Source organism: Dendrobates tinctorius, unplaced genomic scaffold (assembly GCF_039654945.1).
Source record: "Dendrobates tinctorius isolate UK_male_01 unplaced genomic scaffold, ASM3965494v1 ptg000011l, whole genome shotgun sequence".
Lineage (NCBI taxonomy): Eukaryota > Metazoa > Chordata > Amphibia > Anura > Dendrobatidae > Dendrobates > Dendrobates tinctorius.
Genome location: NW_027361679.1, coordinates 68,328,045 through 68,388,992, shown reverse-complemented (window position 1 = coordinate 68,388,992; position 60,948 = coordinate 68,328,045). Strand labels below are relative to the sequence as shown.

The 60,948-nt window shown below is 44.0% G+C and overlaps 1 long non-coding RNA gene across 1 annotated transcript; it reads left to right on the top strand.

Annotated features, from left to right (window-relative positions):
- Positions 1–1,025: 1,025 nt before the first annotated feature.
- On the top strand, positions 1,026–45,934 carry LOC141100068 (uncharacterized). The gene is made up of 3 exons (XR_012234587.1): positions 1,026–1,134; positions 36,253–36,318; positions 44,288–45,934. It is a non-coding gene; the product is annotated as an uncharacterized lncRNA (long non-coding RNA).
- The last annotated feature ends 15,014 nt before the right edge of the window (positions 45,935–60,948 follow it).

Below are 60,948 nucleotides of genomic sequence, written 5' to 3'. Positions count from 1 at the left end.
AGAGCTTCTAAGGGGGCCCCCACCACATTCCTGCTGGCTGCTGCAATGGCACTCCATCTTCTCCCCACCTAAAAGTGAGTGACCGTGGGGGCGGCATTATGTGCTCTGCTACCAGCAGCATCTACAAGTAGCGTGAACGCTGATGCTGCTGGTAGCGTGCAAAGGCTTGTGATGAGATCACAGAAGGTAAGGTGTCAGGGCCCCCGATCATGTGACCCCTGTCTCCTCCCCTCCTGTGACCTCATCACAGGTCCTGTGCGCACAGCACAGAGCACTGAGAGCAGCCATGTATGTGGAGTGCGGCTCTGCGGGTGGAGGTCGGTGCTGGAGGCCCCATTATTCTCTATGTGGAGTGCGGCTCTGCGGGTGGAGGTCGGTGCTGGAGGCCCCATTATTCTCTATGTGGAGTGCGGCTCTGCGGGTGGAGGTAGGTGCTGGAGGCCCCATTATTCTCTATGTGGAGTGGGGCTCTGCAGGTGGAGGTCGGTGCTGGAGGCTCCATTATTCTGTATGTGGAGTGCGGCTCTGCGGGTGGAGGTAGGTGCTGGAGGCCCCATTATTCTCTATGTGGAGTGGGGCTCTGCAGGTGGAGGTCGGTGCTGGAGGCTCCATTATTCTCTATGTGGAGTGCGGCTCTGCGGGTGGAGGTCGGTGCTGGAGGCTCCATTATTCTCTATGTGGAGTGCGGGTGGAGGTCGGTGCTGGAGGCTCCATTATTCTCTATGTGGAGTGTGGCTCTGCGGGTGGAGGTAGGTGCCGGAGGCTCCATTATTCTCTATGTGGAGTGGGGCTCTGCAGGTGGAGGTCGGTGCTGGAGGCTCCATTATTCTCTATGTGTAGTGGGGCTCTGCAGGTGGAGGTTGGTGCTGGAGGCTCCATTATTCTCTATGTGGAGTGTGGCTCTGTGGGTGGAGGTCGGTGCCGGAGGCTCCATTATTCTCTATGTGGAGTGGGGCTCTGCAGGTGGAGGTCGGTGCTGGAGGCTCCATTATTCTCTATGTGGAGTGTGGCTCTGCGGGTGGAGGTCGGTGCTGGAGGCTCCATTATTCTCTATGTGGAGTGCGGCTCTGCGGGTGGAGGTCGGTGCTGGAGGCCCCATTATTCTCTATGTGGAGTGCGGCTCTGCGGGTGGAGGTCAGTGTCGGAGGCTCCATTATTCTCTATGTGGAGTGCGGCTCTGCGGGTGGAGGTAGGTGCTGGAGGCTCCATTATTCTCTATGTGGAGTGTGGCTCTGCGGGTGGAGGTCGGTGCTGGAGGCTCCATTATTCTCTATGTGGAGTGTGGCTCTGCAGGTGGAGGTCGGTGCTGGAGGCTCCATTATTCTCTATGTGGAGTGGGGCTCTGCGGGTGGAGGTCGGTGCTGGAGGATCCATTATTCTCTATGTAGAGTGTGGCTCTGCGGGTGGAGGTCGGTGCTGGAGGCCCCATTATTCTCTATGTAGAGTGTGGCTCTACCATTCGTGACCCCCGTCACGTGACGAGGGGGGCCCACAGAGTCTGAACTGCCCCGGGCCCTGGCTACCCTTAATCCACCCCTGGTATACAGTGGGGAAAAAAATATTTAGTCAGCCACCAATTGTGCAAGTTCTTCCCCTTAAAAAGATGAGAGAGGCCTGTAATTGAAATCATAGGTAGACCACAATTATGAGAGTCAAAAAAGAGAAAAAAAATCCAGAAAATCACCTTGTCTGATTTGGCAAGATTTATTTTGCAAATTATGGTGGAAAATAAGTATTTGGTCGTTAACAAAAGTTCTTCTCAATATTTTATATATCCTTTGTTGGTAATGACAGAGGTCAAACATTTTCTGTAAGTCTTTACAAGGTTGGCACACACTGTTGGTGTTATGTTGGCCCATTCCTCCATGCAGATCTCATCTAGAGTAGTGATGTTTTGGGCCTGTCGCTGGACAACACGGACTTTCAACTGCCTCCAAAGGTTTTCTATGGGGTTGAGATCTGGAGACTGGCTAGGCCACTACAGGACCTTCATATGCTTCTTACGAAGCCACTCCTTCGTTGCCCTGGCAGTGTGCTTGGGATCATTATCATGCTGAAAGACCCATCCACGTTTCATCTTCAATGCCCTTGCTGATGGAAGGAGGTTTGCACTCAAAATCTCATGAAACATGGCCTCATTCATTCTTTAATGTACACAGATCAATCGTCCTAGTCCTTTTGCAGAGAAAGAGCCCCAAAGCATGACATTGCCACCCCCTTGCTTCACAGTAGGTATGGTGTTCTTTGGATGCAACTCAGCATTCTGTGTCCTCCAAAAACGACAAGTTTTGTTCCTACCAAACAGTTCTTCTTTGGTTTCATCAGATCATATGACATTCTCCCAATACTCTTCTGGATAATCCAAATGTTCTCTAGCAAACTTCAGATGGGCCCAGACATGTACTGGCTTAAGCAGGGGGACACGTCCGGCACTGCAGTATATGAGTCCCTGGCGGCGTAGTGTATTACTGATGGTAGCCTTTGTTATGATGGTCCCAGCTCTATGCAGGTCATTCACTAGGTCCCCCCATGTGGTTTTGGGATTTTTGCTCACCGTGATCATTTTGACCCCACAGGATGAGATCTTGCATGGAGCCCCAGATCAAGAGAGAATATCAGTGGTCTTGTATATCTTCCATTTTCTTATTGTTGCTCTCACAGTTTCATCACACCAAGCGGCTTGCCTATTGTAGATTCAGTCTTCCCAGTCTGGTGCAGGACTACAATTTTGTTTCTGGTGTCTTTCACATTGTGACTGTTTGAGGTTGTGGACAGGTGTTTTTTATACCGATAACAAGTTCAAACTGGTGCCATTATTACAGGTATTGAGTGGAGGACAGAGGAGCCTCTTAAAGAAGACGTTATAGCTCTGTGAGAGCCAGATATCTTGCATGTTTTTAGGTGGCCAAATACTTATTTTCTACCATAATTTGCAAAAAATCATGCCAGATCAGACAAGGTGATTTTCTGGATTTGTTTTCTTAATTTTGACTCTTATAGTTGTGGTCTAACTATGATGTCAATTACAGGCCTCTCTCATCTTTTTAAGAGGGAGAACGTGCACAATTGGTGGCTGACTAAATATACTGACCTATTGCTGTCTTCTCCAATATCCTGCACAGTTCTGTTTTGCTTCTCAATGATGTCAACGCTCTTCAGACTCTCTCGGTTACACTGTGCTCTGTGTGACCCGGAAGTGACTTTTACAATGTAAGTCTATGTAGCGTTAGAAAATGGCTCCATTGTCTTACATTGTAGAAGTAACTTCCTGGTCACACATAAAGCATAGAGTGAAGTTTTGAGACATCACTCAGAAGCAGAGAAGAATGGTATCCCAGAGAAGGTGGCGGTAGGTGAGTATATTAATACATTCCCACGACACCACATTCACATACAATGAAAAGAAAATCATGGGAGTGCATCTTTAACCATTATTCATTAAAGAAAAGCAACCCTCCCATCAGAGCTTTTATCCTCTCAATATATTGCAGTCATCATTGTTATATAGTGACAAGGGACTGTGGGCACCTAACTGATCCCTTGAACTAGCAGTACCCTAGGCTATCCCTGTCCCCCTGAAGGTGGAGACACCAGGGTCACATACCTTGCTGTGCTCCTATCTTAACCCTTATCTGTTCCCTCCCCCACCAAGAGATGTGTGAGGCTGAAGTGTATAGGAATAGACTAACCAGACAGACAGGAGTAAACAGACAGGGATAAAAAAAACTACAATCATACAAACATACTCGCATAACAACACAGTGGGAAATTGAAAAAATAGCAAGGAGAAACCAAATGGGAGAGGATAAGGATTAACACGCAAACCAATTCTACGAAAATATCTTCTGAGCAACTCTCCAACCACCTACTCCAAACACTGAACTTCTCCTTCAACACCAAACCTTGAAGTGTGAACTATCATTGGCAATTCCAAAGTGCCAGTCACAAGCACATATACCCAAGGAGGGTGCCCAGCACAACAGCTGAGGCAATTCAGGATGGAGAGCTCCAGGAGATCAACTGAACTGATCACTAATCAGTGCCAGCGTTCATGTAAACAGATGCTGCAATCTTGTCCCTCTCTGTCACTGTATCCCTGTGACAGTACCCTCCCTCCTAAAAGGGACCTCCAGAACATCAGAACCAGGTTTATCATAATCTGAAGCATGAAAAGGCTGGACGAACCTGATTGCTTGAACATCACATGCTGGTACCCACAGGCTCTTCTCAGTACCATGACTGGGGAAGGTGGTGGTGGAGATCATTCAGAGGAAGCAATGTCTTTTTTGAAAAGTGATTGGTGAAACACATTATGAATCTGAAAAGTGGGTGGAAAGGCAAGACGTAACACTACTGGATTAATGAAGGCAACTATCTTATAGGGGCCAATGAACCTAGGTCCAAGTTTCCAAGAAGGAATCTTCAGCTTAAAGGGAACCTGTCAGGTCCGCTGTGCCCCCAGAACCATCAGCAGTTGTGTCTACATAGCGAAATACCCTGCCTAAAAGTCTCTTTATTACATTACACACATAAACAGATCTTTAGAAAAAGTATTTCTAAAGTATGTTTATGATATGTAAATGAAGTCTTTGACTAGTTAGTTTCCCCAGACTAGTCTGTCCACTTAACATGTTATCACACCCCTGTGTGTGTATTTATTTACTTTTACTACTGGGTTAGTAATGAGGTCGTCTGACTGACACCTTTCCATTACCAACCCTAAAAACAATTACCCCGATTGCCACCACACCAGTGAAATTGGGAAGAACTGAGGCTACGTTCCAGAATTGGCACATCAAATATGGGGTGGCTGCAGGCTGATATTTGTAGGTTGGGAATGGCCCAATAACCATTGGCATTTCCAGTCCATTAGCATCAGCCTGCAGCTGTCTGCTTTCCCTTAGCTGGTTATTAAAAAACAAGGGAGACCCCCATTCCATTTGTCACTTATTTATTACTAATAGATAAATAAAAAATAAATGGTGAAAAAAAAGCTGTGATGAGCAACCGCGAGTCCTGGATTTAGCACTCATTAGTCCGGCACTTGAGCTACTGGGAAACCCAGTGGCTGTGGACTTAGGTAACTTTCATTTACCAGAGTTCACAGCCTCCAGGTCTCATGGCATCTGTGAGGCCCAGAAGCCTTAAGGGAGACTTTAAGGTTACTGGAGTTTCCAGCTGCTGGAACACCTGGTGGTTGTGACCTAAAGTTATCTTGCTTGTGTATTTTACTATACTTGTTAATAAATAAATAAATGGAAAAAATTACATTGAGGTCCCCCCTATATTTATAACCAGCCAAGTGAAAGCAGACAGCTGTAAACTGGTCTTATTATTTTGGAAAAGGGCCAATATTCATGGACCTTCCTAATCTATTAACATAAACCTCCATCTTTCTGCTTTGCTTTTGCTGGTTATTAAAAATGGGGGGACCCTAAAAAATGACTTGGAGGCCCCCTATTTTAAACAACCAGATAAGAGAAAGCAGACAGCTGGGGACTGATATAAATTGGTTGGAAAGTGCCAAATACTCAGCAGTGAGGGACACTCACTTCAGGAGACTCTCACATCTCTTCCCGGATTTCATCATCATGAAGGAGGAAGAGAAAACATATCCTGCTGGGGGAAGAAGAGAACGCAGTGGAGATAGCAGTGCAATATGTGAGCAAATGTCATAGATTGCGAGAAAGAGAACTATGATATGCCATGGACTTCTATGGCCCCCACCCTGGATTTGCCCCATCCCCCATCCACCTTCCCTATGCCATGGACTTCTATAGCCCCCACCCTGGATCTGCCCCCATCCACCTACCCTATGCCATGGACTTCTATAGCCCCATCCTGGATCTGCCCCATCTCCCCCATCCACCTTCCCTATGCCATGGACTTCTATAGCCCCATCCACCTTTCCTACAACCCCTACGCAACATCCCTACAGTCCCTCTCCCCATTCCCTTTTGTACACTTGCTTTGGCAAAACTAATGTGTATTTAGTCCTGCCAATAAAGCTTCTTTGAATTTGATATTAGACCCCTTCCCAGCCAAATAAGATCATCCCTCAGCCGCCCTAGAGATGGCACACCATTAGATGCGCCAATTCTGGTGCTTAGACTCGGCTTTTCCCGATTGCCCTGGTGTGGTAGAAATCAAGGTGATGAGTTTGTAGGGTTGATGTCAGCTGTGTAATGTGCGCTGACATCAAGCCCATGGGTTAGCAATGGAGAAGCATTCATACTTTTGGCACATCCAATGGATGCACCTTTTCTAGGGTGCCGGGGTGCTGCTATTTTTAGGCTGTAGAGAGCCAAATGTCCATGGACCTTCCCAGCCTGAGAATAACAACCCCAGCTGTCTTCTTTACCTTGGCTGGTTACTTGCATTTGTTATAAAAAATAGAGGGGGCACCACATTTTTTTTTATAATTTTTTTTCTATCATGGTACACGAGCCATTCACAGCCATGCCAATAATTGGCATGGTTGTGATGGTGTCAAAAGTATCTACCCAGGAAAGCTTGTTGATTGGCTGCTCTGCAACCTTTCAGTAAACTTTATTATACCCATGATCCTAAATCAAAAAGGCAACAGTCACTTCGATAAACATATCCCAAACAACAATTATCACGGCAGGTGCCGTGAGGATCCAAGAAGTGCAAAACAATAATGTTGATAAAAAATGTAAATTTTTATTGATTATAGATTAAAAATAACATGAATTGTATTAAAAAGACAGGAATAATGGTCTCCAACATGGGGGGTAGGAAAAAACCAGCAAAAGGTGTATAGTATCTTCCACAGTGTGCAAACAGATGTATCAATTATATAACAGAATTCACAAAGAATCAAAAAAATCCCTCCAAAGCCAAAAAAGAGCAAAGTGTTAAGGCCTATGTTCCAACAGCAGTTACAAAGAACTTGCCAAAATTGGGTGCTGTTAGCACTACAATAAGGAAAGAGAAAATGGCTTGGTGTAAAGAATGGCTAGGGAGGGAAATAAAAGGCCGAAGTTATATCCTGGTGAGGGGCACAGCATAAATTATGACATGGATGAAGACAGTGCAATAATAGTGATGGAATTTTACCTGTCGCTGACCACTGTGAAATGAGGCCAAAGAAATGGCTGAAAGCTGGTGGACCTAATTCCCCCACCGCCGCCCGACAGCACTGTTTCGCATGAGTTGCTTCTTCCCGGGGCGTTCTGAAAGTAAAGTAAACTTTATTAGCCTGCTGAACCTGAACAGTAAAACAGACACTATTGGACACTTCCATTACTAATGCTAGGTTCACATTGCGTTAATGCAGTCTGTTCAACGCATAGCGTTGACAGACTGCATTAATGCTACTGTCATATTGTGATAGTGTTTAGCGATTACGCTAGCACAGCTTCCTTGTCTGTGCTAGCGGTGACGGACCCACGAACGCTCCAGCCCGCGTCCGAGGGTCCATCACAGAATGACGGCACTTCGCAAACGCTTACCGATTATGGCATGCGTTAGCGATGCGCTACATAATGGCAGTCTATGGCTGCGTTAACGCATCCGTTACATAGCATTAGTGCCGCTATGTAACGAATGCCATCAACGCATTGTCATTAGCGCAATGTGAACCCAGCCTAACAAATTAAGTAAACAGAAAAGAAAACACATTGAACAAATTTTTTATTTATGAAAAAAAACTCCCCACCAATTACCCTCATTCCCCCATAAATAATAAAAAAAAATATAATCTGCAGCGTGTGTTGTAATCCATAATATGGGCATCCCACGACTATTCCAATCTTCTTAGTCTCGTCTAGGTAGCTCCATTCAGAGAACGCAGCTCCATAGATTGGAGTAGCAGCCACTGTCATGTCTGACACTGTACTATGCGAGACCCGAATGCTGTGAGCTGAAATGACGTCATTACAGATACCTCAGTTCATCTAGATTGTGAGCCCCATCAGGGACAGTGATGATAATGTGTGCAAACTGTAAAGCGCTGCGGAATATGTTAGCGCTATATAAAAATAAAGATTATTATTATTATTATTATAGTGTCCGGATCTCATGATGTGCAGTGCCAGTGCTGGACTGATGACCGTTTGCTCATCAATCCGCACTCCGGATCTTGAGAACCAGCCGCTATGAACTGAAGTGACTTTAATAATGTCACCTTAGTTCATAGCGGCCGGTTCTCATGACTGCTCATCAGTCCGGCACTGGTGCAGCGCAGCGTGATAATTAGTCACTGTGAACTGAGATGACGCCTGCATGGTCACTTCAGTTAATAGCTGCCGTTTCTCATCATCCACAGCACCAGTGCCATACTGAGGAGTGGGTCACCTCAGCCGGGTCTTGCGTAGTACAGCTTCAAATCCAGCAGTAACTTCTGCTCCAGTCTATGGAGCTGCATTCTCTGAATGGAGCTCAAAAGACTGAATGAAGAAGACTGAGATTCTTGTGGGACATCCATATTATGGATTACGATTGCATTACGATTTTTAAGAAAGGGGGGAAAGAGGGAAATTTTTGGGGAGTTTTATTTCAAATAAATATTTTTTTGGTGTATTTTCTTCTTTTTACATACTGTGTTAGTAATGTGGGTGTCTGATAGAAGCTTCTCCATTGCTAACCTCTGGGCTTGATGTCAGTGGACATTAAACAGCTGACATCAACCCCAAATATTACCCCTTGTGGCAACCCACTAGTGCAAGCGGGAAGATCCAGGCAAAGCACCAGAATTGGCTAATCCAATGGGTGCACATTTTCTGGGGTGCCTGCTGGCTGCTATTTTTAGGCTGGCGAGGGTCAAATATCCATGGACCTTCCCAGCCCGAGAATACCACCTCCTAGCTGTCTTTGGCTGCTTATCAAAAATATGGGGAACCCCACACCGATTTTTTAAATTAATTATTTAAAAGAATGTAAAAACAAATGGTGAGGGAGACCTTTTTTGATACCCAGCCAATAAAAAGCAGACAGCTGAGGACTGCAGACCACTTTACTTGCGTTTGTTATCAAAAATAGAGGGGACACCACATATTTTTTTTATCATTTTTCTTTCCTATCATGGTGCACCAGCCAATCATAGCCATTCTATTATTTGCCTTGGTTGTGATGATGCTGAAAGTATCTTCCCCAGAAAAGCTTGTTGAAGCTTTTCAATAAGCTTTATTAGCCTGCCGAAGCTGAACAGTAAAACAGACGTACAGTAAGAAGTCTGTGTTCGTAGTTCGGTACAAGACACTAGGTGTCTGGTATGGACCCAAGACTTTATAGTTTGTGTTTGCTCATCCCTAACCATATATCTGCAAGTAAGTAACATAGCAGAGGATACAATAGTAGAGGATACATGTATCCTCTGAATTGTAAAATGCTGCTCAATATGTCAGCACTATAGAAGGAAAATTATTATTACAGAAAAACAGGGCATTCCCATATTGAGTGTATCCAGTATTCAGTGTAATGAAGAACAAGAAGTCCTGGAAATGGTGATATGGTCTCTTTCCCTAATCTCAAAATCATCAACACTCTGGGTTTACATGAAGAGACATAAGGATTTGCACAAACTGACATTCACAGAAGATTTGTGGTTAGTTATCCAAGATGTTTGGTACAACCTCCCTGCTGAGTTCACTCAAAAACTGTGTGCAAGTGTACCTGGTAAAATTGACGATGTTTTGAAGATAAAGAGTGGTCACAGAAAATATTGATTTGATTTAGATTCCTCTTTTTTCATTCACTTTGCATTTTGTTAATGGATAAAAAAAGTTTATTAATACTTTTATTTTTGAAAGCAGCTTTTCTCCACAACTGCCTAAAACTTTTGTAGGGTATTGTATATAATATATGTATGCAGGGTTGAATTGGGCCACCGGAGAACTGGAGGATTCTATGGTGGGCCCAGGCACTGACATCTGCTGGCATACAGGGCCAGCAGCTGCCTAGGGTCCCCGCTGCTCCAGGGGCCCCCAGCCAGTAGCTGCTATGGGGGCCCCCGGTGCCAGCGGAGCAGCAGGGGGTGACAGGAAGCCAAAGCCTGTTCCCGATGCTAAAGAAAATGATACCATGTGGAGGGGAGCAGCATGATACCCTATGGAGAGGGGCAGCATGATACCCTATGGAGGGGGGCAGCATGATACGCTGTGAAGGGGGGCAGCATGATACCCTATTGGACAGGGGCAGCATGATACCCTATTGGAGAAGGGCAGCATGATACCCTGAGAAGGGGGGCAGCTTGATACCCTGTGGGGGGGCAGCATAATACCCTGTGGATGGGAGCGGTATGATACCCTGTGGATGGGGGCAGCATGATACCCTGTGGAGGAGAGCAGCATGATACCTTATGGAGGGGGGCAGCATGATACCCTATGGAGGGGGGCAGCATGTTACCCTATGGAGGGGGGCAGCATGATACCCTATGGAGGGGGGCAGCATGATACCCTATGGAGGGGGGCAGCATGATACCCTATGGAGGGGGTAGCATGAGACCCTATGGAGGGGGGCAGCATGATGCCCTATGAGGAGGGGTAGCATGATGCCCTATGAGTGGGGGCAGCATGATATCCTATGAGGGGGCTACATTATATTCTGTGGAGGGCTGCATTATACTATATGAGGGGGGCTGCATTATATAGAATAGAATCGTAGAGTTGGAAGGGACCTCCTGGGCCATCTGGTCCAACCCCCTGCTCAAAGCAGGATTCGCTAAATCATCCCAGTCAGATGTCTGTCCAGCCTCTGTTTGAAGACTTCCATTGAAGGAGAACTCACCACTTCTCGTGGCAGCCTGTTCCACTCATTGATCACTCTAACTGTCAAAAAGTTTTTTCTAATATCTAATCTGTGTCTCTTCCCATTCAGTTTCATCCCATTGCTTCTAGTCTTTCCTTGTGCAAATGAGAATAAAGTTGATCCTTCTACAATGTGACAGCCCTTTAGATATTTGTAGACAGCTATTAAGTCTCCTCTCAGTCTTCTCTTTTGCAAACTAAACATTCCCAAATCCTGCAACCTTTCCTCATAAGACAGGGTTTGCAGACCGGTCACCATTCTGGTCGCTCTTTTCTGAACTTGCTCCAGTTTGTTGATGTCTTTTTTAAAATGTGGTGCCCAAAACTGGACACAATATTCCAGATGAGGTCTGACCAAAGAGGAGTAGAGGGAAATAATGACTTCACGTGATCTAGACTGTATGCTTCTGTTAATACATCCTAGAATTGCATTTGCCTTTTTTGCTGCTGCATCACACTGTTGACTCATATTCAGTCTGTGATCTATTAGTATACCCAAGTCTTTTTCACATGTGCTGTCACTTAGCCCTATTCCTCCCATTCTATATATGCTTTTTTCATTTTTATTGCCCAGATGTAGTACTTTGCATTTCTCCCTGTTAAAAACCATTCTGTTAGTTGCTGCCCACTTCTCCAGTTTATTTAAATCTTTTTGAATCATCTCTCTCTCCTCTCTAGTATTAGCTATCCCTCCTAGCTTTGTGTCATCAGCAAATTTAATCAGTTTACCCTCAATTCCTTCATCTAAATCGTTGATAAAGATGTTGAACAATACAGGGCCCAGGACAGAGCCCTGTGGTACCCCATATTCTATGGAGGGGCTGCATTTTACCTTATGATGGGGCTGCATTATACTCTGAGGGGGCTACATTATATTCTGTGGGGGGTCTTTATTATACTATATGAAGGGGGCTGCATTATACCCTATGAGGGGGCTACATTATATTCTATGGGGCTGCATTATACTCTATGAGGCTGGTTGCATTATATTCTATGGGGGTTGCACTGTATTCTATGAGGGTGCTACATCATAATCTATATGAGGGCTGCATTATATTCTGTGAGGGGAATACATTATACTATATGAGGGGGCTACTTTATATTCTATGATGGGACATGTACTACTGTATATTATATATACATACTGATCTCTACAGCAATTAAATAGCGTCAGGATCAAGAAGTGTATATAACTGAAGAAAATATTTTTAAAACCAATGTTATTTTATTAAATCAACATTAAAAACATATACAAAAAAGTAGGATACTGCTAACCCATTAGCACACCAGAAGGTCAGCTACAGCAATACTACACAATATCAGGATAAATGTATGTGGTCCAAATTAATGTTTTTGCTTACAATGCAATTAGCATATCAAAATTTATATACTGTGGATACTCCAATATTTAGGTATAAAAAATAGTATAAGGTATCTAAATAGAGACCCTATTTCTATGCCCCTGTTGACAACAATATTAAGCACAGTAATAGTTACAAAGAATGCAAATAGCTTAGTAAGCCTATAATTAAATAGTAATAGTTTACCTCATGCCCCTGCATGGTGTGCCCTTCCCCCTCAATGGAGGGATGCCAGCTTACTCACCGCCCCAGCCCTGTGGTGTGGTCCCTGGCATTCTCCTGCTTCTCTTTCATTTCCCGGTCTGTGTGTGCGTGCCGCAGTCTGGCGGCCCGTGCTTCCCCATTCTTAAAGGGGCATTACTTGCATTATGCTAAATGCGCTCAGCCTGTTGTTTAATTGGCATTCAGCATAAGTAGTACACCTGCAAGATGGCTCCCAGCCAATTGCTGGGAGGCATCCTGTATAAATGACTCCCTCTCCCCTAGGGAGTTGCCAAGCAGCGTAGTGAATCATTAGTTAGTAAGGTGTACTATTAGTGAGTTGTAAGGTCCCTTGGTCCCGGTGTGGCCAGGGCCTGAATGTTATCCCCTGGTCCCAGTGTGGCTAGTCCTCTGTTCGTAGTCCCCTGATCTTGGCGTGGTCATTCCTGTATCCATAGCTCCCTGGTCCTGGTGTGGCCAGTCCTGTACCTCGTCCCCTGGTCCCAAAGCAGCCATTGCCTGAATCTTGTCCCCTGGTCCCGGAGTGGCCAGGGCCTGAACCTCATCCCTGAATCCCAGAGCGGCCAGTGCCTGAAACTTGACCCCTGTTCCCAGAGTGGCCAGGGCCTGACTCCTGTCCCCTGGTCTCAGAGGGGGCCAGTCCTGTTTCCGAAGTCCCACTGGTCCCAGTGCAGCTAGTGCATGAACACCATTTCTCGGTCCATGAGTGGCCTATACTTGATCCTAAATCCTAGACTGGCGTGTCTGAACTAAGACCCGGTACCGGGTTCTGCCCAGGAGTAGTACCTGGTGGCTACCTGCCGCACAAGCCTGACCTCACCATTAGAGGCTCCAGTGAACACCAAGGTAGCCATTTAGTTACACCCCTTCCTGGGTAAGCCCGATCCTGTGGCACAGTGGGTCCACATATCCACATGCACCATGTCTGGATGTAACAATCTGTTAGGCGTCGGGTTCCTGCAGCGGCACAGCAGGAATCCAGAGCCTCACATTCTGCGGTCTCCCATTCTGCATCGGCCACAGAGGAGCTTGCTCAGCCGCCCCGTCATTCCCGATGCTCTGCCAAGACCTGCTCTGTGGGTCTGGCTGTTGCTGCCACCTTTGGGCCAGCAATAGCAATGCAGGTTGCTCAGCAGCAAACCGCTCCAGAGGCTAAGTCCTTCCGTCGCTCCACTGAGCATGCTCATGAGACGATCTCCCATTGGAGATCGGGAGTCACACGCACAGGTCCTTCTCCAGATCTGATTGGTCCATCTCAGGAATCTGGAAGCTTCCGGAAGGTCCTGGCTATAAACGGTTCACATGGCCGCTCGGCCATGCGCTAGTATAGACTCTAGTTGCTAACTGTGTGAATGATGACGGATGTATGGACTTGCAAATGACTCATAAAGATTCCCCTCCCTCTGATATTACGTGTGTGGATAGGGAACTAGTGATAGAGTCAGCGCCAGTCAGTGGCAAGCTACAGGCCACAGCACTCATCCTCCACAGTGCTAGCATCCGACAGTGTGCCTGCTACCGGGCATTGTCGTATAGCGGCAGTGTCTGTCGCCGCACTGCAGTCAGCAGTACTTCCTGGCGTCCGCGGTTTTGATGCCGTACGCACGGTAGGTCTAGACGGACGCGGACTCTGTGTCTTGGGCCAAGTCCTGTGACCATATACCGTGCGTGCATTCCACTGAGCCCTGTGACGTCAACAGGCCCAGCATTTGTATTTAACGCCTCGGCATCTCTGTGAAGGAACAGAGACCACCCAGCGCACTCTGGGTGACGTTCAACCCGAATGCGTTATACTGCCATATAGTGCATCTGCCATTACATAGCAGCAGTGTAACACCTTCTGCACGGTGGACCCCGGGCGGAGAACGCACCTATTATTATTTATTACTTAGTGCGTTCTGCCATCCCTAACACAATCTGCTCGGCCCAGCCATGACAGCCACACAGTACATAGTCCTTTATGTCAAGAAGGCAAGAGGAATGTCCCTGTCAATACATCCATAAAGACTTAAAAGGGATCTGGCTTACCTATTGAGCCAGTAAGCCCACCACCTTTTCACTCAGTATTATTTGCATGTCTACACAGGAAGCATTATCCTGTGTAAAACTAAAGCCGGAAGTGTAACTGCAAAGATAGATGCAGATATCCTAAAACTATGCCTTATTAATTGAATTATATCAGTAACTTGTATAAATATATTGTAGATAGAAATCAGAGAGCATAGTGGCTCAGTGGTTAGTGCTGTTGCTTTGCAGTGCAGGGGTCTTGGGTTAAAATCAACATCTTCAAAAAGTTTGTTTAGTCTCCCTGCGTAGATTTCCTCTGGGTACTCCAACTGGACTTTCTGAAAAAGAAGGAATCAAAATTGCTGGACGAATAATCAACAATCTTAAATACAGAGACAATACAACATTAATAGCAACTAGTGTAGATGGAATGAAGAACTTATTACGGAGTGTCAAGATAGAAAGCTCGAATATGGGACTGCCATTCAATGCAAAGAGGACAAAGATATTGATTAATGCCAGGTATGACCATGACACATTTGAGATGGACAGTGACAAAATGGAAGTTGTAAAGGACTTCAATATACTTGGATCAATGATCAGTCAAGATACAGTGACAATGCCGGAAATCAATAGGAGAATAGCTATGGGCAAATGAACAATGAAGTCCCAGTGCAGGGCTTTCACATCAAGGAACATTTCACTAAAGACGAAAACATGGCTTGTAAACTGTTTGTTCTTTTCTCCATACATGTCACTTGAAGCAAGGATCACCAAGCTACAATTTACCTACTTTGGAAACATCATATGAAGACAGCAATAACTGGAGAAGGACATTATGTTCGGAAGAATAGAAGGAGCAAGGCAAAGAGGAAGACCAGCAACCCAAAGACTTTATACTATCAAGATAACGGCGGAGAAGACCCTGGTGGACCTATCTAACCTTGGATAAGATCGATCTTCATACAGATTGTTCATCAAATCACCATTTTCTTCCACATGCCAAAGACATAGGGAATTTAGGTTGTGAGCCCCAATGGGAACAGCAATGTTAAGGTCAGTAAAGCGCCGTGGAATATGATGGCGTTATATAATAAGAAAAGCATAATAATAATAAATACAACTCTGGTACAATAGCCAGGTCAGTAATCTGTGACTAGTTGACTGGAGGCCTGCTCTACTTTTGATTAACTGGACTGGTGTGATGTCATGTGTGCGTCATGCTGCAATGATGATGTTGCACCAGGCCAACTAATCAAAAGAAAAGCTGTGAATGCCGGGCAGTAAGGGGATTCGCTGGTCTTCAATCCAGTGTATACACATTACTAACCTGAGCAATGGACTAGAATCCTACAAACTAATTATCTCATCTCTAAGGCTTCTTTCACACATCAGTTTTTTGCCATCAGTCACAATCTGTTGGCTCAACGGAGTTGTCGCAGATTGGGAAAAACTGATGCGACGGATCCATTTTTTCGACAGATCCGCTAGTAGGATCTGTCGAAAAAAAGGATCCGTCGCATCCATTTTTTCATCCGTTTCTTCCTTTTTTCGACGGAAACGTCCACAGACAGATAGATAGTGCTGCAAAGTGACAGGTGAACTCCAGTGACCTGTCGGCGGAGGAGTGATACAATGTAAAGGATTATCTCTGTCATTGTATCATTGGAGCCCCTGGAGAGCGGTCGTGGGACAATCGCTATTAATGGGTCTGACGTCCGTCTGCGAGTCTGGGCTGCAATAGGGACAGCACCCAGAGAAACACCGAGACCCTTAACACCTATACAGGGATCTGGAATTGTAGCAAGGCCCAGGGGGTGGCTGTCTAGAGGAGCAGTGGACCCCAGAGCAGGACGTTCGCCAAGGGAAAAAGGCAGGGAACCAAAAACGTAGACAGAAATCGGGAGAGCAGCGGAGGTACCGAATCGGCAGGCAGTGGCAGAGTAGACAGTCCAGGCCAAGGTCACAAAGCGGGAGAGTGGCAAAGGTACAAAAACGGCAGGCAGTAGCAGAGTCGAATATCCAGGCCAAGGTCACAAACCAGGAGAGTAGCAGAGGTACAAAAACGGCAGGCAGTTGCAGAGTCGAATATCCAGGCCAAGGTCACAAACCAGGAGAGTAGCAGAAGTACAAAATCGTCAGGCAGTAGAGGGGTCAGAAATCCAGGCTGAGGTCAGAGTCAAACAATAGCAAATCACAACGTAGCACACAGGGGAACCAAGAATATATCCGGAGGCTTGCAAGACCAGTCCCAAGGTATTTGAGGGATCAGGTCATCCCTCACAGGTACCCGGACTGATGATGTCATCAGGACCGCCCCAGGACCAGGACAGATGGTGATGCACCAACCCCTTCATGACTGACAGAGGAGCCGAGCCTGCGTCCACCAGATGCCTGCGCAGGAGCCCCTTCTCTGTTGCCGCCATCACTCAGGGGGCGAACCATGGTGCCTTCCAGTGGCCGAGGCGGCAACAGCAGGCCCCTAGTCAGACGGCAACGTGACAGTCCGGGGCCTCATGGTGGCCGAGGTCGGGACAGCAGGCCCCGAGTCTGATGGCGATGTGACAGTCCGTCGCCTCCTAGTGGCCGAGGCCGGGACAACAGGCCCTGAGTCTGGCGGCGACTTGACAGTACCCACCCCTCTAAAAGGGGCCCCCGGACCCTCAAAACACGGTTTGTCAGGATGAAGGAGATGAAATCTCCTAATTAATGCTTTGGCATGGATGTCCCCTACGGGGACCCAGGACCTCTCCTCCGGGCCGTAGCCCTTCCAGTGTACAAGACACTGTATGGACCCTCTCACAAGGCGGGAGTCAAGGACACCCTGGACTTCATACTCCAAGGTACCCCTGACCGAAACAGGAGGAGGAGGGGACTGGACAGGATGAATTGGGGAGCGATACAGCTTGAGTAGAGATTTATGGAACACGTTGGGCAATTTGAATGACTGAAGGAGTTTTAAACGGAAGGCTACCGGGTTAATCACCTCTATAATTTCGTATGGACCAATAAATCTGGGACCCAGTTTGGCAGACGGCACTTTAAGCTTGATGTTTTTGGTGGAGAGACAGACCTTGTCTCCAACTCCCAGGTGCGGCCCCTTAGATCGCTGTCTATTTGCAGCCGAAGCCTGTCTAACCTGGGCCCCTTACAAGTTCGAGTTTACCTCCGACCAAATAGTTTTTAAGCGATGTATATTTTTCTCTACCCCAGGGAGCTCCGACATCCTGGCCGAGAATGAACCAAAGCGCGGATGCAGTCCATGATTGCAGAAAAAGGGGGTTAGTCTTAATGGAGTCCTGGTACTGATTATTTAGGGCAAACTCAGCTAATGGCAGATGTTCCACCCAATCGGACTGATGTTCTGACACATAACAGCGAAGGTATTGTTCCAGAGCCTGGTTGGTACGCTCAGTTTGACCATTGGTTTTGGGGTGGTAGCCCAATGAGAAGGACAACTCAATACCAATGCGTTTGCAGAATGCCCTCCAGAACTTTGAAACAAAATGTGTACCCCTGTCAGAATCAATACTGACCGGAGCACCGTGCAGACGTACAACATGCACACTGAACAGTTTACTCAAAGTTTCGGAGTTAGGTAACCCCGACAGGGGGACAAAATGACACTGTTTGCTGAACCTGTCCACCACCACACAGATACACGTTTTCCCATCTGAGGATGGCAGGTCCGTAATGAAGTCCATGGAGATGTGGGTCCATGGACTCTCAGGGGTGGGCAAGGACTGGAGCCAGCCGGCAGGGTGATTATGGGGGACTTGGTGCGGGCACAGACTTCACACGCTAAAACATTGTCTTTAAAGTCCTTAACCACCGTCGGCCACCAAAAATTCCTAGTTACCAGTCTGGTGGTATTATTGAGACCAGGATGGCCTGCCAGAACAGAGTCATGCGATTCTTTAAGAATTTGTAGGCGAAACGTAGCCGGAACGAACAATTTTTTTTGGGGGCGTAGTGTCAGGAGCTTGTTCTGGGGACCTACGGATCTCCACCAGAAGGTCCATAGACACTGCCGACACAATGATCCCATTGGCCCATATCGGGACTGGTTCACAGTCCTCGGCTTGTGAGGGGCAAAAACTGCGAGAGAGGGCATCGGCCCTCACATTTTTAGTACCAGGGCGGAAGGTGATTATAAAATCAAACCTAGAGAAGAACAAGGCCCACCTTGCTTGTCTAGGATTTAGTCTTTTAGCTGACTCCAGGTAGGTCAGGTTCTTGTGATCAGTAATTATAGTGATCTTATGTTTGACGCCCTCGAGGAAGTGGCGCCATTCCTCGAAGGCCCATTTAATTGCCAATAGTTTCCGATTACCTATATCATAGTTTTTCTCAGTGGAAGAGAATTTGCGGGAAAAAAAAGCACATGGACGAAGCTGAGTGAGGGATGCAGTGCCTTGCGATAGCACTGCTCCCACTCCGACTTCAGAGGCATCTACTTCTACAATAAATGGGCGGTCCAGATCAGGCTGAACCAAAACCGGGTTGGCCACAAAGCACTCCTTTAGCGTAGAAAATGCCTGAATTGCCTCAGGGTTCCAATTGGCCACATCTGCCACTTTCCGGGTCAAATCCGTGAGTGGTTTGGCAATTTCTGAGAAACCCCTGATGAACTTGCAGTAGTAATTATTACAAACCCTAAAAATCGCTGTAGCGCTTTTAGCGATTTGGGTTGTACCCAAGCTTTAATAGGTTGGATCTTGGCAGGATCCATGTGGAACCCTTTGCCTGAGACCATGTACCCTAAAAACTGTACCTCCTCAGCAAAAAAAACCCCACTTTTCTCCAGTTTAGCAAACAAGGAGTGTTCTCGCAGTCTCTGTAGCATAGAACAGACGTGTTGAGAATGTGTCACAGGGTCAGCAGAGTAAATCAGAATATCATCCAAATACACTACGACATACACCCCACAAATGTCTCTGAAAATGTCATTAACGAAGTTCTGAAAGACGGCAGGTGCGTTACTGAGTCCGAACGGTGTTGTGAGTTCATTTTCCCCTTCACCGTCGATGTCTGATGAACTCCCTCTTCTGGTGAAGGAAGGTAGTGAGGCTGATTACCAAACACCTGATCTTGTAGATGATGACTGGGTAACAGGAACTTCTGACTGGATATAAGGCAGCCGACGCCCTTCTGAGTCGCTGGTGATTTCTCTGCTGGATTCTTGGAGACCAGTCTGATTCCTGCTTCCAAAGATAAGTTTTTGCTCTGCTATTGAACTTATTAGTTTTGTTTTGTTGACCTTGTTTTTTTGGAGTTCAGCAATCCCCGGTCGGGGGTGTGCTGAGTTCCATTTTTGTCTCTGATCAGTTTGTCTCTTTGCTCTGTCTTCAGAATTTACCTGAGTGCTGATATAGTCATTTTGAAGTCCTAGCGACTTCAGGGCCTGTTTTTCCTATCAGATGGTTGGGACATTTTTTGGTAGGGTTTTTTACGGATTGCAGACAGCAGCTTTTCTATCCTGTCCTTTTTAGTTAGCTTGGGCCCCATCGTTTGCTCAACCTATCTTTCTATCCGTGTTAGTGTTTTCATCTTGCTTCACCGTCATTATATGTTGGGGGCTGCCTATTGCTTTGGGGTCTGCTCTGGGGCAGTTTAGTTTTCCCCTTTCTTTTTTTAGGCCTATTTAGTTCTCCGGCTGTGATCGAGGGGTCTAGGGTATCGTAGGAACCCCCCACGGCTACTGTTAGTTGTTGTAGATAGGATCAGGGGTCTGCAATCCGATAGCTACCAACCTCTCCGGTTTTCTGGACTTAGCTTGTATTTTTTTTTTTTCCTCGTTCGGTGACTCATTCATAACAGAATCACCAGCCATACCGCAGATCCTAGGGTACTCAATAGCAGGAAAGAATTGTAAAAAAAAAAAAAAAAGAGCTTGTCAGAATTTTTTTTTCTTTTTGTGTATATTTTTTCCTCTATGTCTGTGAGGCCGTAGGGGGAATTTTTTTTCTCAATGGAGATGAAGCAATTGTCTGATCGTGTGGAGCAGCTCACTGCTGAAGTGCGGGGAATTTCCGCCTATCTTGCTCATTCACATGCTGCTGAACCAAAGATCCCTACTCCTGATGTGTTTTTTGGGGATCGGTCTAAATTTTTGAATTTTAAGAATAATTGTAAATTATTTTTTGCCTTGAAGCCTAACTCGTCGGGGAGCTCCGCGCAGCAGGTTAAAATTGTCATCTCTTTGCTGCGCGGCGATCCCCAGGATTGGGTGTTTTCTTTGAAACCTGATGATCCTATTCTTACTAATGTGAATGCATTTTTTCAAGCCTTGGGGTTGTTGTGTGATGAACCTAATGCTATTGATCAGGCTGAAAAGGCCCTGTTGGCATTGAGCCAGGGTCGGGATTCTGCAAAGTTGTACTGTCAAAAATTCCGAAAGTGGGCGGTCCTTACTACCTGGAATGATGGTGCCTTGGCAGCTCTCTTTCGGAAGGGTTTGTCAGAAACCATAAAAGATACTATGGTGGGATTTCCTGTTCCCTCTGGTCTTGACCATTCTATGTCATTAGCCATTCAGGTTGATCGGCGTTTGCGTGAACGCAAAACCGCACGAGAGGTGTTGCCACCTGTTGAACAAATGTCTGAACCTATGCAATGTGATAGAGTTTTGTCTAGGGCGCAACGTCAGGAGTTCAGAAGGCGTAATAAGCTGTGTTTCTTCTGTGGTGATGCCTCGCATATTATTTCTGTCTGCCCTAAACGAGAGAAACGTTTTGCACACACATTTGCTGTGGGTGGTGTTCAACCTAAGTTTCTTCTGGCAATTATTCTGATCTGCTCCCTGTCCACATTTTCCGCTAAGGCTTTTGTGGATTCAGGAGCAGCTCTGAACCTGATGGACTTTGCTAAACGTTGTGGATTTCCTATGACACCTCTGCGGACGCCTATCCCTTTGAGGGGTATTGATGCTACTCTTTTGGCAAAGAATAAACCTCAGTTTTGGACCCAGGTGGTAATGCGGGTCGCCCCAGACCATCAAGAGAATTGCAGATTTTTGGTGTTGCATAATTTGCATGATACCATTGTTCTGGGGTTTCCCTGGTTGCAAATCCATAATCCAGTTTTGGATTGGAAATCTGTGTCTGTGGTTAGTTGGGGTTGTCGGTGTGCCCTTAGTGATGCTCCTGTTTTCTCCACCTCTCCCCAGTCGCATGATGTTCCTGACTATTTGGCTGATTTTTATGATGTATTTAGTGAGAATGAGTCTGCGTCTTTGCCTCCTCATAGGAGTTATGACTGTACAATTGAGCTGAGCCCTGGGTGTTAATTTCCCAAGGGTCGACTTTTCAATTTATCTGTACCCGAGCACGAGGCTATGCGATCCTATATTAAGGAGTCGTTGGAGAAGGGTCATATTAGACCATCCTCTTCACCCTTAGGTGCTGGGTTTTTTTCATGGCTAAGAAAGATGGGTATTAAGGCCTTGTATTGACTATCATTCCCTCAACAAAATTACTGTTAAATATCAGTATCCGTTACCTCTGATTTCTGATCTATTCTCCAGAGTAAAAGGTGCTTGCTGGTTTACAAAGCTTGACCTCAGGGGACGTATAATCTTATTCGCATTAAGCATGGGGATGAATGGAAGACGGCGTTTAATACTCCGGAGGGACATTTTGAGTACCTGGTGATGCCTTTTGGGCTCACTAATGCCCCTTCTGTCTTCCAGTGCTTCATGAATGATATTTTCCGAGACTTGGTGGATAAATTTTTGATCATCTATCTGGATGATATTTTGATCTTTTCCAAGGATTGGGACTCTCATGTGGAACATGTTCGGACTGTGTTCCGGATTTTGAGGGAGAATTCCATGTATGTCAAGGGATCGAAATGCCTTTTTGGTGTACAGAGGATTTCATATTTGGGATTTATTTTGTCTCCGTCAACTATTGAAATGGACCCGGCCAAGGTACAGGCCATTTATGATTGGGTTCAGCTCACTTCTTTGAAGGCCCTCCAGAAGTTTTTGGGTTTTGCTAATTTTTACCGTAAATTTATAGCTAATTTTTCTGGTATTACCAAACCATTGACTGATTTGACTAAGAAGGGTGCTGATGTGCTGAATTAGTCTCTGGAGGCTGTTTCTTCCTTTCAGGAGCTGAAGCAAAGGTTCACTTCTGCTCCGGTTTTGCGGCAACCTGATGTCTCACTCCCGTTTCAGGTAGAGGTGGACGCTTCTGAGATTGGTGCAGGAGGTGTTTTGTCCCAAAAAGATCCTGTAACATCTAAAATGAATCCCTGTGCTTTCTTTTCCCGAAAGTTCTCCCCATCCGAACGTAACTATCATGTGGGGAATCGGGAACTGTTAGCCATGAAATGGGCATTTGAGGAGTGGAGACATTGGTTGGAGTCGTGGACATCAAGTCGTGGTCCTTACTGACCACAAGAATTTGATTTACCTGGAGTCGGCCAAACGCTTGAATCCTAGACAGGCTAGGTGGGCCTTGTTTTTCACACGTTTTGATTTTGTGGTCTCTTTTCTTCCGGGCACTAAGAATGTCAAGGCAGACGCCCTCTCTAGGAGTTTCTTTGCTGATTCTTCTGTTGTGACCAAGCCTGCTGCCATCTTAGGTGAGGGGGTAGTTCTTTCTGCCATCTCGCCCGATTTGAGACGTGCTTTGGAAGAGTTTCAGGAGGACAAACCTGAGCGTTGTCCCATTGGAAAATTGTATGTTTCTGACCAGTGGAGTAAGAGAGTGATGTCTGAAGTTCATTGCTCTGCATTGGCTGGTCATCCAGGTAATTTTGGTACTAGAGATTTGGTGAGTCGGTCTTTTTGGTGGCCCGCCTTGTCTCGTGATGTCAGGAATTTTGTGCAGTCCTGTGGGACTTGCTCTCGGTCTAAACCTTGTTCTCGCTCTAATGGGTTGTTGATGCCTTTGCCGGTGCCAAGGAGGCCATGGACCCATATTTCAATGGATTTTATCTCTGATATGCCTGTGTCTCAGAGAATGACTGTTATTTGGGTGATTTGTGATAGATTCTCTAAGATGGTCCATCTTGTACCACTCCCTAAGTTCCCATCTTCCTCAGAGTTGGTGCCCTTGTTTTTGCAACAGGTGGTTCTCTTGCACGGGATTCCTGAGAACATTGCATCTGACAGAGGAGTTCAGTTTGTGTCTAGATTTTGGAGGACTTTCTGTTCCAAGCTGGGAATTCAGTTGTCCTTCTCCTCTGCGTTTCACCCTCAGACCAATGGGCAGACGGAGAGAACAAACCAGACTTTGGAGTCGTATTTGAGATCTTTTATTTCTGTTGATCAGGATGATTGGGTTTCATTTTTGCCCTTGGACGAATTTTCTTTAAATAATAGAGCTAGTTCTGCCACTTTGATGTCACCTTTTTTTTGTAACTTTGGGTTTCATCCTCGATTCTCTTCAGGGCAGGTGGAGCCTTCTGCCTGCCCAGGAGTTGACACTGTGGTGGAGAGAATGCACCAGATCTGGGACCAAGTGGTGGATAAGTTGTCTCTCTCCCAGGAAAAGGCCCAGTGGTTTTCCAACCGGCATAGGACCATTGGTCCCCAGTTTAAGGTGGGGGATATGGTTTGGTTGTCTTCAAAGAATATCGCTATGAAGGTGGCTTCTCCAAAGTTTAAACCTAGATTTATTGGACCTTACAAGATTTTGGAGATTCTTAATCCAGTCTCTTTTCGATTGGCTCTTCCTGTTACATTTAAGATCCATAACGTGTTTCATAAGTCTCTGTTAAAGAGGTTTGTTGAGCCAGTAGTTCCTGTGGTGGCACCTCCTGACCCGGTATTGGTTGAAGGTAATGTGGAATATGAGGTTGAGAAGATACTGGATTCTCGCCTGGCTAGACGGAGACTCCAGTATTTGGTTAAATGGAAGGGTTATGGCCAGGAGGATAATTCTTGGGTCCCTGCATCTGATATTCATGCCAAAAGATTGGTGCGTGCCTTTCATCGGGCCCATCCTGATCGCCCTGGTGGCGTGGATGAGGGTTCGGTGACCCCTCCTCAAGGGGGAGGTACTGTTGTGAGTTCATTTTCCCCTTCACCGTCAATGTCTGATGAACTCCCTCTTCTGGTGAAGGAAGGTAGTGAGGCTGATTACCAAACATCTGATCTTGTAGATGATGACTGGGTAACAGGAACTTCTGACTGGATACAAGGCAGCCGACGCCCTTCTAAGTCGCTGGTGATTTCTCTGCTGGATTCTTGGAGACCAGTCTGATTCCTGCTTCCAAAGATAAGTTTTTGCTCTGCTATTGAACCTATTAGTTTTGTTTTGTTTACCTTGTTTTTTTGGAGTTCAGCCATTCCCGGTCGGGGGTGTGCTGAGTTCCATTTTTGTCTCTGATCAGTTTGTCTCTTTGCTCTGTCTTCAGAATTTACCTGAGTGCTGATATAGTCATTTTGAAGTCCTAGCGACTTCAGGGCCTGTTTTTCCTATCAGATGGTTGGGACATTTTTTGGTAGGGTTTTTTACGGATTGCAGACAGCAGCTTTTCTATCCTGTCATTTTTAGTTAGCTTAGGCCCCATCGTTTGCTCAACTTATCTTTCTATCCGTGTTAGTGTTTTCATCTTGCTTCACCGTCATTATATGTTGGGGGCTGCCTATTGCTTTGGGGTCTGCTCTGGGGCAGTTTAGTTTTCCCCTTTCTTTCTTTAGGCCTATTTAGTTCTCCGGCTGTGATCGAGGGGTCTAGGGCATCGTAGGAACCCCCCACGGCTACTGTTAGTTGTTGTGGATAGGATCAGGGGTCTGCAATCCGATAGCTACCAACCTCTCCGGTTTTCTGGACTTAACTTGTATTTTTGTTTTTTCCTCCTTCGGTGACTCATTCATAACTGAATGTCATTACAAGGTACTCAAAGTGGCCAAGGGGTGTATTAAAGGCGGTTTTCCACTCATCCCCCTCTCTTATGCGGACCAGATTATATGCCCCCCGGAGGTCAAGTTTAGTAAACCAACGGGCTCCCATTAGCTGACTAAAAAGATCAGGGATGAGTGGAAGCGGATACTGGTTCTTTATAGTGATTGCGTTTAATTCCCGGTAATCAATACAAGGTCTGAGACCCCCATCTTTCTTCTCCACAAAGAAGGACCCGGCCCCAACTGGTGAAATGGATGGTCTAATAAACCCTTTTTTTAAACTGTCTGCTAAATAGTCATTCATGGCCTGACGCTCTGGACCAGAGAGATTAAATATTCTCCCTTTTGGGAGACGGGCATCCAGAATTAGGTCTATAGGACAATCATACTCTCTATGTGGGGGTAACTTCTCAGATTCTACAATAGAAAAAACATCCCCATAGTCTCTGAAAGCAAACAGTATGAGGGGGTTTTTAACCTTAACTTGGTTTACTGCTAATGATATGCAGTTATCCTGACACTGCGAACTCCAGCACACAACATCACCCAGGTGCCAGTCAATGACAGGATTGTGCTGGCGTAACCATGGCATCCCCAAAATAACTGCAGCAGATAAATTGTCCATCACAAAAAATGACATAAGTTCGGTATGTAATGTTTCCACAGACATAGCAATTTTGGCCGTAACAAATTTAACCCCCTCCTGAATAATAGATGTGCCATTGATAGACGTGGTTTTAATAGGGGCATTAAGCCTTAGCAGTGGTACACAAAGATTCCTAGCAGCCAAAGAATCCATAAAATTTCCTTCAGATCCACAATCCACATAAGCTTTTAAACACAGAGATTTCTGACCAAATGAAAGAGAGATGGGCAATAAAACTTTAGCCGTATCTGCGGGCAGTACCTGAGCCCCTGGGCATCCCTGGCCAGAGCTGCCCAGGGGCCGATGTCCCAGGAGTGTGGATCTCTGACGTTCACCTTTCTTCCTGAAGTCTCCAGACTGCAGCATGCTTGTGCAGGAAGATGGGAGTGATCCTCCAGGCTGTGCACTGAAGCGAGTAACAGGTGTTTAGGCCAAAAATCAGCTCAGGCAGAAGAAGGGAAAAAAAAAGTTCAAGGAGACTGCTTTTGTATATGTTGGATTTATACACAAGAAGCAGTTTTTTTTTATGGCCGGATATAATGTGACGTCCGTCCGCGAGTCTGGGCTGCAATAGGGACAGCACCCTGAGAAACCCCGAGACCCTTAACCCCTATACAGGGATCTGGAATTGTAGCAAGGCCCAGGGGGTGGCTGTCTAGAGGAGCAATGGACTAGAGCAGGATGTTCGCCAAGGGAAAAAGGCAGGGAACCAAAAACGTAGACAGAAATCGGGAGAGCAGCGGAGGTACCGAATCGGCAGGCAGTGGCAGAGTAGACAGTCCAGGCCAAGGTCACAAAGCGGGAGAGTGGCAAAGGTACAAAAATGGCAGGCAGTAGCAAAGTCGAATATCCAAGCCAAGGTCACAAACCAGGAGACCAGCAGAGGTACAAAAACGGCAGGCAGTAGCAGAGTCGGATATCCAGGCCAAGGTCACAAACCAGGGGAATAGCAGAGGTACAAAATCATCAGGCAGTAGAGGGGTCAGAAATCCAGGATGAGGTCAGAGTCAAACAATAGCAAATCACACCGTAGCACACAGGGGAACCAAGAATATATCCGGCGGCTTGCAAGACCAGTCCCAAGGTATTTGAGGGATCAGGTCATCCCTCACAGATTCCCGGACTGATGATGTCATCAGGACCGCCCCCCGGACCAGGACAGATGGTGATGCACCAACCCCTTCATGACTGACAGAGGAGCGGAGCCTGCGTCCACCAGATGCCTGCGCAGGAGCCCTTTCTCTGTCGCCGCCATTAATCAGGGGCGAACCACGGCGCCTCCCAGTGGCCGAGGCAGGAACAGCAGGCCCCGAGTCAGACGGCGACGTGACAGTCCGGGGCCTCCTGGTGGCCGAGGTCGGGACTGCAGGCCCCAAGTCTGACGGCGATGTGACAGTCTGGCGCCTCCTAGTGGCTGAAGCCGGGACAGCAGGTCCCGAGTCTGGCGGCGACGTGACAATGGGATTATGTTGGACTCAGGGAGTATATTGTTGGTTTATTATTTTAATTTATTTTTAACAGGTGATCGAGGGTTTCGGGGATTAGGTATAGATAGTGAGTATGGACTATATGTTTGTATGGCTTTTTTATTTTTTTTTTTACATTCAACACATTAGCCGGATGATGGGACTACTATTGTCCCATCATTGGCTAATGTGTCAATCATTCACTGTCACTGTAGCAGGCATAGCCCGATGGGACTTATAGTCCCATCGGGCAATGCCTGCACACACAAACACATATACACACGCAGGCCCCCGCACACACCCGCACAGACCTCCGCATACCCCCGCACAACCCCAAATACCCTCGCACAGCCCTGCACAGAACCCCGCACAAATGCCCGCACAGCCCCGCAAACCCATGCACATCCCTGCATATCCCCGCACAGACCCCCACACAACCCTGCACACCCCCACACAGACCTTCGCACAGCCCCGCACAGACCCCCGCACAACCCCGCATACCCCCGCACAGCCCCGCAGCCCCACGCACAGCCCCACACAGCCCCGCAGACCCCGCACAGTCTTGCATACCCCTGCACATCCCCGAAGACCCACGCACAGCCCCACATACCCCCACACAGACCCCCCCCACACGCACACACCATACAGGCACAGTGTTGGCGCATGGACGGTTAAAAAAAACGGAATCTGTCACCGGATTCCTTCATTTGTCGGACAGTGATGGATCCGTTGCCCATAGCCTTCCATTCTAGCAAAAATCGGACAGCGACGGTTCCTATGTCCACTGTATCCGTCTGATGGACAAAGAACAATGGATGAAACATGTTGCAATCCGTTGCTAATACAAGTCTATCAGAAAAAAACGGATCCAGCGGCATCAGTTTTCACCTATGCTTGGTTAAAAAAGTAACCATTACGGACTACCACATTTTTTTTCTTGATTTCTTTTAGTGTTTCTTAAAGCCAGAAAATTGCCATTTGAATTGACTTTAGCTTTGTGCCATGTCTGTGATCGTTTTTTTCTACAAAATTAAACAACTGAATGAACATCCTCCAAGGCCGGTGATTACATAATTTTTGCCAGGGGTTGTATAGTTTGTGACAGTTGTTGCTGATTCCCTATGATGAGATGGCACTCTTTCACCTCAAAGAAGTACTGATGTTCAAAGAATATTTTTTTTATTATTCCATAGACTATATACTGTATATATATATTTTTTGTTTGAGACATTTTTCATGGCATCAACATGGAATTGCTGCTATATAATTTAATGTTTTCTACAATTAAATAGGAAATCAGGGATAAAAAATGAATACAATATAATGTTCTTGGGATGACTATTTATTTCTACATCATCTGAGCTTTTTTGTTGGGACAATTGGTCATTTTAATTGGAACCATTTTGGGGTACATACAACTTTCTGGTGTCTTTTGATACAATTTATTGGAAGACAAGATGAACAAAAAATGTTGGCACAGTTTTTTGGTTTATGGACTTTTTATTGAGCCAATCAACAGCTTTAAATAGGTAATATCCATGATAATATATGATTGTGTTCCATTTGTAATTTACTTTATATCTGGCATAAGATTTTTCGCCACTGATACACACTTCATAGTGCAGTTAACAAACACACATCCCAAATAAACGAGGACTTTTGTGTTTGATCCAAAGTTAGCTACAACTTTTTGATTTATTGTGAAACTGAGCAGCCGAGTTGACAGTCATAATTGCTATGTTTTAGCTAATGTCATGTGCTAGATGCCTGAAAGGTGTTGGTACCAGATCACATAGAATGGCCAATGATGATTCATATATTTTTAATAGCTGCAACATTTTAATAAACATTCACCTCCCAAAGCACAGGATTTTTTTTTTAAAATTGGCTTTTGCCTTAAGCCATGTAGCAACCCAGCTGTGAGTTTTTCTTTCTTTTTTTACAAGACAACAATCTAAATCATTAGATGACTTGGTATATAGAGAATAAAACTGCATCTATTAAAACGATATACTTCAAAAAGAGAAGAAAAGCTCTTACTACAAGTTATTAGATCTAGAAACATATTTGACATATGATATTCTGTTTTGCTGTTGAGACTGGCGGAACATTAACTTCAAAGTTTCAGGGTACGTTCCAACTTAAAAGCCCCTTTGTAGGAAAAACAACATGTGGGTGTGCATGTCCTGACAGTTGTCAAATTACCCATGAACACTGATTGATAATTGATGATGACCATGCGGGTAAACCACACAGCTATTATCAATCAACCAGCAAGTCAATGGGAAAACAGCTCCTTGGCTCTCAGACGGCCACTACGTGGGACCATACTCTAAAGTTGAAACTTGAAATAAAACTTTTGGCAGATTTTTTAAGGATCACCTTTTTTACCCACTGAAAATATGGAATAAGGTCTTAGTTACTAGACTGATTTTTAGTAGCACGAGCACACAAGATTAAAAACTACTCTGAATTTAAAAAAGACCCAGATCCATAGATAGATATGGGGGACAATTCATCAAAGATTTTACTCCAAAAAAGTGGCATAAAAATCTTGAAAAGTCATGTTACTCAAAAACTTTTGGCATTTTCACATCAGTTTCAATCAAATGAGCGGATATGGGGAGGAACCAGGATGGGGCGTGGCCATACCCACCTGTCCAATTAATCAAAAGTGACGGCGCTTATTAGATGCGCTGAATTCATTAAGTAGGGTGCGCGTCTTCATGAATTCAGCATCTTCCACTCTATCAAAGAATGGCGTAGTTTAATTGTGTGCGACCCGAGTCTTGATGAATCCGCCCCATGGTGTTTTTCGAAGAAATTAGCCCTGTTTTTCTAATTCTACCTTTCTAAATTTGCCCACAGGTAAATCCTACGATAGAAAATATTGTATACTACTGTGGTCCCTTAGCAGTTGATGAGAACGGAATACAAATCCCGTTACACTCGCTAGTCCTATGACAATAAGATAAATGTTCCTGTTTTTTTACTGGAAATCCTTTAGAAACAACGCCTATGAATACGCCATTTAATAGTGCATGACATTGGGAAATATTTAGCAACTGGAACTAGCCTTCCTGTATATTAAATATCAGTCTGTACATCAACATCTTGAACATTTTTCTGGACCATTTATACTCACAGATAAATTGGAACAATCTCGTAAAGGGAAATAGTTTGGAGGTTCTCGGGCGAGGTGCTTTTATCTTTTCACATTACTGTTTGATCAGTGTGGCATGTTTTATGGTATATTTACAGTTTTATTTTACATTCATCAACTTCTTCTAAAATAAAAACTGAATCAATTAACATGAATATTACCTTCCGTAAAGCAGATTGTTTTTTTTTTTTAGGCAGACCTATGCACACAGCTAAGTCTTCAAAGACTTTGTGGGTTATGACATTCTCCTAAATGTGCTGAGCTTTCTTTAACCTTTCATAAAACATTGTGATCTTTATGGACTGTATCATATTGTGCAATAATGTGCTTTATTGTCCACAGAATAAGCTTTTCTTAAAGATAATTGGAAATCTGGAAATGGCTGCTATCTGCTGATTTTTTAATGCATTATTTCTGAAATGGGGCTACTGCAATAATGACCATATCTGCTTAAGATTTAAGATTTGTCTTGGCAGAGAAAATTGATCCATTTCACCTCTGTCTAATGGAAATTTTTATCTGCGATTGTCTGTTTATGTAAATGAACGTTCCTTGGAAAAGGGATGTTAAGCGTTCTCTAAATCAAGGAGAGAGTATACTTCAAATTTTTAAAAAAATGTGGATTATTGTATTTAAATTATATTTCCATGAAAACAAAAATGTAGGTTTTTTTTGTTTTATTAAAGATATTTGCCCAGAATCAACACTTATTTCCTATTTACAGGATATTTAAGTATCTGATCACTAAGTGCCCCATTGTTCAGACCCCCCACTGATCATTAAAAAGTTGTATGCCCTTTTTTTTAATTAGCACAGCACAAAGCGATTATTAGCAGTCCCAGTGGTGGCGCGACCACCACTTTATTTCAATAGAGGAAATTGTACTCCATTGCTGTGATTAGTGGAGGTCATTGGGGTGGATGGAGTCAAAGCATTTGTCATCAGGCATTTATAATAATAATAATCTTTATTTTTATATAGTGCCAACATATTCCACAGCACTTTACAGTTTGCATACATTATCATCGCTGTCCCCAATGGGGCTCACAATCTAAATTCCCTATCAGTATGTGGGAGAAAACTGGAGTACTTGGGGGAAACCCACGCAAACACGGGGAGAACATACAAATTCCTTGCAGATGTTGTCCTTGGTGGGATTTGAACCCAGGACTCCAGCGCTGCAGCGCTGTGATGTGTCAATTTTAGGAGCAATGTTTAAACATAAAAACATTTATATAGGTAATCAAAAATTAAGGTCATTTTTGGGATCTCTATTCAAACAGATATTGAATCACTCTGAAGGACTCCATGAGCTGACATTTTTGCATCTCATACCATCAAGAAACACAAGCAACGGTGTGGATAAAGCCTTAATTTAGAGCAAAATTTACTCTACCTAAAATACATGGCTCTTTCCAGCCACTGAGACTAGGATGGCTGGGACCTGTAGAACTGTTCAGTTTAACAGTAAGGGTGTGTGTGCTGTCCAAGTGGACTTGTAGCCAAATGTCAAAATATAATGGCTGTTTGTTGGGTATGATAGGATGTTCATTTTGTACTATGTGGTAATAATTTGGAATATGTATGCTACCTATTTGAAGTCACTTTTTTATGCATGATCCACTCTTGGGGCTATGCTGTTCTATATTGAAAAGAAAACTTGTTGCACCATTAAATGGTGATATCACTAAAGATCTTCTATAGTCTTTCTGTTTCGTAATGAAAGATTTTGAATAATGCACTTTTCGTAAAATAAAGAAATAATCATCACATGGTTCTATTCTTGACCCCATTATAGCTTATAAATTTGGGGTAGAAATACCATTTGTTTGAATTAGGCTAGACTGATGCCATGTTTGAACATTCTACTTGAGGACTGCCCTCAGAAATTTCAAGGCTCCATACTAACAACATTTTCAGGCTCCCTTGAGACTCCACTCAGACTCCACTTCAGCTCTGCCTCCACCCCTCGAACCTTACCGAACAGTCGCATTCCACTTCTTCATCACATCCTCACATATTATTGATCATTAAAAATATATGTGACACATTCCCTTAAAGAAAAATAAATAAAAATATACTTAAAAAGAATATTGGGTATTTTAAGAATTGTTTAAAAGGTTAGAGTAGAGTAGGTCCTGACCAAAAGAATCTACCTTGTAGTGGTGGCGGCTTAAAAAATATTTTCGCCAGATCAAAAACTTATGGCTATGTATGTGATATGGCGTTTGATGGGAACTGTTAATGTGTGAGGATGGCTATAAGGAAGATGACATGATTTCGGCTGAGGTGGTTGTCACCACGAAAATCTCTTTGGACATCAGTATATTTGGACTTTTTCGTATAGTTATACTGTAGTTCCTTTTTATACATTTCTGAGATATGGTGTTTTTCAGTTGTCCCATGGCCTTGTACATGTTTACACATACAGTACAGACCAAAAGTTTGGACACGCCTTCTCATTCAAAGAGTTTTCTTTATTTTCATGACTATGAAAATTGTAGATTCACTTCGAAGGCATCAAAACTATGAATTAATACATGTGGAATTACATAATTAGCAAAAAAGTGTGAAACAACTGAAAATATGTCTTATATTCTAGGTTCTTCAAAGTAGCCATCTTTTGCTTTGATTACTGCTTTGCACACTCTTGGCATTCTCTTGATGAGCTTCAAGAGGTAGTCACCGGAAATGGTTTTCACTTCACAGGTGTGCCCTGTCAGGTATAATAAGTGGGATTTCTTGCCTTATAAATGGGGTTGGGACCATCAGTTGTGTTGTGCAGAAGTCTGGTGGATACACAGCTGATAGTCCTACCGAATAGACTCTTAGAATTTGTATTATGGCAAGAAAAAAGCAGCTAAGTAAAGAAAAACGAGTGACCATCATTACTTTAAGAAATGAAGGTCAGTCAGTCCGAAAAATTGGGAAAACTTTGAAAGTGTCCCCAAATGCAGTGGCAAAAAAAAACTGGCTTACATGAGGACCGCCCCAGGAAAGGAAGACCAAGAGTCACCTCTGCTGCGGAGGATAAGTTCATCAGAGTCACCAGCCTCAGAAATCGCAGGTTAACAGCAGCACAGATTAGAGACCAGGTCAATTCCACACAGTGTTCTAGCAGCAGACACATCTCTACAACAACTGTTAAGAGGAGACTTTGTGCAGCAGGCCATCATGGTAAAATAGCTGCCAGGAAACCACTGCTAAGGACAGGCAACAAGCAGAAGAGACTTGTTTGGGCTAAAGAACACAAGGAATGGACATTAGACCAGTGGAAATCTGTGCTTTGGTCTGATGAGTTCAAAATTGAGATCTTTGGTTCCAACCACCGTGTCTTTGTGCGACACAGAAAAGGTGAACGGATGGCATCTACATGCCTGGTTCCCAACGTGAAGCATGGAGGAGGAGGTGTGATGGTGTGAGGGTGCTTTGTTGGTGACACTGTTGGGCATTTCTTCAAAATTGAAGGCATAGTGAACCAGCATGGCTACCACAGCATCTTGCAGCGGCATGCTATTCCATCCGGTTTGCATTTAGTTGGACCATTATTTATTTTTCAACAGGACAATGACCCCAAATACACCTCCAGGCTGTGTAAGGGCTATTTGACCAAGAAGGAGAGTGATGGGGTGCTATGCCAGATGACCTGGCCTCCACAGTCACCAGACTTGAACCCAATCGAGATGGTTTGGGGTGAGCTGGACCGTAGAGTGAAGGCAAAGGGGCCAACAAGTGCTAAGCATCTCTGGGAACTCCTTCAAGACTGTTGGAAGACCATTTCCGGTGACTACCTCTTGAAGCTCATCAAGAGAATGCCAAGAGTGTGCAAAGCAGTAATCAAAGCAAAAGGTGGCTACTTTGAAGAACCTAGAATATAAGACATATTTTGAGTTGTTTCACACTATTTTGTTAATTATATAATTCCACATGTGTTAATTCATAGTTTTGATGCCCTCAGAGTGAATCTACAATTTTCATAGTCATGAAAATAAAGAAAACTCTTTGAATGAGAAGGTGTGTCCAAACTTTTGGTCTGTACTGTATATCTGTATATATTACAAAAAGCATATTGGGAGATAGGTACATTATCGGGTGTTTTATGGGATCTCTGCATTGTTCATGATGCGGTTGACAGCACTACGCATATGGGTGTATATGCGGATTGGGGCCTAATGGGACATTTATTGTTAGGTGACAACTACATGAATATGATACACTCTCTGGTAGGATGTTGACTGGTTGGGATGGGTATTTATGGATGTGCTGTGCTCATATATACAGGTCCCTTGGTCCTTTGGGGTATTGTCCCCTTCCCATTGTGGATTGATATATAGAAGTTTCTGAGATGAGGTGATCAGTATATTGGATAAGTGGTTGGCAGGCCTGTATATATATGAAAAAGCATATGGTGGCCTCTTATGTGTGACGCTGTTGTATGGGCACAGCATATTCGTTTTGGTCTGCCTGTTTTGTCTCCAGGAATGATAATGTATCAGAGATGTTGGTACATGCATACTCTGTCATGTCCGGTGCATTAGACTCTATGTAATTTTAACTTATGTGTGTGTACACATTTACCCTTTCACTTGCCCTCTTCTATTATGGCCACAGATGTTTCACATGTGCTGCGCATGCGCGCCTGTTGTTCCCCCTGTGTGGAGGGCCCCGCCTGTGTCGGGTGCCGGATTACGTGGGCCCGCGTACTTCCGGTTGCGTCATGGAGGGGAGGCACCACCTGCAGTGGGGCATGCGGGCGGCGCGTTCGCGGCACATCCGGTTGGCACATATAAAATGTGAGCATTATGAGCCGGTCATCTATGCCCCCTGAGGAAGGAGCCTAGCGCTCCGAAACACGCGTCCGGGTCACGTGCAGGACCGCCCGGTCATCCTGAAGGCTGCAATTGAGGTAATGACGTTTCGGGATTTTAACCCCATACGGGTGGGCGGCATACATGTCCTCCAGTGGGAGGAATAACTAGCCGCGCCGTTTAATATATGCTCAGTGTCATAATTGAATTGCTTTGCTTTGTGGCAGCAACATAAGAGTTCTACTGGCATTTAGCCGTATGATACATTGAGCATATGTGGGCAATACATGATGGGCACTTGTCTATTTAATGTGGTGATTTCTGGCTAAGTAGTGCGCAGTTATTTTAGCTGTGCATTGTAGCTTACCCCCCACTTTGTTCATTCTTTGTTCTATTTGAGTACATTGGGTAGAACTTTTGCCTCTTAATAGATGTAAAAATCTTGATAATGGTCCATGATAACAGCCTATTGTTGACCGTGACTAGTCCTGCGTGTTATTGCACTATTGCACTTTGCTTGCTGTTTGCACAGGTCCCCCATTTGTCCAATTTTGTCCTTTTTCAAATAAAGATGATATATTTATATAATGAAATGGATCTTTAGTTGCAAATTTCTGTGGTTTCCACAATCTCGTTCTATATATAATAGCGATTGATCCTAGACGGTCCAACATTAATAGCACCTGGGTATAAATATATCACATACAGTATGCTTTTGTATACCATTGCTAATGTATAATTGGCACAAGTAGAGACAATAAGGTAATCAACCTTAGTGACTACCCACTCACTAGAATTGATTGCAAATTGTTACACAAAGGCCTGTCATTTTCACCAGTGGCGGGTTTTGACAGATTCACGGCCATTAAAGACCTGCATATCTTTGCGACATCCCTGTTATTTAAGCGATATTTCCACGATGATAATAACAATAAATTGTTACCCACAGAAAAAGAACAATCTGCCCTGAGGATCCTCGAAGAGCTGGCAGAGGAACATTTATCCACCGAAGGAGGTAAGATACCTCCGGCTTTGAGGATGCGCTCCAAGAAGTTCCCCCCTATCTCGAACTGTAGTGTCATTGACCTCTTTGTAAAAGTGGTCAGTAATGAACTTCTAAAGGTACCACAGTATATAAAGAGAGATAATCTCACTGAGGAAGAGAGGAAACGTTTGAGTTATTTAAAGAGTCTCCCTGACGTGGTGATTAAGCTGGCGGACAAGGGGGAATATCGTATTATGGCCGAGACGAATGTACGAGAAGGAAGCCATGCGTCAGCTCTCTAACACTACGTGTTATAAGAGACTGACATTCAACCCCTTGTGTTATGAATGAGTCACCGTAGCAGGCAAAAACAGAAATACTAGCTAAGTCCAGAAAACCAGAGAAGTTGGCAGCTATCGGATTGCAGACCCCTGAACCTATCCACAACAACTAGCAGTAGCCGTGGGAGGTTCCTACGGTGCCCTAGACCCCTTTATCACAGCCGGAGAACTAAATAGCCTAAAGACAGAAAGGGAAGTCTAAACTGCCCCAGAGCAGACCCAAAGCAATAGGCAGCCCCCAACATATAATGACGGTGAAGCAAGAGGAAAAAACACTCACACAGATAGAAAGATAGGCTGAGCAAATGATGGGGCCCAAGCTAACTAAATAGGACAGGATAGAAAAGCTGCTATCTGCAATCCGCCAAATCCCTATCAAAACAAGAGCCAACAGACTGATAGGGAAAAAGGCCCTGAAGACGCTAGGCTTCAAAAAGACTATATCAGTACTCAGGTATTTTCTGAAGACAGAGCAAAAAGCAATTCAGCTCACCCCAGCAGGGAATGACAGAAATCCAGAACAACAAGGCAAAACAAAACCAAAACACAAATGCAAAAAGCAGAGCAGAAAACTTAGCTTTAGAGAAGCAGGAATCAGACTGGTCTCCTAGAATCCCTCAGAGAAATCACCAGCAAGGCAGAAGGGCGTCGGCTGCCTTATATCCAGCAAGCAGTTCCAGTCACCCAGTCATCATCATCCTGCTCAGGTGCTTGGTAATCAGCCTCACTACCTTCCTTCACCAGAAGAGGGAGTTCATCAGACCTCAATGGTGAAGGGGAAAATGAACTCACAACAGTACCTTCCCCTTGAGGAGGGGTCACCGAACCCTCATCCATGCCACCAGGGCGATCAGGGTGAGCCCGATGAAAGACATGCACCAATCTTTTGGCATGAATATCAGAGGTAGAGACCCAGGAATTATCCTCCTGACCATAACCCTTCCACTTAACCAAATACTGGAGTCTCCGTCTAGCCAGACGGGAATCCAGTATCTTCTCTACCTCATATTCCATGTTACCTTCAACCAATACAGGGTCCGGAGGTGCCACCCCAGGAACTACTGGTTCAACAAACCTCTTCAACAAGGACTTATGAAACACATTATGGATTTTAAATGTGACAGGAAGAGCCAAACGAAAAGAGACCGGATTAATAATCTCCAAAATCTTGTAAGGTCCAATAAATCTAGGCTTAAACTTAGGAGAAGCCACCTTCATAGCGATATTTTTTGATGATAACCAAACCATATCACCAATCTTAAACTGGGGACCAATGGTCCTATGTCGGTTGGAAAACCGCTGGGCCTTTTCCTGGGAGAGAGATAACTTATCCACCACTTGGTCCCAGATCTGGTGCATTCTCTCCACCACAGTGTCAACACCTGGGCAGGCAGAAGGCTCCACCTGCCCTGAAGAAAATCGAGGATGAAACCCAAAGTTGCAAAAAAAAGGTGACATCAAAGTGGCAGAACTAGCTCTATTATTTAAAGCAAATTCGGCCAAGGGCAAAAATGAAACCCAATCATCCTGATCAGCGGAAATAAAACATCTCAAATACGACTCCAAGGTCTGGTTTGTTCTCTCCGTCTGCCCATTGGTCTGAGGGTGAAAAGCAGAGGAGAAGGACAACTGAATTCCCAGCTTGGAACAGAAAGTCCTCCAAAATCTAGACACAAACTGAAGTCCTCTGTCAGATACAATGTTCTCAGGAATCCCGTGCAAGCGAACCACCTGTTGCAAAAACAGGGGCACCAACTCAGAGGAAGATGGCAACTTAGGGAGTGGTACAAGATGAACCATCTTAGAGAACCTATCACAAATCACCCAAATAACAGTCATTCTCTGAGAGACAGGCATATCAGAGATGAAATCCATTGAAATATGGGTCCATGGCCTCCTGGGGACCGGCAAAGGCATCAACAACCCACTAGAGCGAGAACAAGGTTTAGACCGGGAGCAAGTCCCACAGGACTGCACAAAATTCCTGACATCACAAGACAAGGCGGGCCACCAGAAAGACCGACTCACCAGATCTCTAGTACCAAAAATACCTGGATGACCAGCCAATGCAGAGCAATGAACTTCAGACATCACTCTCTTCTTCCACTGGTCAGGAACATACAACTTTCCACTGGGACAATGCTCAGGTTTGTCCTCCTGGAACTTTTCCAGAGCACGTCTCAAATCGGGCGAGATGGCAGAAAGAACTACCCCTTCGCCTAAGATGGTAGCAGGCTTGGTCACCACAGGAGAATCAGCAAAGAAGCTCCTAGAGAGAGCGTCAGCCTTGACATTCTTAGTGCCAGGAAGAAAAGAGACCACAAAATCAAAACGTGTAAAAAACAAGGCCCACCTAGCCTGTCTAGGGTTCAAGCGTTTGGCCGACTCCAGGTAAATCAAATTCTTGTGGTCAGTGAGGACCACGACTTGATGTTTAGCTCCCTCCAACCAATGTCTCCACTCCTCAAATGCCCATTTCATGGCTAACAGTTCCCGATTCCCCACATCATAGTTACGTTAAGATGGAGAGAACTTTCGGGAAAAGAAAGCACAGGGATTCATTTTAGATGTTACAGGATCCCTTTGGGACAAAACAGCTCCTGCACCAATCTCAGAAGCATCCACCTCTACCTGGAACGGGAGTGAGACATCAGGTTGCCGCAAAACCGGGGCAGCAGTGAATCTTCGCTTCAGCTCCTGAAAGGAAGAAACAGCCTCCGGAGACCAATTCAACACATCAGCACCCTTCTTAGTCAGATCAGTCAATGGCTTGGCAATACTAGAAAATTTTGCTATAAATTTCCAATAAAAATTAGCAAAACCCAAAAACTTCTGGAGGGCCTTCAAAGAAGTGGGCTGAACCCAATCATAAATGGCCTGTACCTTGGCCGGGTCCATTTCAATAGTTGACGGAGACAAAATAAATCCCAAAAATGAAATCCTCTGTACCCCAAAAAGGCATTTCGATCCTATGACATACAGGGAATTCTCCCTCAAGATCCGGAACACAGTCCGAACATGTTCCACATGAGAATCCCAATCCTTGGAGAAGATCAAAATATCATCCAGATAGATAATCAAAAATTTATCCACAAAGTCCCGGAAAATGTCGTTCATGAAGCACTGGAAGACAGAAGGGGCATTAGTGAGCCCAAAATGCATCACCAGGTACTCAAAATGTCCCTCCAGAGTATTAAACGCCATCTTCCATTCATCCCCATGCTTAATGCGGATAAGATTATACGCCCCCCCCTGAGGTCAAGCTTGGTAAACCAGCAAGCACCTTTAACTCTGGAGAATAGATTCGAAATCAGAGGTAACGGATACTGATATTTAATAGTAATTTTGTTGAGGGCACGATAATCAATACAAGGCCTTATTGAACCATCCTTTTTGGCCACGAAAAAAAACCCGGCACCTAAGGGTGAAGAGGATGGTCTAATATGACCCTTCTCCAATGCCTCCTTAATATAGGATCGCATAGCCTCGTGCTCGGATACAGATAAATTGAAGAGCCGACCCTTGGCAAATTTACACCCCGGGCTCAGTTCAATTGCACAGTCATAACTCCTATGAGGAGGCAAAGACGCAGACTCATTCTCACTAAATACATCATAAAAGTCAGCCAAATAGTCAGGAACGTCATGCGACTGAGGAGAGGTGGAAAAAACCGGAGCCTCACTAAGGGCACACCGACAACCCCAACTCACCACAGACACAGATTTCCAATCCAAAACTGGATTATGAATTTGCAACCAGGGAAACCCCAGAACAATGGTATCATGCAAATTATGCAACACCAAAAATCTGCAATTTTCTTGATGGTCTGGGGCGACCCGCATTACCACCTGGGTCCAAAACTGAGGTTTATTTTTCGCCAAAGGAGTAGCATCAATCCCCCTCAAAGAGATAGGCGTCCGCAGAGGTGTCATCGGAAATCCACAACGTTTAGCAAAATCCAAGTCTATTAGGTTCAGGGCTGCTCCCGAATCCACAAAAGCCTTGGCGGAAAATGTGGACAGGGAGCAGATCAGAGTAATTGCCAGAAGAAACTTAGGTTGAACACCACCCACAGAAAACGTGTGTGCAAAACGTTTCTCTCGTTTAGGACAGACAGAAATAATATGCGAGGCATCTCCACAAAAAAAACACAGCTTATTACGCCTTCTGAACTCCTGACGTTACTCCCTGGACAAAACTCTATCACATTGCATAGGTTCAGACACTTGTTCAACAGGTGGCAACACCTCTCGTGCAGTCCTGCGTTCACGTAAACGCCGATCAACCTGAATGGCTAATGACATAGAATCGTTAAGACCAGAGGGAACAGGAAATCCCACCATAGTATCTTTTACGGCTTCTGACAAACCCTTCCGAAAGAGAGCTGCCAAGGCATTATCATTCCAGGTAGTACGGACCGCCCACTTTCGGAATTTTTGACAGTACAATTCTGCAGAATCTCGACCCTGGCTCAATGCCAACAGGGTCTTTTCAGCCTGATCAGTAGCATTAGGTTCATCATACAACAACCCCAAGGCTTGAAAAAATACGTTCACATTAGTCAGAATAGGATCATCTGGTTTCAAAGAAAACACCCAATTCTGGGGATCGCCACTCAGCAAAGAGATGACAATTTTAACCTGCTGCACGGAGCTCCCTGACGAGTTAAGTTTTAAGGCAAAAAATAATTTACAATTATTTTTGAAATTCAAAAATTTAGACCGATCCCCAAAAAACACATCAGGAGTAGGGATCTTTGGTTCAGCAGCATGTGAATGAGTAAGATAGGCGGAAATTCCCCGCACTTCCGCAGCGAGGTGCTCCACACGATCAGACAATTGCTTCATCTCCATTGAGAGAAAAGAAATTCCCCCTACGGCCTCAGAGATATAGAGGAAAAAATGTACACTTTTTTTTTAATTTTTTTATTTTTTTTACAATTCTTTCCTGCTATTGAGTACCCTAGGATCTGCGGTATGGCTGGTGATTCTGTTATGAATGAGTCACCGTAGGAGGCAAAAACAGAAATACTAGCTAAGTCCAGAAAACCAGAGAAGTTGGCAGCTATCGGATTGCAGACCCCTGAATGTATCCACAACAACTAGCAGTAGCCGTGGGGGGTTCCTACGGTGCCCTAGACCCCTCGATCACAGCCGGAGAACTAAATAGCCTAAAGACAGAAAGGGAAATCTAAACTGCCCCAGAGCAGACCCCAAAGCAATAGGCAGCCCCCAACATATAATGACGGTGAAGCAAGAGGAAAAAACACTCACACAGATAGAAAGATAGGCTGAGCAAATGATGGGGCCCAAGCTAACTAAATAAGACAGGATAGAAAAGCTGCTGTCTGCAATCCGCCAAAACCCTATCAAAACAAGAGCCAACAGACTGATAGGGAAAAAGGCCCTGAAGACGCTAGGCTTCAAAAAGACTATATCAGTACTCAGGTATTTTCTGAAGAGAGAGCAAAAAGGAATTCAGCTCACCCCAGCAGGGAATGGCAGAAATCCAGAAAAACAAGGCAAAACAAAACCAAAACACAAATGCAAAAAGCAGAGCAGAAAACTTAGCTTTAGAGAAGCAGGAATCAGACTGGTCTCCTAGAATCCCTCAGAGAAATCACCAGCAAGGCAGAAGGGCGTCGGCTGCCTTATATCCAGTCAGCAATTCCAGTCACCCAGTCATCATCATCCTGCTCAGGTGCTTGGTAATCAGCCTCACTACCTTCCTTCACCAGAAGAGGGAGTTCATCAGACCTCAATGGTGAAGGGGAAAATGAACTCACAACACCCTTGTCCGCCTTTTGCACACAATTAAAGGGGATTCTTACAAGAGCCAGGGATGCCGACATCATTTCTGGGGAGCTCGTGACGTCATTAACAGTAGTCTAACCTATGATACCCACTTTCTATCTCCTCCCCAAGACCCATGAAAACATCCAGACCCCTCCAGGTAGACCTATAGTTTCGGGGCGGGGGGGCTACTTGGAGTGTGTCAACAAGTGGCTGGATTCTCTTCTTCAGCCACTTGTGGAGGTTCTACCATCCTTTCTCAAGGACACAAATCAATTGTTGCGTAAAACAGATGGCCTCACCTTGGATAGTGACATGATTCTAGTCACTATGGAAGCAGAATCGTTATACACGAATATCCGCCACAGTGACTGGTTACGTGCTGCAGAATTCTTTTTATCTACGTCCAATTTCCCTCCGAGTTTTAGGGCCTTTGTTTTGGAAGTCTTAGAATTTGCCCTTACGCACAATTTTTTCACGTTCAGGGGGTCCTTTTTCCTGCAGCTCCATGGGACAGCCATGGGGGGCGTGTTCGCGCCCTCCTATGCCAATCTGTTCCTGGGGCTGTGGGAGAAAGACCTCCTGATGTCAGATCGGCTGTCATCTATGGAGCGTGTCCCCTTTTGGACGCGCTACATAGATGACATTCTATTGATCTGGCAGGGGGACATGGTCTTTAGAAAGCTTCATTTCGGAACTTAATGACAACAGCCTAAACATTCACCTTACTGCTAATTTTGATAGGGATAGGGTGAAGTTTTTGAATGTTTCATTGGGTAGGGGCCTGTGAAGGGATTATCCAAACTACTATTTACAGGAAGCCGACAGCCACAAATATGCTCCTACATGCATCCTCCTCACATCCAACACATATGGTGCGTTCTGTACCGGTAGGCCAGTTTCTACGTCTTCGACGCTTGTGCTCAACGTAGGAAGAGTTTGAGACTCAGGCTAAGGATCTGAAGGGTCGCTTTGCTGAGAGGGGATACAGTAACAGGTCAATAAAAAGGGCCTATTTACGGGCCAAATATAGTGACAGAAGTACCCTCCTGTAAAAAACTAATGAGGAGCCGAGGAAACCTGAGGTAGTGAGGTTTATCACTAATTATAATGCTCGGTCAGATCAGGTACGTAGTATTTTAAACAAATCGTGGAACATCTTGAAAACGGACCCCTTTCTAGCGAGGATTATCCCAGACAAACCTCAAATCACCTTTAAGAGGGTTAGGAATTTACGCGATCATCTCGTACATAGCCATTATGTTGGGGACCCCCCTAGGAGCTTCCTGGATGATTTTGCCCGTAACAGGAAAGGTGGTAGTGCGGCTTGTGGCCACTGTGTGGCATGTGTTAACATGATCAAAGATGACACTTTTACGGACTCTCCAGGACAGAAACAATTTAAGAATGTTAAAACCATCAATTGCATGTCCCGTAATGTCATCTACTATGCCACATGCCCCTGCTCCTTGATTTATATAGGGCTTACTACCCGATATTTGAAGGTTAGGATCAGGGAGCATGTTCTAGGCATGCAAGCCGCGGCTAATGAAGAAGAGGTACACCTGCTCAAAACACTACCCAGGCACTTTAAGATACATCATGACTGCGACAGCAGTGGCCTTAAAGTTAAGGGTATTGATATGGTGGATATGGGGATCAGGGGTGGAAAAATTTCCCAAGGCCTAGCCCAAAAAGAGACGTTGGATCTGGACGTTAAATACGGTACATTCTAATGGGTTAAACGAAAGTTTGTCTTACGACCCATTCCTGTGATTGTAGCTGCCCGCTCGGGGACTTTGCTGCGGCACACAGTCGTGCAGTGGTTTTTATGGTATTTTATTGATTTTGTTTTTTTTGCTTCAGTTTGTTATTAGGGTCTTTTGAATGGGGTCGCTCTGGACATCCATATTCATCACTCCTGGCTTCACAGATAGAATCCCTTGTAGCCCAGTGGCATCTGCGGAAGAATTTGGAGAAGAGTTCCATACGTTTTCAGCTCAGATATTGTGCGGGGCCTATGGATGGCTATAAGGAAGATTACATTATTTTGGCTGAGGTGGTTGTCACCAAATCTCTTCAGACATCAGTGTATATGGACTTTTTCGTATAGTTATAGTTCCTTTTTATACATTTCTATGAGATATGGTGTTTTTCAGTTGTCCCATGGCCTTGTACATGTTTACACATATAACTATATATATTACAAAAAACATATTGGGAGAGAGGTACATTATCGGGTGTTTTATGGGATCTCTGCATTGTTCATGATGCGGTTGACAGCACTACGCATATGGGTGTATACATGGATCGGGGCCTAATGGGACATTTATTGTTAGGTGACAACTACATGAATATGATACACTCTCTGGTAGGATGTTGACTGGTTGGGATGGGTATTTATGGATGTGCTGTGCTCATATATACAGGTCCTTTGGGGTATTGTCCCCTTCTCATTGTGGATTGATATATAGAAGTTTCTGAGATGAGGTGATCAGTATATTGGATATGTGGTTGGCAGTCCTGTATATATATGAAAAAGCATATGGTGGCCTCTTATGTGTGACGCTGTTGTATGGGCACAGCATATTCGTTTTGGTCTGCCTGTTTTGTCTCCAGGAATGATAATGTATCAGAGATGTTGGTACATGCATACTCTGTCATGTCCGGTGCATTAGACTCTATGTAATTTTAACTTATGTGTGTGTACACGTTTACCCTTTCACTTGCCCTCTTCTATTATGGCCACCGATGTATCACATGTGCCGCGCATGCGCGCCTGTTGTTCCCCCTGTGTGGAGGGCCCCGCCAGTGTTGGGTGCCGGATTACGTGGGCCAGTGTACTTCCGGTTGCGTCATGGAGGGGAGGCACCACCTGCAGTGGGACATGCGGGTGGCGTGTCCACGGCACATCCGGTTGGCACATATAAAATGTGAGCATTATGAGCCGGTCATCTATTCCCCCTGAGGAAGGAGCCTAGTCACGTGCAGGACTGCCCAGTCATCCTGAAGGCTGCAATTGAGGTAATGATGTTTCGCGGTATTAACCCCATACGGGTGGGCGGCATACATGTCCTCCAGTGGGAGGAATAACTAGCCGCGCCGTTTAATATATGCTCAGTGTCATAATTGAATTGCTTTGCTTTGTGGCAGCAACATAGGAGTTCTACTGGCATTTAGCCGTACGATACATTGAGCATATGTGGGCAATACATGATGGGCACTTGTCTATTTAATGTGGTGATTTCTGGCTAAGTAGTGCGCAGTTATTTTAGCTGTGCATTGTACCTTACCCCCCACTTTGTTCATTCTTTGTTCTATTTGAGTACATTGGGTAGAACTTTTGCCTCTTAATAGATGTAAAAATCTTGATAATGGTCCATGATAACAGCCTATTGTTGACCGTGACTAGTCCTGCGCGTTATTGCACTATTGCACTTTGCTTGCTGTTTGCACAGGTCCCACATTTGTCCAATTTTGTCCTTTTTCAAATAAAGATGATACATTTATGTAATGAAATGGATCTTTAGTCGCAAATTTCTGTGGTTTCCACATTCTCGTTCAATACTGATCATTAGTAAAAAATACAATACCTATATTACCTTAAGTGCCATTATACACAGGAGCTCTTTACATAGTCTACAGTGTATAGCGTCAGTGTATAGGTAATACACTGACTAGCCAATGACATTATACACAGGAGCTCTGTATATAGTGTACCAAGTATAGTGTCAGTGTACAGGTAATACAGTTATCACCAGTGACATTATACACAGGACCTCTGTATATAGTATACAGAGTATAGTGTCAGTATACAGGTAACACACTGACTCACCAGTGAGGTTACACAGGGGAGCTGTATATAGTGTCCGTCTAAAGGTAGTGCAGTCATCACCAGTGACATTATACACAGGAGCTCCGTATATAGTATATAGTGAACAGGTAAAAGTATGTTTCCACGGGCCGGAATCCTTCAGGATTTGGTGCGGATTGGATGCTGCGTACAGCAGCGTACAGATGTAACAGCAAAGGAGGGGATTTTATGAAATCCCGTCTCCACTATGCGTGCACAGCCGCATCCGGTGGCCCTGCATAACCGGACATGTGGTGCATCTTTCAAGACCGCAGCATGTCTATTTATATTGCAGAGATGCTCCGTCTCTGCAACATAAATGACACAGTATATGAATAGGATGAGGTGATTCCGCATATGTTCAATGAACACATGTGGTATCACCGCATGTACAACAGGGGACGGCCCTTTGGGCGGAGCAGGGTATCCACTGTGTCCAAATCGCAGGGATTCCGGCCCATGGAAACATACCCTAATACAGGGATTACCAGTGACAGTATACACAGGAGCTGTTTATAGTGTACAAGTAATACTGTGATCACCAGTGAAATTATACACAGGAGCTCTGTATATAGTGTATAGTGTAAGTGTACAGGTAACACACTGACTCACCAGTGATGTGTCTAGTTGAAATCCTTTATCTTCGCTTTTCTTCATCCAGTGCACGCCACCATCAGTACTTCCAGCCAGGACTCTTCTATGCAGAAAATATCACACAGTTATCTAGAGTACCACTGCCAGAGCACATTAATCACTTTTCCCATCTTGTACACTATGTCAGATGAAGAAAAAAGCGACATAGTGCCACCCTGCACAGTAACAGGACACCCCCTCAATTCATCATTTGCTCTCACCCACTCTTAAGTCATAATCATTTGTTACACCTCACCCCGGTCTCAATTCTTAATCATTTGCTGTCTCACACCCCCCAGTCTCAATTCATAATCATTTGCTGTACCCACCCCCAGTCTCAGTTCATTATTATTTGCTGTACCCATCCCCAGTCTCAAGTCATAATGATTTGCTGTACAAATTCCCCAGTCTAAATTCATTATTATTTGCTGTACTCACCCCCGAGTCTCAATTCATCATTATTTGCTGCCCCGAAGCACAAACAGTCTGTCTGTATGATGAGGAACATGTTTGTGCTTCTGCGCTTCCTGTGGGCAAGTCTTTCCTTGGTTTCTCTAGCCTAGAGCACCAAGATAAGACTATCATTAGCTGAAAACTTGATTACACAAGACCCACATGAAGGATTTCTTCACCCCAGGTATCATTTTAATCAGTATGACACTGCCAACTTAACAATGCCTGTAGTTTACTTTGGAAAATCCTGCTGACAGGTTTGCTCTAAAGCCCCCGTCAAACTAAGCGAGATCGCTATCGAGATCGCTGCTGAGTAACAAGTTTTGTGATGCAACAGCGACCTCAGCAGCGATCTCGCTGTGTGGACACCTATCAGCGACTGCCCCCCCCCACCGGGTATCGCTGATCGTGCAGGAATGTCCTGGGCCTTTTTTTGATCGTTGATCTCCTGCTGGCCAGCATGCATTGCTGTGTGTGGCAGCGGGAGACCATCGATCAGCGAGCTCCCAGCGCTGTAAGCAGACGCTGAGAGCTGGTAGCCAAGGTAAACAGCGGGTAACTAAGTGCGCGCATCGCTTAGTTACCCGCTGTGTACCCTGGATACCAGTGTGCTCGCACTGGGAGCTGGTATCCAAGGTAAACAGCGAGTAACTAAGTGCGTTTGGTTACCCACTGTTTACCTTGAATACCAGCTCCCAGAGCGAGCACGCTGGTATCCAGGGTACACAGAGGGTAACTAAGCGATGCGCGCACTTAGTTACCCGCGTCCTCGCTGGTCCTGATCTCTGATGAGTCTGCCTGTTTGACAGCTCACCAGCGATCATGTAGCGACACACCAGCGATTCTGACCAGGTCATATCATTGTCGGGATCGCTGGTGCGTCGCTATGTGTAACGGGACCCTAAGCTGTGGTGCTGGTTAAGACTACTACAAATCTCATAAATAGCTAGACTAACATATATGTTTCTCATCATATAAACCCCATATAGACCCAGAATTGTCTCTGGAAGGCCAAATCGCTAGACAGAAATGAAAGGGAATTTGTCACCATATTTGGCCTATCTAAACTATTAATATGGGACTACAGATTATAGAATGCTGAAAACAGTCCTACCTGTATGCCTCATATCAGTTGTGTTGTTGCTGAGAAATCCTATTTTATGACTTTATATAAATTACCTCTTCCAGACTATGGGGAGGTTGGTGCCTGGAACTCTGCCTACAGAGCTTGTTTTAAATATAAAGGGGAGTTACCAGTGTAATGTGCGATGGATACTAGTGTGATGTGTAATGGTACATGCCCACGATCAGGAATTGTTACGGTTTTGACGCTGCGTATTAATGCTGGGTCAAACTCGCAGCGGCCAGATGTTACAGCTTAGTGGAAGGGATTTCCAGAAATCCCATGTCCACTATGTGTGCATGTGCAACAGTGGATCACCCGCAGTTACTGACATGCGGAACATCTTACAAGACTGCAACATGTCAATTTCTCTTGCGGAGACTCTAGTCTCTGGAACAGAAATGTAGTCAATAGAATGTATTGAATGCAGTAAATTTGCATGCTCAATCAACACAAATGCAAATTTATCTGCGCTCAATAGAATGCAGCAAACTTCCGGATCGTGAGCACATAGCCTAATGGTTACCAGTGTTTCCAGTGTGATATGTAATGGCTGCTCTCTAATCTCCTGATCTCACTGCAGAGCTGTGTGTAATTATACCTCTTAGCTTTAGCTTCTAGCTCACAGACAGACAGGGATGTAATATTGTTGCAACTCCCCCTTCATGTAAAATAATCTCTGGAGGCAGAGTTATCTTCCAGGCAGCCTCCTCACCATAGCCTGGAAGAGGTCACTTATATAAAGTGATAAAACATGATTACTCAATAAGAAGGCATCTGATATGAGACACACAGGGAGGACTGTTTCCAGTATTCTATGGCCTGTATACCCATATCAATAGTTTAGATAGGTCAAATGTGCTGACAGATTCCCTTTAATCTGTTTAGGACAGGTGATGATGAGGGCAAATTGATTCACAGGTCTACAAAAAAAATATTTTTTGTAATCATCGCAGGTGACTTTGTACTTTTCTGAATCATCTTTTTGTCCTGATTTCAAAAATGTATATAGTTTATCTGTGGCACGTATAGTGTCCATGGATCAGCATAATTATTAAAAGGTATAGGAAATATACTGGAGACATTAATAAAACATTAATCTACATATCACCTTACAAAACGGTTTTTATTGAACCAAAATAATTTCACAAGCAAAATAGAAACCAAAATATGAACAGAAATTAAAAGTGCTTGACAGTAGACTGTTGTTGATAAGATTTTTCAGGGTTGTCCCTACAGTATATAACATCCAACAGTAATCTGCCATCATTGAGTCATTCCAAAAACCCTGGTAGCGGTGTTACATTACTTTAATGTTCCGATGAAACTGCTCACCTTGTTCATCGCTTACATTCCCAAGGTTTTGAGGGAAGACATCTAAATGTGAATGGAAAATGTGCATTTTCAGAGACATGCGACATCCAAGACACTGGTATGCATTTAGCAGTTCCTCAACACCTTCAACATATTCTGGAGATTTTTTCCTAAGTTTTCACAGATCCACTTGAAGCTTTTCCAAGATCTCAGTTCCTCATCATTTAGAGTTCCTTCAAGCACACATGATCTCTCATAAGCTCTCTGATCTGAGGACCAACAAATACCCCTTCCTTCAGTTTTACTGGTGAAATGCTGGAGAATTTTTGTGAAATGTACTGGAACCCTTGTGAATTTGTCTTTGCCATGGCTTGCACAAAGTTTTTAATCAATCCCAACTTTATATGTAGTGGATGGAGAAAGAAAGATTTTTGTTGGAGCAACTAAAGGATTATGCTGAACATTATCTCTACCTGTAGCATAGATGTTCTCTGTCCCCAATCATGACGAACATAATTCTTTACTGTATTTCTACTGTTCTATAAACACAAGAAGCAACAATATTTTGTGAAACATCCTTGCATTGCCATTAGCAGACCAATCACTTTCAAATCTCCACACATATTCCATTGATGATGTTTATATTGTATAGCATTCAAACCAACTGACAGATTTTCATAAGTTTCCTTTAGATGACATGAGTGAGCAATAGGGATTGATGGTTTAATACAGTTTTTCAATTGTGAAGCAATACTGCTTTCAAATTTCTCTGGGATGAGTCAATAAACTATCGCCAATCTGCAACAAAACACTCTTGATTCAGTTCTTCAGAGAGGCCATTCACATTGTTACAGTACACCATTGGTCCATCAACTGTGAAAAATTGTGTTTAAGTGTTACTTCTGTTTCAGTAATAACACACTTTGACATCTTCATGAAGAAGATTATTCTGTTTCAACCTAGATGCAAGAAGCTTTATCTTTTGACAATGAAAGGTCTCTGATGAGATCATTTAATTCATGTTGAATAAAGTGTTCTGGCTGCTCGGCTGCTTCATCAGATAAATACTCATCTTGACTTGAGGTCTCCATGTCTTCGCCAGTAGCTTCAGCTCCATAGTCTTCATATTCTACTTCATTTTCATACAATCCAGACAATGTTGGTACACGAAATGGCAAGGTACCGTAATGTGGAACTGGTCTAATCGCAGATTCAAGTTCAGGGTAATTAATCTTATGTTTGTTCTTTGTAAAAAAGCCCTTCAGTTTGTCAAAACAAAAGTAGCAGTCATCACTATGATTTTTGGGTTCTCTCCAAATCATGGGAACAGCAAATGGCATAGCCACTTTCCTCATATTCAATCAGTCATGAAGACCATTTGAACATCTTGAGCACATCACATGAGGGGCCCAGCTTTTGTCTTGATCACCAAGTGGACACTTAAAGTACATCTGGTACATCTTTTTAATATCATGAGTAATTGAATGTACTTGGCCTTTTGGTGTAAAAGAACCACAAACATAGCAGAATCTGTTTAAATGATTGATACACTCTAGGGGCATTTTTCTCCTTTAAATCAGATCAAACAGTAGAGTAAGTTCAGTTCAATGGTGGGGACAAACTAAAAAAAATGCGATGAGCCAACTGACTATATGTAGATATTTCCCCAGAGATGACAGAGGCAGGTTGTATTTAGAACTGATTTTACTGGAGGTAATCTGGTAGATAACTATATACAGTTGTGAGATAAATGAGTCAACCTATTCCTTACAGATGAACATTTGCAGACAGGCAGTTTCTCAGTGTGATTTTGGCTGCTTTCAGGTTCTCTCACTGTGGAGACTGAGTTACACCTCAGTGGCTGAGCTATTTTCTTCCCTCTGAGATGACTTGCCCTCCCAGAACTGCAGTGAAAATCCTCTCACATTGGTTGCTGTCTGCTGCCTTCCCTTCTATTTCCCTGTGGCAGGGCTCAGATACCTATAGAGGCCTGTCTCCTGTCAGAGTCTCAAATACTAGTCCTTGCTGTCATCACCTTCCTTTTCTGACTGACTTCAATCTTACCACCTCATAACAGTTAGCTCCTCCCTATAACATGTGACTTTTCGAGAAGCAGTCATTAGTTGACTACACTGTCAATATTCCTTCCCATAAAGCTCACTATAACCTTTACTGATGTTGTCCCTGTAAGAAAATTCACAATTAAATAAGACAATTCACAATTAAATAAGACAAGCAAAGAAATGGGAATAACATGCAGAAACAACGTAATGACAAAAATACATCTATTTCAGAAATTTTTTGTGATAGAGCCAAACTAAGCATATTTTTGGAATCAGCACATCAAACTCCATAAAACAGACATATTACCTTTGCTGATGATTTTTTTTGTGTTGACCAGTGTTATTAAAGGAGATGCTACTCAGAATGGTGCATGGCAAAGGAAACAGGAGACAAAAGTCCCATTGGCTACCATCAAAAATCACACAAGAACATGAATCAATTGAAAGACGCTGTGGAAAGCAGGGAAGCATAGCGAAAACTGGTCTACAGGTTATCCAGTGGTTGAGCACAACTAAATGGATAAAATCAGCCAAGAAAATGGTCCCAAAATTTGTAAAGCTAATTGTTAGGTGTCGAGTTCTCGCCACTGCACAGGGGGAATCTCAAGCATGTGCTCTGCGGTCTTCCATTCTTCTTCAACTGCAGAGGTTCCTGATCAGCAGAGACCTCGGTCCCAGCATCTTGCTCAGGCTAATGCTATACGTTTGGTTGCTGCTGCTGCCCCAGGTTCAGCTATTTCATCCAGCATTAGTCAGCGGCGAGCAGACGCCCCTGGGACTAAGTCTTGCTTTTCTCCATCTGAGCATGCCCGTGAGACAACCGCTCATTGATGGTCGGAGGTCACATGCTCAGGTCCTCAAGCTGCTCAGATTGGGCCATCAGCAAAGTCCTGGAAGGCTGCAGTTATAAAAGGATTGCATGGCCTCATGGCTGTGCGCTAGTATAGATCATGTGGAGTGACAGATGTATGCACGTATGAATGTCTCTGGTGAATGACTCTTTATGAAACCATTTGGTTCGCATGTGTTTTTCCGCCTTGCCAGTTAGTGCGTAGGCTGATAGTGCAGGTAGGAGGCAGAGTCAGGGACTAGCATCAGCACCAAGGAGTGGCTTTGCCTGTACGCCACTGTGCATTTGGTCTACACTTCATGGTAGCCAGCATCTATTAGTGGTGTTCGCAGGTGCGACGCCACGCGCTTAGTGGGTCTAGAGGGACTTTAACCCTGTGTCTTTGGGGCAGAGTTCTGTGAATGTACACAAGCTCTCACTTTGCTGAGCTCTGTGAGCTTTAACAGGCTACGGCATTTTTATTCCGCGGTAGTGTGGTTCTCTGAAGTAACAGAGTCTGCCTCTGTACACACCGGGTGACTTTAACCCACGTGTGTTCTTCTATTATACAGCCATATAGCATCCGCCATTACCGGGCAACAGGTAACATCTCTGCACCTTTTTATTATTTGGTGTGTTCCGTCAGCCCTAACATTAATACCCCATACAGTATTTGTTTGGGTTCTACTGTTTGGACACATGGAATGACATTAAAGGGATGGAGTGCTATTTAACTTTTCAAGTGTAATTTTGGTTTGAATTGTTTGCGAATACTTGATACCGCCAAGGTGCCAAAACAGCAGAAACTCACACAATTTATCTAATTTTGGAAAATGAATTCCCCAAAGAATTCATTGAGGGGTGTAATGACCTTCCTGGGCTCCCAGGTACTTCACAAACGTTTATTACATTGTGACATGGAATTAAAAAAAATATGATTTTTCCACAAAAATATTGTTTTTGTCCCCAATTTTTCCTTTCACAAGGGAAGCAGGAGAAAATGCAACCTAGAATTTGAAAAGCAATTTCTCATAAGTATGCTGTTACCCCATTTGTGGTTCAAAACTACTATTTGTGTGCTCAGCAGGACTTCATAGAGAAGAAGCACTATTTGATTTCTGGAGTCCCATTTTGTCTGAAATCGATTGTGGACTCCATGCCGCATTTGCAGAACCACTAAGGTGCTGAAACTAACAAAACCCCACACAAATAACTCCATTTTGGAAGTTGTACTCCTCAAGGATTTTACTTAGGGTGTAGTGTCCTTTTTGAAGTCACAAGTGCGTCACAAAAGTTGATAACATTGGCACTTGAAAATTAAAAATGATATATTTTTTCCACCTAAATGTTGTTTTAGCCCCAAGATTTCTCATTTTTACAGGTGGTAATAGGAAGAAATGGACCCCACAATTTGTTATGCAATTTCTCCCAAATATGGAAATACTTAACATTCTGTCAGAAACTACTTTTTTGTGCACACAGCAGGACTCAACATGAAATTAGCCATAATTGTTTTTGGGTGTCAGCAGACAGAAAATATATTGCGACATTTGGTGTTTACATGCTAGCCTGTTATGCTAAAGTTATGAAAAGGGTACTCAAGAAATGTCCTGCAGTCCTTGACTGGAGTAAATATCTGGCCCCAAAATGTTTAATCTTTACTATTGCTAATAAGAATAAAGTTCCCAATAATATATTACGCTGCAGTAATACTCTCTTTGTGGTTATATAATATTGTTTGAGCACATGGCCAGGCTCAGAAGTGAAAAAAACTTAATTTGGCTTTTGGGGTGCTGAGATTCCTGAAATAGTTTGTGGGCACCATTTGCAGAGCAACTAAAGTGCCAAAATAGCAGAAGTCCCCCAAAACTGATCCCATTTTGCAAGTTACACTCAGGGAATTCATCTACTTTGGGAGTCCCCAAAAGACAGAGGGCATGGCTGAACAGGTACAAATTGGTGTTCCTATTCCATTCCATCTTGTTATGCGAGTAAAATAATAATAATAATCTTTATTTATATAGCGCCAACATATTCTGCAGTGCTTTACAATTCAACAGATCATACACAACAGTCATAGCAAAGTTAACGATAATACAACAATTAATGTAAAGATATTGACGACCCTGCCCATAACAGCTTACAATCTGCAATGAGGTGGGGATGACAAAGTACAAGGGCCTATTTACAATGATGGCTAAGCGATCTTGAGGAAGTGTGGGTAGATTAAAGCTGCGTGAGCTGCTCACCAGCGATTATTTGACATGCTTTTGGAAGCGATGGAGTTTGATGGAGGGTTATTATCAGAGAAGCAGAGAATGGACTATATACAGTATATAAGCACTTTGATTAAGGAACGTGATAGGCCACTCTAAACAGATGTGTTTTAAGGAAGCGCTTAAAACTGTTTAAGTTGTGGTTAGTCCTAATTTCTTGGAGTAGAGAATTCCAGAGGATTGGTGCAACTCGGGAGAAGTTTTGGAGCTGGGAGTGGGAGGTACGGATTAGTGCGGATGTTAGTAGAAGGTCGCTGAGGGGCGTAACAAGCGGGTAGGCTGATAAACAGAAATGAGGGAGGAGATATATGTGGGTGAGAACAAGCAGTTTATTGGATCCTATAATGTATGGGAAGCCAGTGCAATGACTAGCACAGAGTGGAGGCGTCTGAGTAACGATTAGCCAGATAGATGACCCTGGCTACTGTATTAAGGATGGACTGGAGAGGGGATAGTCGAGTGAGGTGGAGGCCAGTTAATAGAGCATTACAGTGGTAAAAGAGAGAGTGGATCAGGGCAACAGTGAGGGTTTTTGCTGTTTCCATGGTAAGAAAGGGGTGGATTCTAGAGATGTTCTTTAGGTGTAAGCAGAAAGAGCGGGCAAGAGATTGCATATAGGAGTTGAAGCAAAGATTGCTATCTAGGCGTTATTGTGGTGCCCCACAGATGTCAGCTTTAGGGAGGTTAGTAGATGGCAGGAACAGCTGAAGCTCAGTTTTGGAAAGGTTGAGTTTCAGATAGAGGGCGGACATCATGTTGAAAACTTCAAACAGACAGTCACTGGTGTTCTGTAGTACAGTGGGTTAAGGTCAGGCGATAACGTGTATAGGTGTATGTCATCAGCATAAAGATGGTACTGAATGCCAAATTTGCTGATGGTCTGCCCAAGAGGGCCTAGGCCTGAACCCTGAGGGACCCCAATGGTGGGAGGAAAAGGAGACAAAGAGGAGTCAGCGAACGATACACTGAAGGAGCGGTAAGAAAGATAGGAAGAGATCCAGGAGAGGGCACTGTCCTTTATGCCTATAGATTGGAGCACAGAGAGCAGGAGATAGTGGTCAACAGTATCAAAAGCTGCAGAGAAGTCAAAAAGAATGAACAGAGAGTTGTCACTGTTACATTTTGCTGTCACTTTGATGACTGCAGTTTCTGTCGAATGTAGGGGGGGAAGCCGGACTGTGATAGATTTAAGAGAGGGTGAGTGGAGAGGTAACGAGTAAGGTGGGAGGAGACCAGGTGCTCCAAGAGTTTAGAGATAAAGGGGAGATTGGAGACTGGTCTTTAGTTATTTGCGAATGATGGGTCAACAGAGGTTTTTTTTTTCTTAAACAATGAAGTAATGATAGAGTGGAAGATACTAGAAGAGAGGGAGAGATTGAAGATTTTAGTTAGGTGAGTAGTGATGACTGGAGAGAGAGACTGGAGTATTATCCATCTCTTTGATTTGTCATCAATTTTCCTCCTGCAGCCACATCCAGGGAGGTTAGCTACAGTCCCATGGAGCTTAAATTTCTGAATAATATGTGCAACTGTAGGAATATCAAGCTGCTTGGAGATGGTCTTATAACTTTTACCTTTAGCATGTTTGTCTATAATTTTATTTCCTGAGACAACTCTTCCCTTCTCTTCCTCTGCTCCATGTTGAGTGTGATACACACCATGTCACCAAACAGCACAGTGAGTATCTGTAGCCCTCTATACAGCCCCAGTCACTGATTCGCAGATTGTAGACACTTGTGATGCTAATTAGTGGACACACCTTGATTTAACATGTCCCTTTTGTCACATTATTTTCAGGGGTACCAGGCCTATTTCATGAGTTTTATTTTTTTTTTAATTCTATGGAAGCATGGTTGAAAAGCAATGTCTGACTTTAATTTTTCATTTTCATAGATTTTTGATTTATTACTTTTGTCAGATTCAAGTTATTTCTGTCACCATTGTGGGTTTTTTCTGTTATTAAACAAGGGGTACCAACAATTTTGACCACATGTGTAGATGTCAGTGAGATATATAATCAGTGCTTTGCATGTGTAGTAGTACTTGTATTTTTCTAATAAGTAAATTAAAATTTTTTTTTGAAAAATGGTGTGGTGTCCCCCTTATTTTTAAAAACCAGATAAGGAAAAGGAGACAGCTATGAGCTGGTCTTAGTAGTCTGGGAAGGAGCCAATAAACATGGAGCTTTCCAGCCTATTAATATCAGCTCATGGCTGTCTGCTTAGGCTTTACTAGTTATTAAAAAGGAGCGACTCCCCCAAAAAATAACGTGGGGTCCCCACTATTTTATATAACCACCAAAAGCTAAGCAGACAGTTGTGGGCTGATATTAATAGGCTGGGAAGGGTCATTAATATTGGCCCCTCCCCAACCTAACTTGAGCAGCCCTCAGCTGCTCCAGAAATGTGCATCCATTAGATGCGCCAATTCTGGCACTAAGCCTTGGCTCTTCCCGATTGCCCTTGTGTGGTGGCAATAAATGTAATAGCTTCGGGGTTGATGTCAGCTGTGTAGTGTACACTCATATCATGTAGTAATGGAGAGGCACCTATCAGACATCCCCATTACTAACCCCTTAGTCAAAAGAAATAAACAAACACACAGAAAAGTCCTTTAATTGTAAAGAGCACTTCCAAACAATTATACTCTTTTACCCATTAACAAAAAAGTAGTCACCACCTGTCCTCCGTAACCCATAATATGGAGGTCCCACAACAATCCCTGTCTTCTTCATCCAGTCTATGGAGCCACATTTAGAGAACGCAGCTCCGTAGACCGGAGCTACAGCCACTTCTGATTCTCATGCTGCACAGCCCAAGAACCCAGCTGCTGTGACGAGCGGTGACTTTAGTAAGGTTACCACAGGTAACAGCTGCTGAATTGTGGTGACCCTCATGACGTGAATGCTTCTAGCGTTACAACTTACTGTGCAGGGTGATAACTGACAGTAAGTTCTAATGAGGTGAGCAGCAATGTCAGTAAGGTTACCGCAGTTCAGCAGCTGTGAACTGCGATAAACTTATTGACGTCACTGCTTGTCACAGCAGCCGTTGGCTGCTGCTGCTCCAGTTTATGGAGCTGCATTCTCTAAATGGGGTTCCATACACTGGACTAAGAAAATGGAGATCGTCGTGAGACCTTCATTTGGATTACGGTGGACCCTGTGGATATTTTTACAGTATGGTAATAAATTGATAATAGAGGGAATTCATCGGGAGTGCTTTTTACAAATAAATGACTGCAGTATGTGTGTGTTTCTGTCTTTTTTTGACTACGGGGTTAGTAATGGAGATGTCTGATAGACACCTTTCCATTACTAACTCCTGGGCTTGATGTCAGTGGACATTACAAGGCTGATATGAAGCCCAGAACCATTGCCCTGATTGCTACTGCACCAGGGCAGTCAGGAGGAGCCGAGGCTAAGCACAAGAATTGGCGGTTCTAATGGAGGTGCCATTTCTGGGGTGGCAGAGGGTTGGTCTTATTAGGCTGGGAAAAGGTCAATATTTATAGCCATTTCCAGCCTATTGATATCAGACCGCAAGTGCCTGCTTAGCCTTTGCTGGTTATTAAAAATAAAGGGGACCACTTGTAATTTTTTTAGGGTCCTCCTTTTTAATAACCAGTAAAGGCTAAGCAAACAGCTGTGAACTGACATTACTAGGCTGGGAAGTTCCATTGATATTGGCCCCTTCCAAGACTAATAAGATCAGATTACAGCTGTCTGCTTTCCCTTTGCTAGTTATTAATATAAGAGGACCCATGCCATTTTTTTTCATTTTTTATATATTTATTAGCTAAATACAGGTACAGAAAACTCCACATGCACTATACTAATTATATATCTCACTGACATATTTCTATCTATCTACATATTTATTCTATCTATTCAATTCTGACAGTTTGGGCTGTGAATTTACTGTACTTGGCTGATGAAATGTCAGGTTTCCTTTAAGGTGTGTGAATAAAATCGGACAGCCGACACATGGTCTGTGTGCCTTGCGATTCTTTCCCACCCATTGACTTGCATTGGCGAGTCTCGTCCAATATGTGCGGCCACTCGCAGCATGTTGTAATTTTTTTCTCATCCAGATTAAAAATGAGGAAAAAAAAAATCACAGAACAACACATACATTAATCATTGAATAACATTAGTCAGAGTGCAATCCAATTTTTTATCGGATTACACTTGTCCGATTTATACGCAGATAAGAATGAGCCCTTAGAATAACAATGGAATTTATAACAGGTAAAAAAATTACAAATTTATGACTAGAGACATATCTTCTTTAACTTATGTTTGCTTAAAAAGTTGACATGAATTAAAGAATTATAGATTCTTATATGTTTAAGTTTTTGACCTTGTCATTTAGCATAATTTCAACCACTTTTTCCATACAAATTCTGAGAAGGAAATATCTTAAGTTTTTGTGAAAGTGTAGCTTTCTAATAGAAATAGTGGAATTTAAGCATTTTTTGGCACAGGTACACAATAAGAGTAAGTTAGGTCTTAGGGATAGGAAAAAAGGAGAGAAAAAAGCAAGACCACTAATAAGGATGCACACTACCAAAATATTATAAAAGAAATGAGTTTATTGATAACATCCTATTAAAAACATTAAAAAACACAGTGAAAAACCGCATGAGTCCTGTGCACACAATAGGCATCATAATAATGATAATAATGACAGCTCTATGAGAAAAAGACCAAATGTGGATCAAATACCATCATATATATAACAATTCATCTACATATGAAGAAGGGTCCAAGCAGACATAAATAGTCACTGAATAAAGAGCTGCATAATTAGTCCCCCATGGAAAAATAAACCACTATACCACATGAAGTGGCTGCAGGCATCAATAAGCCTAAGAAGGAAAATACATACCATAGCATGCAAAGATAAGTATGCCTATACTGCTGATAAAATGGCCAAATAGATCAATCCATAAATGTGAAAAAGCACATATAGAAGAGTGCTGAAAACATGGCACAATGAAATGAAAGATGTAAAAATGGCTGACAAAAAAATGCTGTAATAGAAGCAGCCACAGGAGAAAAGGCACAAAGTCTGCGTGAGGAGAGAAGTCCCTGAAGGATCAGAGAGAATCCACTCACATACATGCCATAAATGGAGCCATGGGAGACCAATGGATGAGAACAGGACCCAACGCGTGTCGCCATTACATAGATGGCTTCGTCAGGGGAAGTGAACAATGTTATCTACGTAGCCATTAAATACCTTAAGTGTTAATGATAAACGTCAGCATGTGTGCAGGAATCTTCAGGACCGGAAGCGGAAGTGACGGCTGATATGAAGAGCTGGCAGACGTTTCTGCCAGCACGAGCCCAGTGCACATGCGATGGTACAACTAGCACGATGCATGGGACCACAGACCAAAAACAGGCCCATAATGCATGTGCAGCTCCCGGGAGCAGGAATAATGTATTCAGCCGTGAGAATCCAATGTAGATGCAATCAAACAAGTGCGGATGGACCAGATACATCACTGACATCATGCATAAGTAAAACACAGCAGATGTAAATAAGCCAAATAAGGCACCAGAAGTAATGCTTAATAAAAGATGATAAAGAGATTGGGTCTTTTTATATTCAATTAGATGAGCAAACCCTGTTGGAAAATTGGATATAGATAATAATGACACATTGCATAAAATACTGAACATCAGAAAATTCCTATGTGAAAAAGGAATATATGATTAATGTAAAAAAATTTTTTTGTATATATAGAAGCAATACATGGAAATCGACACAAAAAGAAGTCTGATACGCTGTGCCAATTGAGGGACGCAGCATGATATATGTAAACAAAAATACATGTGCATATATATACACACGCACACAAAGCGCGTGTGCACACATGTACACACGCACATACAAAAATAAGCCTTATGTTACAAAAAACATGATATGACTCATGTGCACAAAAATGTGTGTGTGTACATGCACACATGCCCGCA